This window comes from Paroedura picta, chromosome 4 (assembly GCF_049243985.1).
Source record: "Paroedura picta isolate Pp20150507F chromosome 4, Ppicta_v3.0, whole genome shotgun sequence".
Lineage (NCBI taxonomy): Eukaryota > Metazoa > Chordata > Lepidosauria > Squamata > Gekkonidae > Paroedura > Paroedura picta.
In genome coordinates, this window is record NC_135372.1 from 12,796,510 (window position 1) to 12,857,457 (window position 60,948).

At 47.5% G+C, this 60,948-nt stretch overlaps 1 long non-coding RNA gene across 1 annotated transcript; it reads right to left on the reverse strand.

Moving 5' to 3' along the window:
- Positions 1-42,056: 42,056 nt before the first annotated feature.
- LOC143836719 (uncharacterized) lies at positions 42,057-57,662 on the reverse strand. Its single transcript, XR_013230682.1, has 3 exons — positions 56,137-57,662; positions 55,940-55,975; positions 42,057-42,218 (listed from the first exon to the last, which is right to left on the reverse strand). It is a non-coding gene; the product is annotated as an uncharacterized LOC143836719 (long non-coding RNA).
- Between the last annotated feature and the right edge of the window lie 3,286 nt (positions 57,663-60,948).

Below are 60,948 nucleotides of genomic sequence, written 5' to 3' on the forward strand. Positions count from 1 at the left end.
AACCCTAAGTGTTACCTTACCCTAGGTGGAACAAAGTCCACTGGCAGAAAAACTGCTGGAAGAAGGTCCCAAAGGGTGGGAGGAAATAAGGGAATGGTTGGATGCAGACCACTTTCTCCAGGGCTGCTATGGTCCTCCATTGCAAGAAGTCCTTAAACTGGAGTGCATTCCAAAGAAATGAGTGGCAAAACTCTTGACATGGAAGTTAGTCTCAATACCTTTGGTTGAACCAACTCTATAATTTCCCTATCAAACAGCAGAAAGGAAAACTTCTCTGCAAGTCACTCCTGAGGACTTTTGTAAGATTGTGTGCGTGCGTGTGTGCGTGTGTGAGAGAGAGAGAGAGAGAGAGGGAGAGAGAGAGGGAGAGAGAGAAAGAGGGAGACATACAGACAGATAGACAAGCAGAGACAGACAGACTGCATTATCTTCCAGAACAAATGACAGCTAATTAAAGAACATGAGCTGGACTGGGGGAGGAGGAGAACGTGAATTCTTAAGGCCTCGGGAAACATGCCTTTAATTATTAGGAAAGCACAGCCAGGGCACTTCGGCAGTCACTCCTGCACGGATGATCCACCAAAGCGACAAGTTAGCTGAAGTCATAATAACAAACGCAGCACATCAGTCTCTCTCTCCCCCACCCTCCTTGTTTGAGGAGCACACCGTAACTGGAGTGACATGGTGGAAAATCAGTCTGAATGAATGAGGTCACCCGCTTGATAAATAATTCATCAAACATGCGTGTTAGTGCCGATTTCCCCCCTTACATGCCTGTCATGAAGGAGAAGGAAGGAAGGAAGGAAGGAAGGAAGGAAGGAAGGAAGGAAGGAAGGAAGGAAGGAAGGAAGGAAGGAAGGAAGGAAGGAAGGAAGGAAGGAAGGAACCACCTCCACAGGGCCGCGCCAGGCCACGCATGCGCGTTTGCGGTATGCACAGCCACAAACACACATTAGTGGCACTCCCATGCATGCACACATGTGCAGCCGGTCACACATGCAGATTTGCGCCATGCACAATGCAAACAAGCATGCGCGGGAGTGCCACGCAAACACACATGCACGGGAGTGCCGCACATGTACGGGAGTGCCGTGCATGCACATTTACGGCCGCACATTGTGCAAATGTGCACGCGCAACCCAGGCCATGCATGCACTGCATGTGCGGCCGGGCAATCACCCTTCCCTCCACCGCCGGTCCACAGCCTGGAAAAGGCTGATGTATGTCCTTTTGAAGGACCTGTTTAATTCTTCCATGCATTTTTGCATAAAAATCTTCCATTTCATTGTCATCAGCAGCCATGTTCGGTTCATACTCTTGTACAACAGTTGTGTTCATTGGCTTTCCCTGAATTCGGATGGACATAATTCAGTCATTTACTGCTGTGTAACTTTCCACTGCACGAGCTGTTACCTTATCCGCAATAAAGGCCACACCATTTCTTCTGATACTGTTGTGACCAGAATAGTAGACTGACTGAACGGATAACATCATCATCATCATCATCATCATCATCATTACCTTTCTATCCCCACCCTCCCGATATGGCTCAGTTCCTAAGCAGTGGGAAAACCACTTTGCAGAAACATCGGCTCTGCTTTCCCCTAGAGTCTCTACAACACAACCACCCCGCATCCCTCATGCGCCGCACACTACCTATGAGGCACGGACACACTACATATCTGGCACAAACATCAATGCAGCAGGCGGGTGGTGGGCAGAGAGACACTGCATGGAAAGGGCTGATGGAGGCCAGAGTTTCCACACCATGGCTGCCTGCAGATGCTTCTGTAGCGAACGACGGACTCGGTTCACAAGTGGAAGCATCTGGAACGGCCAGACCGAAGTCCCAGTGGGCGTTGTTAAGAACTTCATTACTACCTCCGATAGCAAGATGGAGATGGGAGGAGGCCAGTCGGAGTTCTGTTTTGCCGGAAGAACCGAGAGGCAAAAGCAGATGGTTCAGTTCCCGACGGCCTTTCCAGCCTAATTGGAGGCTCCAAGCAGAAAGTTCAACTTCTAGCCTTTCCGTTCAGCAAATGATAGACAGCGAGCTCTTCCTCTCCAGGTACAAGCTGGACCCTTGTCCCCAAATATCGCACCAGGACAGCAAACATACTAGGGCAGGTATGTGCTATTTGGAGGCAACATCTGCCCGTGGCACTGAGATTGATGCTGCTGGATCCTTCTGGGGCCCAGGGGCTGGCCGTGGGGGTCCCTTCCCCTTTGTCACCTGAGCCAGCCGAACTGGTGACAGCAATAGCATTTGTGATACTATATGAGCCTCCCTCAGTGGTGGGAAATGGCGAATAACACTGGGCCAGGACACAATGTTAGGCATGAACCAAATATGGAAGAGTAAAGATATCAGCCTTAATACAAAGTGCCAGCTAGTCAACGCCATTGTCTTCCCCATAACAACCTATGGATGCGAAAGCTGGACCCTGAAGAAGGGAGACAGGAGAAGAATAGATGGATTTGAATTATGGTATCAGAGACAAATGCTGCGAATACCATGGACAGCCAAAGTTACCCACAAGACAGTTTAAGAGAGGAGCAAACCAGCTATTTATTTATTTGTTTGTTTGTTTGTTTATTATATTTATATACCGCCCTCCCCGGGGGCTCATGGCGGTTTATGTCATTAGAAGGCCAAGATATTGCAGCTAAAGCTCACTTACTTTGGGCACATCATGCGCTCAAACTTGCTAGAAAAGGCATTATTGCTCAGCATGGTCAGCGGCAAAAGGAAACGTGGTCGCCAAAGGATCTGCTGGCTCGAAACGATCAAAGCCGACACAGGGATGACCATGAGCCAACTAAAAGAAGCCGTCAGAGACAGGGGCGCATGGCGAAGGCTTTCCTATAGAATCACTGAGGGTCGGACATGCCTGAACGGATAACATCATCATCAATGGTGGTGCTGAAGAGAAAGGAGATGGAAAACACCCTTGTGAGAATCCCCAGAGTGAGTAGCCTGGTCCCATCAGGCAAAGTCTTGGGTCCTACACCCCCACCTAGCTGGTCTTGAACTGGTGATCTGGGGGATCCGGCACCTTCTGTGTCACCCTTTGTCTAGGGATAGCGTGGAGAGAATACGAGAGCCAGTGTGGTGAAAAGGATAGAAATTAGGATTCTGGGCAACCTGGATTTGAATCCCGACCTCAGCCAGGGAAGCTTGCTGGACGACTTTAGGCCTGTCACGATCTCTCAGCCTGCCGTGCAAGGTTGTCTGGTGAGAGGAGAACAATGTTAGAAGCTGCTTTGAGTCCCAGCTGGGGAGAAAAGCCGAATATAAATGAAGAAATGCATTTAAATGCATGTGTCCCATCCCCCCAGCCTACAAACCCTGCCTGAGATCCCAAAATTCAACAGATAATGATGCGGGCTTCGACAGCAACAAATAAAAGGTCTGTTACTTATTCCCTGTAATGCTAGGCCAATTCTCACCCAACCAGATCCAGATCCCCCAAGTGATTAGCCTCCAAGCCTTGACTCAGATCCCATGGTTGTCATGGTGGCTATAAAGTTTTGAGATCCATCTGATGTCAGAGCCTGGGTATTAATGCTGAAGAGCCTTCGGGGAGGGCGGTATATAAATCTAAATAAATAAAATAAATAAAAGATCCATAACAGTGTTGAGTCTTCAGTCACAGATGTGCAGTTCTCTTCATCAACTCAGCTCTGTCAGTTCAGCAAGGAACGGTTTTCTTTCTTTCTTTCTTTCTTTCTTTCTTTCTTTCTTTCTTTCTTTCTTTCTTTCTTTCTTTCTTTCTCAATCAATCAATCAATCAATCAATCAATCAATCAATCTGCAAAGCCCACCTCCTAGAATTGAATGGAAGGGAGGGAGGGCACCTGAGTCTCCTCTGAGCATGTGCAGGTGCCAGATCTGCAACCATCATAACCAAAGCATACACAGAGGCCTCCTGGGGACTGTTCAGATGTGCAGTCAGGCATCATGCAAACACTAACCAGCCTCCTTGGCCTGTCACTAATTACATTTGGCTGCATGGAAATCTTCGGCGGTGACTTGAGGGAAGCAGCCGGATTAGCAAAATCTCCTGCTCTTTCCTCAGCTTTGCATTTTTACATTCCACTGGGGGGGGGCTCATTCATCGGCAACCCTCCGGTCTCTCCCCCCCATCCCGCCATTCATCACTGACATTTGCCAAGCCCCCTTAAGGCATTCCTAAACCTCAGCAGCTCAGGGGCATTTAATAACTTTGACAGGCAGCCCGTTTTGGCATTCCTGGGTGGGGTCTGTCCTCCGAACTCCCTCGCCATACCCCTGTCCTACTTCTCCCCACCCTCCCTCCTCCGTTTAGCTCCCTCCCGAATTTCTCCGCCCTTGTAGGAAGCTCTGCTCTAACAGATTAACGGGACGAGGGAAAGAGAGAGAAGCAGAAAACCCTTTCGAAAGAACAACTTGGAGGCAGGACGCCATCTGTTTCTCGGGTGTTGGAGAAACAAGCTGGGCCCCACTGACGAAGCCAGCCCCCCCCCCCCCCCCGCTTTCCCTGGCATTGCTTCCCTCACCCACCGGAGCCCGGCTTCTTCAAGCCACCCTCCAGGGGTCTGTGGCAAGAGGGCGGAGGATGCTAAAATCCACAGTCCAGGCCACATTCTCTGCTGCTTCGCCCTCCCCTCCACGCGTTGCCTGCAAAACTCTCTTCCCCCCCCCTGCACTCCCCTTCCCCTGGAGCCAGTGTTCATAAGGATGGTAATCAGACAACTCATTAGCAGGAGTGGGAATCGAACTGCGCACAACCCGGGGTTGATTGCTCAGCAAAAGCCACAACCTGTACCCACACACACACACACACACACACACATGCTACTGCCCAGGGGGAGAACTTGAAAATTCATCTCCCCTTCCAAACCTTACAGTTCCAGCGTGTGCCGACAGGCTCAAATTAACTCCAGGCTCGCCTCAGCCTCTCGCCTGGGCCAGCTCAGGGGCCTGTCAATCAACAGCCACCGGCAGCAGGCAAATCAATCAAATGCTGGCTACATGGAGGGGGGGGGCTTGCTTAGGGGGGAAAGGGTTGCCAGGGTGACTGCTGAGGGTCACCATTGAAGGGGCAGGGTCCTGCCATTGGCCCCCCAGGAGTGAAGATGCAGACTGCTCAGGACCCATAGCCTGCTATCATAGAATTCCTAATTTCCAGGTAGCCTGTTGGTTTCAGGTTAGGAAACAGCAGGAGATTTGGGGGGTACCTGGGGGGGGGAGACTTCAATGGGGTATAATTTCATATGTTGCACCTTCCAAAGTGGGCTTTTTCTCCGTTTTCTGCTGCCTGGAGATTAGCTCAGAGAGCCAGGTTTCCCCGCTGCTCCACATGGCACCAGCTGAGTGACCTTGGGCTTGTCACAGCCCTGATAGAGCTGTTCTCACAGAGCTGTTCTCTCAGCCCCACCTCCCTCACAGGGTGTGTGCTGTGGGGAGAGGAAAGGGAAGGTGAATATAAGCCTCTTTGAGACTCCTTCTGGTAGAAAAAAGCAGCAGATAAGAACCAACTCTTCTTCTTCTTCATTAATGCCAGGTCTCTCTCAGCCTCACCCACCTCGCAGGGTGTCTGTTGTGGGGAGAGGAAAGGGAAGGCGACTGTAAGCCACTTTGAGGCTCCTTCGGGTAGAGAAAAGCAGGGCATAAAAAACAACTCTTCTTCTTCAGCTGTAATTCCAGGAGATCTCTATCCATGAGCTGGAGCTTGGCAACCCAAACCTGGAAATCTCTCCCTCTTAAAAGTGGCCTCTGGATGGGATTAGTTCCTTGAAGAACCTGGCTGCTTTGGAAGATGGACCCCTGAGCATTATCACCTGGTGAGTTTCCTCCCCACTCCCACTCTTCCCTCCCCAGACCTCCCCCTCAAAGACTCCAGAGCTGGCAACCCGAAGCTATCAGGGTAAAGGGTTTCCGGAAGCAGCCTGGAGATCTCCCAGAATTGCAATTTGATCTTCAGATTACTCCCCCTGGAAAAAAAAATGGCTGCATTGGGAGGTGGACCCTGCTGAGGGGCCACTCCTCCTGACCCCCGGCCCTCTCCAAATTTCACCTTCCCCCCTCTGAATCTCCACGAATGTCCCCAACCCAGAGTTGGCAACCCTAGCTAGCAATCTTTCACACCAAGCGTGCTTAACTTGTGGGACTCACTGCCATGAGATGTAGAAGTAGAGCTGGGTTTTATACCCTGCTTTTCACTTCCCGGAGACGTCTCAAAGCAGCTGACACTGCCTTCCCTTTCCTCTCCCCGCAACAGGCACCCTGTGAGGCAAGTGGGGCTGAGAGAGCTCAGAGAGAACTGCTCTGTGAGAATTACACTATCAGGCCTGTGACAAGCCCAAGGTCACCCAACGGGCTGCATGTGGAGGAGAGAGGATTCAAACCTCGTTCGTCAGATTAGAAGCTGCCGCTCTTAGCCACGACACCTCGCTGACTGCACCATGTTGTAGCGACAGCCACTGGTTTAAATTGGCTTTAAAAGGAGATTGCAGCAATCCACAGACAGTGGCTGAGGAAACAGAGCCTCTCGGGGAGCACAATAACAGAAGGTAAAGTATTTTGCCTTCATCCCCTTAGATCTGCCTGCCATGAAAGGTTGCCAGCCTCTGAGGGAGTTGCAAAACAGCTTACGGCCATTGCCTTCCCTTCCTCTCCCCACAACAGACATCCTGTGAAGCAGGAGGTGCTGGGAAAGCTCTGAGAGAACTTTGACCCTCCCCACAACTTTTGAATTATTTTAATTCGATTGATTGGCTTTCAGCTTTTCTGTTGCATCTACTTGTTGAACACATCCCTATGTCAGCCTTCTTGGAAAGGCAATATATCAATCAATCAATCAATCAATAGTAATAAGAATCTCCTGGAATTACAGCTGATCTCCTGGACACACAGTTCCCTTCCGCTGAGAAAAAGTAGCCCGCTCTGAAATTCTTCCCCTTCCCAAACCTCAGCCTCTTTAAACTTCACCCCTTAAATCTCCTGGTATTTTCCAATTGAGCAGAGCTTGTTAGCCAATGTGTGAAATAGGAGACAGCTCATTGGTCCAATCCAGCACAGATGTCCTGGCAGATCGTCTCTAATTATCTGTATAGCTGATGGCTCAGGATGCTTCTTCCTGGCCTTTGGGGAATGCTTATGAGAAGGAGCACCGATGACTGGGGGGCTTGAAGCAAGAACAGCAGTCTGCAAAACACAGAGAAGTGTGCAGTTTCCAGTTGTCAGGGGGGTTCCGAGCACAATTTGCTTTTACGGACTTATTTAGGGGTTTTGTATGTCGCCTCCCTGGATTTCAGATGGAGGCAGCTTATAAGTTGAAAAAACCCACACCATAAAATTATGAAACATCGTAAATTGTTGATATAAAAAAGACAAGTGAGCCATGAAAAGGAGGGGGGAAAAAGCCAGGGTCATATAAACAGTATAAAACAACCTCTGCACTCCCTAAAATGGGTCCATAAAACAAACCTCAGAGCAGACGTAGACCCTGAATGGGCTAAAATGGTTTTATTCAGGCCCTTGGTTAAAAACATGAGAGAAAAGGAATGGTTTGGCCTGGGACTTAATGAAGCATATGGTAGGGGCCAGGTGAGCCCCAAGGGCAGGGTGCTGCCACTGAAAAAGGATGGATGGATGGATGGATGGATGGATGGATGGATGGATGGATGGATGGATGGATGGATGGATGGATGGATGGATGGATGGATGGATGGATGGATGGATGGATAGATGGATAGATAGATAGATAGATAGATAGATAGATAGATAGATAGATAGATAGATAGATAGATAGATAGATAGATAGATAGATAGATAGATAGATAGATAGATAGATAGATAGATAGATAGATAGATAGATAGATAGATAGATAGATAGTTTGTGGCTTAAGAATTAGATAAGGGATTCCTGGGGGTTACACAGCCTTTCACTGGAGCCCACTTCCCCAGTTGCTTAATGGGACTGGTCTCTTTCTCCAAACTGGAAATGGTAAATGATTGATGGATTGATTGATTGGCTGGCTGCTGCATCTAAATTCCATGTCCACTTCTCTGAAGGGGCAAGGGACCACTTACGGGGTACCTTGAAGCCTGAGAAATATTTCAGGGGTCCCTTCATGGTCTAAAGGTTGACAAATTTCTCCTTTTTCTTTCTTGCTCTGCATTCAGGTCTTCAAGTCTTCCATATTTACATCTGAACAAAGCACATTTCTAAAATGAATCCCAGAATCAAGCCATGCTCAATTTCTGGAGCATTTTCCACCTATGCTGCCATCATGTATTCAGAAGGCTCTACAAACCGTCTTGACACGGCTGTGCCCAAGTCTCTTTTTGTCCAGTGCGTGGAGGAAAACCGTACACCCAACAGAACCCTGGTTGATATATTTGTATCTGTGTTTTAAAAAATCTTGCAGCGAGATAGTCTATCGCTTTGGGGCAGGGTGTTATCGCTATGCTGATGACTCCTTGCTCTGTATTTTATTACCTAGGCAACTAGAGGCTGCCGTCTCTGCCACGGGCCGTTGTGGGTTAAGTAGCAAAAGCGGAACAGCATCCACACAAGACCAAGGTCATGCTGGCTGGGAAAGCTTATAGCCTGAAAGGAATCATTCTGTGATTATTGATTATTATTCTAACGATGGCAGTAATAATATCGAGCATTCAACAAATACTTCAGGGTATTGAACAAACGATGTGAACTCAGCTCTGGAAGAGAGTGTTGCTTGGCACAGCAGCAATCCTGCAATTCCCCCTAAATTGGCTAGATCCCAAATTGCAGAGCATCATCTGCCAGTCAAATTTCTGACTGTAACAATTCTTAACAAAAACAACAAAACAATAGCTCCTAGGAGTCTTAGGAAACACCTGGACATTTTGGGCATTGAGAAAATAACAGCAGCCCAGCTCCAGATGAGAGTCTTGCTTGGGACAGCAAGAATCCTACAAAACTACATCAGCAGTTCCCAACAACTAGGCTAGATCCTGAATTGTGGAATACCATCTGCCAGTCAAATATCTATCAGGATCCTGTATTTGCATGTTCTTGCCATCATGCTTTATTCTGTTGTGCGACCCTCTGTATTAATCTGTATGAGTATTTGGGGTTCCCTGTCACGTTGTGCCTGGTTAGCTAGTTTGCAGGGCTTGTAGTGCTTCAGGAAATTGTTTTGCTCTACCATTCTTTCACACCTCCTAGCCTTCTATGTTGGCACAATTGGGGGCAGCTAGCAAACTTCTGTCAACTCTTTTGCTGTTCTAACTCCAGGCAGATGCTGTAAAACTCAGCATGTCTTCTTTGAAGCTCCGGGTTTATTTTACTGGCCTTGGAGACGGGGAGAGCAAAGCCCTGCTGTGTCTGTAGGCATACGATATAACTTTCATTTTGAATCTCGTGGCGTGGAAAGAGGGCAATCTGGCCCCTGACCGTTTGGCCACAAGAAGATGTTCCTGGGGGAGAAGGGATCCAAGTGGTACTCAGATAGGGGTGTACCACTAGGAGCCTATTTGCTTCAGTTGTTCCTTAATAAAAAGACTTCTCAACCCAAGAGTCAGTTTATTTGAGGGGGCTTGACCAGGGACTGGATAATATCCGGCTGTGACAAATCAGCTTTGTTACTGGAACAACTGGTCACTGCTGGACTCTGATCTCATGGAAATTCCACGCAAAGGTCCTTTACTACACAGCATCTTAAAATCCTATAGCAATGGAATGTGCACATAGCTAAATGCTTTGAAAAACTTCTATGTCCTTTGATGTGTGTTGTAACGTTTCTGTTGATCTGTAACACTGAATAAAAGAAGAAGAAGAAGAAGAAGAAGAAGAAGAAGAAGAAGAAGAAGAAGAAGAAGAAGAAGAAGAAGAAGAAGAAGAAGAAGAAGAAGAAGAAGAAGAGTTGGTTCTTATATGCCACTTTTCCCTACCCGAAGGAGGCTCAAAGCGGCTTACAGTCACCTTCCCTTTCCTCTCCCCACAACAGACACCCTGTGGGGTGGGTGAGGCTGAGAGAGCTCTGATATCACTGCCTGGTCAGAACAGCTTGATCAGTGTCGTGGCGATCCCAAGGTCACCCAGCCGGCTGCACGTGGGGGAGTGCAGAATCAAACCTGGCATGCCAGATTGGAAGTCCACACTCCTAACCACTATACCAAACTGGCTCTCGTGCTCAAGCTAGCATGCCCAAGCTAGCGTGCTCAAGGGAGAGCAGAGAAAGATCTAGCACTAAGAAGGAAAGCCTAGTAGTGGTGAAAAGTCAAGTCATAGCCGATCTATGGCAACCTCATCGGTGGGGATAAGCTCTGTAATTGTAGTCCATGGAATTGGGAGGGCCACAGTTTGGCCACCCCTGTAGTAGGATTTTCAAGGCAAGCAATAAATAGAGCAGGGTTGCTGTTGATTGGGTAGCAGCCCTGGCCTTGGTGGTCTCCCATTTGAGTACTAACCAGGGATGGCCCTACTGAGATTGGATGGGAATGGACTACTCTGGACTATCTAAGTCAGGGCAAAATGGGCTAAGTCATGGGCTCATGGGAATTGTAGTCCATGGATCTCTGGAGCATCACATTTTGTCCACCCCTGTCTCTGCAGATAAACTGTGGACTTCTGTGGTCTTCCAACTGAGTACTAATCAAGATCAAAACTGCTTACCTTGCAACATCTGATGAGATGGCTGATTGACAAATGAACTTCCGGTGACCATCCCCAATTTTTTTTGAGACTTATTTGTTTAAATGCCTATCCAAATATTCATAGAGGCACAGACAATCACAGCCGAGGCACGTGTTCACCTATTCGTCGCTCCAGGCAGTTCTCAATTTTTAAAAAGAACTTCCCATCCGGGGAAGACAGGAGAAGGAAGCGGGTGTGAGCGTAGGACATTGGAGGCAGAGGTAGCGCTTCTTCACCTCCATACATTTCTTTTGCTGCTGGCCTGCTGGCTGTCTGTTGACAGATAGCCCTTTTTAGTTTGGTGAATCCACTTTTTGGGATTCCCCAACTAGCCCTTTAAAATGGTGGATATTGCAAGTAGCTTGCTGGCCAGACGCGGGAGGTTGGCAACGTCGTGCAGAGCGGCCGGAATATAGCGTCTTCAGATGGTAAGCATGATGCTAAATTTATCGTGTGCAGAAATGCCCTGAATGTTTGGTTCAGTTTTGCTGCACTGTGGGTTTGTTCCTCTTTTGTGAGTGCAGCTTGATGGTGGGAGAGGCCTTTGGGCTCTGGTTGGTGGTAGAGTAATTAGCCTCAGCCAAAAGCCAGGTAGAAGAGCTCCCTCTTGCAGAACCTGTGGAACTATTTTAGGTCCGGCAGGGCCCTGATGTCATCTGGGAGCTCATTCCACCAGCACAGAGCTAGGACCTAGAAAGCCCTGACTATGGTCAAGGTCAAGCGAGCCTCTCTGGGGTCAAGGATCACCAGCTGATATCTTGTTCTTATTACACCTTGGGATGAATGAACTCCCGAAGGTCCATCTCATATTTTGTTCGCTGGGCGGGAGCCAGTTTTTCATCTAACAATTGGGCTGTCCATGAACAGCTTGGGCCCATTTTCTAGGCTACTTTTCTGGTCTTCATACAGTACAATTGGAAATGTTTCACACCTGCGCATTTTTACCAAGCATTGTCACTGTATGCCACTTGGTAGACAAGTGCATAAATGGTGCGCGAGGTTCTGCCAGTGATTACAAACACTGTATTTTCTTTAAGTTTTATTGTTTGGTGTTATCCACCTTGTTACATGTGTGTGTATATTCACACAGCCGTACAGGAGGGGGAGTTCCCCCTCTTGTGTAATTTAATTATCTGACTCAACCATCCATGACTGGGGAGGTCATTGATTTCCCCTATTGTACATATGCAGAAATCTCCACAAAGCAAAGAAATAGAATTTTACCACCTCCACTGTCACCTCACCCGCCAAAAGACGGAGGCAGTGCCCAACTGGTCAAGCTGGGCAGGGTGATGGTGGGCTGGCACTAGGGGTCATCACTCTCCAGGTGGGGCTTGAAGATCTCCAGAAATCACAACTGGACTCCACTCTGTCAAGATCCTGCATTCTGATCTTGCTATGCAATGCTTTGTGCTTTCCTATGAAGAAGAAGAAAAAGAGTTGGTTCTTTTGTGCCATTTGTCTCTATCCGAAGGAGTCTCAAAGCGAATGACAATCCCCTTCCCTTTCCTCTCCCCACAACAGACACCCTGTGAGGTGGGTGAGGCTGAGAGAGCCCTGATATCACTGAAGAAGAAGAAGAGTTGGTTCTTATATGCCACTTTTCTCTATTTGAAGGAGTCTCAAAGCGGCTTTCAGTCGCCTTCCCTTTCCTCTCCCCACAACAGACACCCTGTGAGGTGGGTGAGGCTGAGAGAGCCCTGATATCACTGCTCGGTCAGAACAGTTTTATCAGTGCTGTGGCGAGCCCAAGGTCACCCAGCTGGCTGCATAAGGAGAAGGAGAAGAAGAATCAAATCCGGCTCGCCAGATTAGAAGTCTGCCCTCCTAACCACTACACCATGTTCTGCTTGACCAGTTTTCTGCTTGACCCAAAAGATGTTACTTTTCACCTGTCTTTATCCTGTGTCTAATTAAGCAAATACTTCCTCACAGCTCTCTTGCAGGGGTTGATCGTCTTGACCTTGTGGGGTTGACCTGTGCTCTTAAGAATTCCCTGTAGTATCTGTGAGTTAACGTGTGCTTTAAGCTTGGGGAAACCAGTATTTCTTCGGCCACAGGCCTGGTGGAACGGCTCTGCCTTGCAGGCCCTGAGGAACTGCCCTGCAGGGCCCCGATCTCTCTTGGCAGAGTGTTCTACCAGGCCGGGCCCAACGCTAAAAAGGCTCTTTCCATGAGACACACGAGAATACACTCGGGCTCAGAGAGGACATCTATAAGGGTGGCACTTTGAAGAATATTCCAATGGGGGGGGGACTCCAAGAGAAGTATTTGGATATTTTTCATTAGTGTGGGGGCCTCTCCATTCACGTTGCTTACCACCTTATAGTCCCCACTATGACGTCACATAAATGCATTTAAATATTAGACCACTGAAGAAGACCCCAGTCAGGGTTGAAACATGTTTTGGATGTGTACAATAGTGCTTGAGATATGATGATGTTTTTAAGTTTTATATGTGCATATGTATTGAAATAAATCTTTGCATTTTAATATTTAATACTCCCCCCCCCCAAGAAAAATTACAGGGTTCCGTAACCTGGAGCTGCCATCCCTAGTAGGCAAATGAGAACAGGAATCAGTGGTTGCAGGATAACATGCAGTCCCTCAGAGTTGCCTCAGTCCCTCAGAGTTGTCACTTCAGGGTTGGGAAAGCCTTGGAGATTTGAAGGGTGAAGTCTAAGGAGGGCAGGGTTTGGGGGAGGCGAAGCACTTATTTGGGGTATAATGGCAGACATTCCACTGCCCAAAGCAGCTCTCTTCTTCAGGTGAACTGGAACAGTTTCCTGAAGTTCAGTTATAATCCCTGGAAGAAGAACAGTTGGTTTTTAGACACGCTTTTCACTATTTGAAGGAGTCTCAAAGCAGTTTACTGTCGCCTTCCCTTTCCTCTCCCCACAATAGACACCCTGTGAGGGAGGGGAGGCTGAGAGAGCCCTGATATTACTGAAGAAGAAGAGTTGAGTTTTATATGATACTTTTCTCTACCAGAGGAGTCCCAAAGCAGCTTACAATCTCCTTAAATTTCCTCTCCCCACAACAGACACCCTGTGAGGGAGGTAAGGCTAAGAGAGCTCTGATATTACTGAAGAAGAAGAGTTGAGTTTTATATGCCGCTTTTCTCTACCAGAGGAGTCCCAAAGCAGCTTACAATCTCCTTCGATTTCCTCTCCCCACAACAGACACCCTGTGAGGGAGGTGGGTCTGACAGAGCCGTAACAGAACTGTTCTGTGAGACCAGCTCTAACAGGATTGTGACTAGCCCAAGGTCACCCAGCTGGCTGCATGGGGAGGAAGAGCAGGGAATCAAACCGGGCTCACCAGATTAGAGGCTGCCGCTCTGAACCACAACACCATTCTAGATCTCCAGCCACCACCTGCAGGTTGGCAACCCTATCAAGCATCCATGCAAATCCACAAGCAGGGAGAGGGGGAATAAGGAGGACAGAGGTAGGGTCCCCGGCCGTAGCCCAGCTTGAGGGTGTGGTGGATCCAAACTGACTCTGGAGTCCAAAGCAGCTGCCAGGATAAAAGTCACGTCACCGGCTGCCTTTGGTTGCTGCTGTTGTTAACTTCAAGAGTAACACTGTTTTATTCCCTTGATCTTGACAGGGGAAGTTGGAAGGCAGGGGGAGTCTCTGGGGAATCGCGGCCCGCTTTGGAGGCAGCTTTAATTAGGCATGTGAAATTCCCTCTGACAGCATGACTCCAAATAAGCTCAGCCCTGGGAAAGACAGGAGCGGGGATATGGGGAGGGGGCAGGGGGGGCAGACAGGTTTGAAGTTGCTCTGGTATGAAATCCAGGATTGGGACAGACAGGTAGCTGCAAGTATCTGGAACGGCAGGGTCAGAACGGGCACCTAGTCCAATCTGTTCAGCACTAATGCGAGAGATGTTCAGGCTTACTTGTAGCTAAGAAACACGTTCTCTAATCCGGAAGGCTTCCCCTGCAGTTTGCTGCAGGCCAGTATTGAAGAGGACCAACCGTGTCAATAAAACATGTCCTAGAATGCTTTGCCATCAACATGGGCAGGCACTTCCATGTAGGACATTGAATGTAGACATTTAGGCCCCGTGAATCTTTGGAGATTCAGGTTCAAATCCCCACTCTGCCATTGTCAGCCTTGGGCCATGAGTGAATTATCAAAATCCATGCCAGAGTGGAAAACCCTGTTCATCAAAAACCTGTGAAAGGAGTAGAGGGTTTCACAGAAGTTTATATATCTACCTCACAGGGTTGGCTTAGAGGCCTGGACCAATGCAATAATGCCACCCCTTCAGTGTCATCTCCAGGACCAGCCCCAAAGTGCCCAGGCCAGCCCTGGAACTTCTGACATGGCATGGGATCACTGGATCAGCACAGACCACTTCAAGCTTATAATAAACAAAGCATATTCTCGAAACAACTCTGGTACCCGCTTGTATCAGACCTTGACCATTTCTGCATTAGGAGACATTTAGCCTTGCTTGGGATTTCCTTTGGATGCTGCGAGTTGTCTCTAGCCTTTCCACATTTGGGCTTTCCTCCCCTTGTTTCCTCCTCTTAGGCTGAAATTCACAGCATGCATTCTGCACTGATGGAGGCAGCCTCCCATGATGCTTTGCTCTCTTCTCCTTTTCAAAAAATATGGTTTTTGCAAAATGATGCCTGCTTGCACCTTTGTTTTCATCGTGCCCCTTAATCCCACCATTCTGTGCCCTTGATGGCTTCCCCTCTAACTCCAAAGTGTCTCAAATGATTTTTTTTAAACCCTGAGTTATAATGTTATAACATCATAACACCGCAAGACTGCTTTTTAAAAAATTTTAAACGTTTAAAGAGGTGATCATGGGGCGAAACCCAATTGCATGCATTTCCACATTTGGCAGCCCTGAATTAGACCCCGTTAGTCCCCACTTTAAAAAATAAAAACCGGTTCCTTTGCTGCAGGGCAAGTGAAGGGGCAATTCAGGTCTGTGCCTGAAGAAGTGAATTTCAATGCGGAAACGGACAAAAAACACAACCCTTTAAAAATGCAAATCTGAACAATATCCCTAGAGCAGGAAAAAGCTCTTGTTCTATCAGGGATGTGAAATCACAGCAACCTAGAATCTGAATCAAAATATAACTTCTTTGCATATCTGGAAGGCAATTCTGAAAACCGTTTCCTCTGTGTTCCATTGTAGGTAAAAGGTTACATATAGCAAAAAGCATTTCTTAATGCAGAAAGAGAGCTCAGATCAAAGCCAATTCCCGATCACTGCATGATCAATTAGACGGCTGCAATTGTTTCCTTAAATATCACTTCATCACCATGGAGGCTTTTTCGCAATTATTGGTGGATAAATCAATCAATATGCATCTATTAAATGCCTGTCACTGACAGCACAGGTATCAGTGGCATATACAGTCATAGTTACATATGGCAGGATCCTGCCCTGCAGACTGGCTTCCACAACCAGTGGCATTCTTCCATAGTCTAGGCTTGTGCCAAAGCCAGACACCATGAAAGTCTGCCAAAACCCTAGTGGGCCAGACTCCATCTTGGCAAACCCCCTTCTCTAGCCTGTCTTCGCTACAGATTCAGAATAACAGATTCAGCCAAGCTCCTCTGTTTCCCCTCCCCCACCCCATTGTAGTGCTGATCAAGTGGCTGGTAATGTCCTGTTTGTCTAGGAGCTCTTAGGCAATCTCCTTTGTCTATTCACTCTTGGCCCATCTGCCAAGGGAAATGGTTCTGACACACCCCAACAGCTAGCCCCATTAAGACATGATGGTTATCTTTATTTAGACCCATTATGTCCGTTGTCTAAGCTTATCAACACCCATCTCCTGACCCGGCCAGGCCATATCCCAACATCCTGCCCATGGAAAATTCCATCATGTGCTTACCTAGTTCCTAGCACTTAGCCCCCCCCCCTTCCCAAAAACATATATAGATAGTGGCTTTGCCAAGCCAACATGTGCTTCTGATTCAGGACCCATTCAGATTACCCTACACGCTGGTTGTGTTGACTCTCTGACATCTCTGCTCTACCGGACCGGTAAATATACTGATTGCAATCTCTTTTCTCCCTTTATTTCTCCCTTTATTGATTGGTAGTGTACTGAAAATATTTTTGCCTGTTTCTTTTATTATTTCCATTCCAATAAAGATTGTTATTATTTTACTATAACTATCTGATGTCTGCCTTGAGTTCTAAAAGGAGTCATCACCTTGTAAACCATGGCAAATGATCCATTTCTCTATGTTACCAAACTGCTCGCAAGCAATTCCCCACTGCTAGATCTACATGTGTCTTGGGACATTGAGTATCTGGTAACATCATGCATTGTACATAAACAAAACACACCTACACAACCCGCATCAAGACTCCAAAGAAACAAAACCACTATCAAAAGCAGAAGACAAACGTACGATGGCTCCAAGCAGTGAGCATTTGATTGTCTGTAAGGTCAACCTCTTCTTAGTAGAATTCTTTCAAAGTCATTCTTTCTTCTCCCTCCCCTGAGCCTCCGACTTCTGATTAAGTGGGTGATTTTACCAGAAGTGAGTGATTGGAATAGGACACGGAAGTCTTTTTTCCTGACCAGACTTCCAATCGCGATTATCCTGTCTTCCCCCCTCATCCTTCTCACTCGGACACTGCAAATGTAGCACAAATTACCGAGATCTGTCTTAAAAACTGCTGCTTTGGAATTATGTGAGATATTAATAATCCGTGTCCAAGGGAAGAATCTTTTGTCAGCAAAATTAACAGCGCCAAGGAAGAAAAATATTGGCGGGTCAGCAGAGAGAGCCATGCTCTTTGCTTGAGTTGAAGGGCTGAGGGGTACCTGTCAGGCAGGGGAAACCATCAGTAGAGAGAAAGAAACGGGGGTGCTGGTAGCCTTGTTTGGGGCTAATTGCTGAACTGAAACAGACCTATTAAGAATCCTCCATTGTTGAAGTATTCATTTGGAATCCTGTGTTCAGTTTGGGGCATCACAACCGAAGAAGCATGTAGAGAAACTGGAGCATGTTCAGAGGAGGGCAACAAAGATGGTGAAGGGTTTGGAGACTAAGACGTATGAAGAAAGATTGGGGGAGCTTGGTCTGTTCATCCTGGAGGGAAGATGACTGAGAGGTGATATGATAGCCATATTCAAGTCCTTGAAGGGCTGCCACATAGAGGATGGAACAGGGTTGTTTTCTGCTTCCCCAGGGGGTCCGATAAGAAACAGTGGTTTGAAATTAATTCAAAAGAATGTTCAGCTACCTGTCAGGAAGAAGTTCCTGACAGGGCAGTTCCTCAGTGGAACAGGCTTCCTCAAGAGATGGTGAGTTCTCCTTCTTTAGAAGTTTTTAAGCAGAGGCTAGATAGTCATCTGACAGAAATGCTGATTTTATGAACTCAGGCAGATTGTGAGAGGGTGAACCGGAAGGGATGTGACAGTGTCTCTTGTGGCCAGGGAATCATCTGGGCAAGGTATCTTTAGAGGGGTCAAATTATGTTGTGTACATGTGCTGTGTGTTGCACCTTTGTTTTCAGTCCTTTGTTTTTAGTCCTCTCCACCACCACGTGTGCATTAATAAGAGATGCTCTTGATGCACTTGTATATACCATTGCATTCTTTGGTGGCCCTGGGGTCATGTGCAGGAGGACATGCATGCATGGGAGAAAAGCCGCACAGAAAGAATCAAAGATGGAATCCTGTGCCATAATCAAATAAAGATAGCTTTTGTTTGCGGTGTTTTCTTAAGGTGCTCTCTCTCTCTCTCTCTCTCTCTCTCTCTCTCTCTCTCTCTCTCTCTCTCTCTCTCTCTCTCTGTGTGTGTGTGTGTGTGTGTGTGTGTGGAGGGGGTGGTGGAGACAACTGAACAGAAGGGAGCAAAGGCCTAGACAAACATAATTTGAGCCAATTCCAGAAATAATTTTAGAAATTCTCCTCAAGACATTGGAATCCAGGGCAGAGAAAAATTCTAGGATCATAAACAAGCAGAATAGGGGGAATGTTCACATCCCTGGAAAGGAGTTGGTTCTTATATGCCACTTTTCTCTACCCGAAGAAGTCTCAAAGCGGCTTACAATCTCCTTCCCTTCCTCTCCCCACAACAGACACCTTGTGAGGGAGGTGAGGCTGAGAGAGCCCTGATATTACTGAAGAAAAAGAAGAGTTGGTTCTTATAGGTCGCTTTTCTCTACCTGAAGGAGTCTCAAAGCGGCTTACAAATTCACCCAGCTGGCTGCATGTGGAGAAGGAGCGAGGAATCAAGCCTGGCTCACCAGATGAGAAGTGTGTGAGATGGGGGTGGGGGGAATGTCATCATGTACATTCATGCCTAGGATTGCCAACCTCCAGGTGAGGTCTGGAGTTCTCCTGGGATTACATCTTGTCTCCTGGTGACAGAGATCACTTCACCAGGAGAAAATGGCTGATTTAGAAGGTGGACCCTATGGTTTTATACCCCATTGAAATCCCTCCCTTCCACAAACATTGCCCTTTTCCGGCTCTACCCTCTACATCCCCAGGTACTTCCAAATCTGTCGGTAGCAACCTTCCTCATGCATTCCTCTGTTTGTCCTAGGTTTCATAACTACTATAACCTCACGGAAAAGCTGCACTGCTTTCTGTATTAGTTGGCACATTCAGCAACAGAAGGTAGAATGTTTATGAACAATCCACTGCCTCCTAATGTCTTGCCCTGTGGCAACAAGAGGGGGAAAGTGTAGCTCAATAAATCCTGCAAGTTTCAAGTGCAGGAATATGGTGTTTTCAACTGGAGGTTAACATTAAGCTAAGAAGGAAGAAAAGTATCTAGTCTTCAATATCTTGAGTAGTGACCATCAAACTATGACTAGTATCTTAGGAGTAAATGCGTTTCATTGATGGACTTCCTCAGTTGTATAATTGCAAATGACTAAAATAAATACAGGCAGAGCTCTAAGTTTCTTGAGTAACAGAAAACAGGTCATTGAATAACTGAGGCCGATTCTGCACTGGCACTGCTCCGGGTTGCCACCGATGTGTTTCAGTGGAGCTGTGTGTTCCGCCACTTGTGTTTCCCCTGTTTGGGATTTGGAGCGTGGGAAAGAGGGGCTCGTGTTTCACCCCCATGTTGTTTTATTGATCCAAAACAGTGTTGGCCAATAGCGCCAATAACCCTTGTTGCTGTCTCGTGTCAGGAAAATGGCAGAGGGGGGTGAGAGGACCCATATTCTCCTCCTCAGAAGAAGAAGAGTTGGTTCTTATATGCCGCTTTTCCCTACCCGAAGGAGGCTCAAAGCGGCTTACAGTCGCCTTTCCTTTCCTCTCCCCACAACAGACACCCTGTGAGGTGGGTGAGGCTGAGAGAGCCCTGATATCACTGCTCAGTCAGAACAGTTTTATCAGTGCCGTGGCGAGCCCAAGGTCACCCAGATGGTTGCATGTGGGGGTGTGCAGAATCGAACCTGGCATGCCAGATTAGAAGTCCGCACTCCTAACCACTACACCAAACTGGCTCACACAGTGGTGTCAACCAGAATTGGGGCCCTGCAACCCTTTTTGAAGGAGCAACAGATGGTGCACAGCTGCTGGTCCCCGTGGAGAACATGTGACAAATGTCCTCTCTTCTTTGGTCCTAAAAACCTCAGTGTTTTGGGTTGCGGGGTAGGGGGTGTTGAAGGACCAGCAGTGAAAGAGTCAGGAGGCACGAAGCAAAAATTTATCTCCACTGCTTGCGATCTCCCTGGGTCTGTCTTCAGAGGAAGGAAACCTGCACACAGACCCGGACTTGTCTGAACCCATTCCTCCTTGGCACAGCCCAAGAAACCCAGGAGACGACAATCGTATTTTGCACAGAGACGTACCGGCCAGCTTAGGCAAAAGATTGCGATCTGATTAAATTTGCAATTACATATCTCATTGCTGCGTTTTTCGCTTGTCATCCCCAGCCGGGGATAGTGACAGACATGTGATAAAAGGCCTAAAACACCTTCTCCTGGTGAGGCTGGGGATAAGGAGGAATTAAAGAACTGGCTGTTCCCTCTTTGCTAATTAAAAAAGCTGCTTAATTAAGAGTTCCCTGTCCATTCAGAGCCGGAGCAACTGTCAGCCAGAAACATGTCTCTTTTCCTGTGGTGGAGGATTCCGCGGGTGCATCCAAGAAATATGTCTTGTAGAGCAGCCACCAGCAGCTAGACACAAATCAGAGCGGTCCGTGATTCGAATCTTGTCCCTGATTTTTGCTTATCAGCATGAGGATGAGCATCCAAGGGGAAGTGTGGCGTATGTTCAGCGGGCTGGACGCACGTATTGTGGAGACACGTATTCGAATCCTGCCTGCCATGAAATGTAGTGGGTGACCTTCTCTCTCAGCCTGACAGGGGTGTCTTGAAGACAAGATGGCAGACGGGAGAACTGTATGGAGGGAGCACAGGATAAAAACACACTAAAACACATAACCCTAGCCCACCCTGCCTGGTTGTTGTCAGAGTGGATTTTCCTACTAAGCAAATATGATTAGAACAGGGCTGTGAGATTGGCTCACGCCAGGAGAGGTGGAGTCTACCCAAGGCCTCCATAGTCTTTCTGGGAAGGTGGGAGAAGCCACAGTGACAGTTGGCTTGGGGTGGTTCAAAGAACTCTATGGTTTGAAATAACTCTATGGCCTGAGAGATGAGTCAAACCTGAAGGAGATGAAGGTTTTAGAAGGAGTCTCAAAGCAGCTTCCAATTGCCTTCTCTTCCTCTCCCTGCAACAGACACCCTGCAAAGTAGGTGGGGCTGAGAGCTCTGAGTTGAGAGAACTGGGACTAACCCAGGGTCATCCAGCTGGCTGCATGTGGAGGAGGAGTGGGCGATTGAACCCAGTTCTCCAGGTTAGGGTCTGTCACACTTAACCCCACACAAAGAAAGAAAGAAAGAAAGAAAGAAAGAAAGAAAGAAAGAAAGAAAGAAAGAAAGAAAGAAAGAAAGAAAGAAAGAAAGAAAGAAAGAAAGAAAGAAAGAAAGAAAGAAAGAAAGAAAGAAAGAAAGAAAGAAAGAAAGAAAGAAAGAAAGAAAGAGCTGCTGAATCTGATTTGGGCCTGAGCAAATGTTACATATTTTATTTTTAAAATGCTTGCTCACCATTCTCTTATGGTTGTTTTTGGAGATGTCGCTTGTATTGATTGCAAAACGCCGTATGGATTTTCTACAGAATTCACAGACATGTGACATTTTTTGCACACGTGGGGTGCCAACCACACACAAACGATGGTGAAAATGACGTAACGTTTCCAGCTATGAGACAAGAAGACAAAAGCGAGAGACTAGCCGGTTTGTGAACCACAAGGGAGAAGTGCTAGCTCCTGTCAAAATCAGCAGCGATGAGAATTTCAACAAGAATTCCTAGTTGGATCCCACATGGCATCTTTCGGCCCCCTGACTGCCACTTTTACCCCATACGTTTTTTGAAACCAACAAAATCTTTGGGTAGGCCAACAGATGGAGCCAAGTAAGAGCCAAACAGGATTCATAATACTCTTATCACAGATCTCCTGGGAACAGAGTTGCCAGAGCCCTGGGGTGGGAAATACCTGGAGATGTCAGGGGTGAGGCCTGAGAAGAAGGGGAGGGACTTCAATGGGGTAGAAGGCCATCAATTTCACCTTCCAATGCAACCATTTTCTCCTGAGGAATTGATCTCTGTTGCCAGGAGATCTGTTGTAATCCCTGGAGATCTCCTGAAACCACCTGAATTTTTTTAAAAAAAGAAAATACAAAGTTCTGTGTGATAGTAACAATCCAGGTCATTCATACAAACGCCCTATTTTATTACGTTCCATAAGAATTCCAATATAATAAAATCTGACTGCGATTCAGCTTTAGAGCTGCTGTACAGACAGGCCTCTGGTAGACGGCCAGCTTCGGAAAACCTTCAGCAGCAGCATGAACCAACAGTTATAGGATGCTAGAAAGAGCTCTTTACAGAGATCACCTGGAGAAAATGGCCCCTTAGGAAAGTGAACTCTGTGACATTAGACCCTATTGAAGTCCTTTCCTTCCCCAAACCCTGCCCTTCTTTTCGCAAACCCCTGCCCAGGTATTTGCCAACCTGGAGCTGGCAACTCTCCCCATAAAGGCACCTGCCCATTCTTAGGTCTTAAAGTTCAGCTTGAAGCTCTGGGCTTGACTGTGAGCTGCTGTCTTCTGCAGATCAAGGTAGAGGAGCAGAGATCGAGGGAAGACACAGGACAACTGTGATGCTCGCCAGCTAGGTATGCGCAGGCAATCTTCTCCTTTTGGAGTGCGAACCATCCCTGATTCCTGGGAAATTTTAAAAGGAATTATTTTTGGCAGGCTCACAGCCTCCACATTCCTGGCTCCCAGCCTTAGATGTCTGAGCCCTGTTTTTAGGGCTTGTTGTTGTTATGTGCGAAGTCGTGTCCGACCCATCGCGACCCCATGGACAATGATCCTCCAGGCCTTCCTGTCCTCTACCATTCCCCGGAGTCCATTTAAGTTTGCACCGACTGCTTCAGTGACTCCATCCAGCCACCTCATTCTCTGTCGTCCCCTTCTTCTTTTGCCCTCGATCGCTCCCAGCATTAGGCTCTTCTCCAGGGAGTCCTTCCTTCTCAGGAGGTGGCCAAAGTATTTGAGTTTCATCTTCAGGATCTGGCCTTCTAAAGAGCAGTCAGGGCTGATCTCCTCTAGGACTGGCCGGTTTGTTCGCCTTGCAGTCCAAGGGACTCGCAAGAGTCTTCTCCAGCACCAGAGTTCAAAAGCCTCAAATCTTTGACGCTCGGTTTTTAGAGCTATCATGCTCCAAATCTGGTATTACGGTAGACCTCCAAAACCAAAGAGATTCGTTCCCTCAGAGAAAATGGCTGCCTTTGTATAGGAATGCCAGTCTCCAGATGGGACCTGGGGATCCCCTGGGATTATAGCTTATCTCCAGACCAAAGAGATCAGTTCCCCTGGAGAAAATGGCTGCTTTGGGGGGTAGACTCCATAGCATTGTCCCTCTCTGCCCCAAATCCCACCCACTCTTGGATTCACCCTCAAGGTTTCCAGATATTTCCCAATCCAAAACTGGCAAGCCTATGAATTTCCCACATTCCAGCCATGTGTTTCCTCTGCCCTAGACCAGTTGCTGCCCAGATTGCTGCTTCCTAGCCTTGGGCCTTGAACTCTCATGCGTGGTTTTTCTTTATACCCCTCCACCACTCCAGTTCAACTGTACGTTACACAATTGTAATCTGCCCAAGCCAGAGCGCTTCCTTGCAATGGGCTCAAAAGGGTCTTTCTCCATGACACTGACTCAATACAAGGACTCAGGCAAAAGGGAGAGGGGGATGCTTTTTTGTTGTGCAGCCTTTCATCAGACGTCGGCCGGCTGTCCAGCCATCTCTGCGAGCTGTCAGCGCTTCTGTTCCCCACCTCCAGGTTTGAGCCGTGGGCTGCAAAATGCGGGACTGCTGCCAGGCCTTTGTACGCCGTGGCAGGACACAATGGGCATGTTTCTGCCTGCCTCGATGCCTGGAATGAGACGGAGGCTTTGAGAGCCAGGAGTGTTTGGACCAAGACCCAGTTTGCACTTCTGGGTGGGAAGCATATTGTCCCCGTACTCTGGAAGACACCCAAAGTCTGGCTTTTGTTGATCTGCATCATCAAAACAGCATCCTAACTTGCCGTTAGCAGTCTTTTTTTTTAAAATAATTTTTTATTTTCACTTTATCCAAGATAGAAAAAAATGCTTCAATTAAAAAGTAGATACATAGATACATAGAAGACCTTATTACTAAATCCACTTAAAAAAACTAGCTGTACTTGCAATATTATGTATGTAATATAATGTAACTATGAACTATGAACCCCCTCCAAAATATCCCAATTCGCTTATCTTCTTAAGTAGTTCAAATACGGTCCCCATTGTTCTTGAAATGTCTCTTCTGTTTTCCCTTTGAGCATCGATGTCAATTTGTCCATTTTAGCCAGATCCGCCAGCTTGCTCAACCAGTCCTCTATTGCAGTGGTCCCCAACCCCCGATTTGGGGACCGGTACCAGTCCGTAGATCAGTCGGTACCGGGCCGCAGCTTCTCTTTGTCCTCCTCCCCAGCTGCTGCCTCGGGGGCTTCCCTGCCACTCTGCCACCGGCTCACCTTTGGTGCTCTCCAGCGGCCGCCATAGCTGGGGCTCCCCCTCGGTGTGGCACTGTGCAGCTGCTGCTGGCCGCGCTCCCCAGCGGGCAACAGGAAGTCAGGGGTGTCGGCGGGAAAGCAAGCGGAGCGCGGGCTCAGGGAGCAGCGGCGACGTCCCTTGACAAAAGACTACCCCCCCCCCAGCGGGCCTCAGTAAAATTGTCAAGCGTTGACGGGTCTCCAGTGATAAAAAGGTTGAGGACCACTGCTCTATTGTACAATAGAGCAGGCAGTCTCTAATGAGCAACAGTATTGTGGGAAAGCTCACCCTGGTTTCAAACGTGGCCAGTATCACCACTGGCCTTTGCTCATCCTAGCCCTGCCCTTTTCAACCTTTTGACTATGGAGGAACCCCCGAAATATTTTTTCAAGCTTCAAAGACGTTCTGAAGTAGGGGCGTGCTCTTCAGCTCTGTTTGGCTGCCTCGGTGATTACCACAGCCTGAGGCGGCCAGCGCGTGGCATGGAGAGGAGGGGCGGTGGCAGCGCACCAGCTGGTGGCTGCACACAGGCGCAGAGCTCTGCGCCTGCGTGCGGCCGGCAGCTGGTGCACTGCCGCCACTGCCCCTCCTCTCCACGCTGTGGCACTGGCTTCCCATGTGCCGCTTCGGGCTTCAGTGATCACCAAGTGGCTGAACTGAGCCGAACTGTACAGCCCTATTCAGAAGTAGTGCTATGCCCCTTCAGAAAAGCAGGCAAGTAAGATGCAAGGGCCGGACAATCAAACACCTCACCATTTACCGTTTTTTCATTGTGGAGAAAGGGACTTGGTGTCCTATCTGCATTGACTGTTTATTTCTTTTATTTTTTATTAAATTGAAGCAGTATTTCTTTAATCCACATCCTGTTCGCATTTGTTCCTGCACTCTGCACCTATCTTATTTCTCACATTTTCTCCTTTTACAGCCCCCTGAAGCAGGGATAGTCAAACTGTGGCCCTCCAGATGTCTATGGACTGCAATTCCCAGGAGCCCCTGCCAGCATTTGCTGGCAGGGGCTCCTGGGAATTGTAGTCCATAGACATCTGGAGGGCCGCAGTTTGACTACCCCTGCCTAAAGTGATGGGATAAGCATTAATATCATAAGAAGTAAAGACAAGCCGTCCTTACCTGGATCTGCTTCTTCCTCCCATCTTCCACTTGGCATATGCCTTACAGAACATGGGGGGGAGAGGGGGAGGGGAGGGGGAGGGGAGGGAAGGGAAGGGAAGGGAAGGGAAGGGAAGAGAAGAGAAGAGAAGGGAAGGGAAGGGAAGGGAAGGGAAGGGAAGGGAAGGGAAGGGAAGGGAAGGGAAGGGAAGGGAAGGGAAGGGAAGGGAAGGGAAGGGAAGGGAAGGGGGGAAATGCTTCACAGGGCTACCCCATTTCTGGTCTTTTTTTTTTAAGTGAAGAGGACATTTTACACTGGGATTTCTTTGTATAAAAATGATTGTATAGAGGCACTTCATTTCATTCTTTAAAAAAAAAAAATTAAAAACCAGCAGTGGATATTGTGAATATGGCAATGGACTTCAAGAGAGCCATAGTGGCTCAATTAGTAAGGGTCTTGCCTTATAACCCCAACTTTATGAGTTTGCAGGCGTTTTAATTAATTTGGAGTTTTTTTTACTTTTGAAAAGCACATTTTAAAAAAGCACAATTTTGAAAAAGTAAAAATATAATAATTAAAACTCCTGTGTGGGGGGTGGGGATGGAATCGCAAGATCCACAGCCAGACTCAAACTCATAAAGTTGTGTTTTTAAGGCAAGCAACCTTGCTAATTGACCCACCACAATTCTGTTGAAGTTGGCCTGTGGGCCATATGCACAAAACTGCTTAGTTTTTAAATAAGATTTTTAATGAAATGAAGGGCCTCTGTACAACAAAATCCCAGTGTAAAACGTCCTCTTTACTTTTTTTTTTAAAGACCATAAATAGGACAGCCTTGGGAAACTCTCCCCTCCCCTCCCCTCCCCTCCCCTCCCCTCCCCTCCCCTCCCCTCCCCTCCCCCCCCCCCCCTGCCCTGTGTTGTTTGAGGCACATGCAGACCGGAAGAAGGGAGGATGAAGCAGCTCGAGGTAAGGACAGCTGGTCTTTACTTCTAGTGATATTAATGCTTATCACATCACTTTAAGGGGGCTGATAAAGCAGCATAACATGGAGGAAGCACTAAAGTTGAGCCACAGGAAGGTAAAGGGGCTGCTCCTGTTGGAAGCCAACCTATCAGGTATGGCTGGGGGGGGGGGGAGGGGAGAAAGCCCAAAAGAGGCAGGACATCTGCTCCCAGAAAAGAGTGCCATAAACCACTCTTGGATATGGCAGTGAATAAGTACCTGTGCCAATTGGAGTCAGGTGCAGAAGACTTTTGTTTAACTGAACCCAACCAGCTTTAAGATTCCAGTGCAGATAAACCCCAGGCCTGTAGAGCAACAGGAGAAGTGAGCTCCAATGACATCTAGTGAAGTTAGTGGTCATTCAAACTTCTGGGAAAGGCTGCATAACCCCCGGGAGCTCTTGCAGAATCCTGGGGTTCCCCAGAATCCTGGTTGGGAATCTCTGTCCGAGTCTGTCTTTCAAAAATGTGCCAAAGATATCAAGCCTCCCTGCCATGTGAAGCTCAAGCAACTATGGGCACTTGGGTGTTTGTTGACGCCAAGTGTTTTTTATAAAATGTACAGGGCCAGGTGGTGCTTCTGATTGGCCACTGGAAACCTGATTGTCTGTGCGGATTTTTAAAATGTTGCTTTGGCAGCACCTGCAACCCCAGCCAAAGAATGACAACTAATTTCCAGAGAGTGGAGTACCTAGACTATTTGGTGCCCAGGGTAAATAACTTTTTATCATCCCCCTCCTCTATTTTTTTAAATAATATTGTTTTTATTTTTATAAGAAAATAAAATAAAGAAGAACACAGGGATAGAATGCCAGGAACAGAAGGGAAAATGTAGGGGGGGGGGTACATGATATTTCTCTTTACAGTCTTGTCCTTAAGTTAAAACATATTGTTCTTTATGTATCTTGATAACTTAAATAGACTTTCCCAGCGTTCCTGAAACTCTTCTGATGATTCTTCATTTAGAATGCTCATCAATTTAGCTATTGATACATGTTCATTCAGTTAATTTATCCATTTGTTTATCCAGTCCTGGTAGGGATGGCTGCTTCCATCTGGTCACTACGATTAGCCTTGCAGCAGCAGTTAAATAAAATAATATTTCTCATAGCTGCTTCGATAGGTTGGGGGAGGGGAACATAACAACATATATTAAGCATTCATTGGAAACATATATTTCACAATTATTTGTGTTATCCAGTGTACCTCCACCCAACATTTTTGAACAATTTCACACCTCCACCACATATGATAATACGACCCTACCCTCCAACATCTACTATCGACATTCAGCTACATTTTACCCACTTAGGGTTGATATACTATCTATAAAATATTTTGAATTATCCCTCCCTTAATGATTGAGTCTTTGGTATCTTGATGTTTCTTTTCCAGAGTTGTTCCCATTCCTATTTTGGTCAAAATTCTGCATCCCCTTAATCATGCAGACTTTTACTTTTTCATTTTCTGTTTCCATTTTTAACAAATATTTATACATCCAGCCTAACAAGGGTTTTTTTTTCCATTTTAATTAGTGTTTCAAACTAAGTAAGTTTGCTGGGTAGATTTTTTTAAGTCCCCCATTTCTGATTTTAGTCTTGAAATTAATTATTCATGTATGAGCCAATCTAAGTTCTTGTTTTCTTGCCCCTCCTCTATTTCTTTTTGTTTTGTTTTTCTGTCATGTCACAGCTGACATGATGATCACAAGTCTTGGAGATATGGATGTCTATCTAGCCTACCCTAAATCAAAATAAGCAGTTGATTCTAGAGGGCTTTTTGCTATGTTGAAGTTCCCTGTGCTTCTAAGTGGCTGCAGCCAAACCTGTAGTTTAAAAATAAGATTTGGGCTGGACTCATCGAATCCTAGAGAAGGGGCCCAAGAGGGCATCTAGTCCAGCTCCCTGCTCAATACAGGATCAGCCTCAAGCATCTGTCCCTCCACTGCTTGAAGACTGCCAGCAAGAGGGAGATCACTACCTCCTTGCACAGCTGATCCCTCTGCTGAACTACTCTGACTGTGAACATTTTTTCCCTGATATCTAGCTGGTACAGTTCTGCATATAGTTTAAACGCATTATGGCAGGTCAAACAGGAACTGTTCCCTGCCCTCCTCCAAGTGACAACGATTCAGATACTTCAAGGGAGCCATCCTGTCCCTTCTCAACCTCCTCTTCTCTAGGCTGAACATTCCCAAGTCCCTCAGCCTTTCCTCTCAGGGCTTGGTCTCCAGGCCCTGGATTATCTGTAGTGAAGTTTCCTGTGTTCAAGAGGCTGGGAGAGCAGAGGCAGAGTCTAGGGGTAGTGGAGCAGGGCCAATGGGATGGAGCTAAAGCAAAGGCTCTTCAAGCAGTTTGGAGACACTCTGGATTCTGGTGGCTGCCTTCCCTGCAGACACCAGGTAAAAGGCTGAACCCCTGAAATTTCAAGTCAGACCTTGAGACCTGCACAGTGACTATTTTTTTCCCTGTGGTAACATTGCAGAATCATGTTGCAACCCAACTTTCCCTCAATCTTTCCAGCAGAGGCGTGGGTGGGTCTCCTGCAGACCAATTTGTTAAAAAAAAAAATCAAAAGAAGACAAGAAAAGAGACCATCGCAGTCACCATGACAACGGAAGGCTGCAAAGAGCAGCATGTTTGCAAAACACGGGCATTTAATTGTTTTCTTCTAGGAGACCTCTTCATGCCAGGGAATGTACCACCAGGTCCCAATCTACACTCCCTAGACTTCCAGAGGCCAAGAGCTAGGAGAGGAACATCTCAAAGCCAAGATGATAGTGCCCAGAAGTCAAATACCTTCTGAGGCTTCAATAACTGTGGGCGGGTGAACTATAGTTACCCAACATGAAGGCATACACAGAATCATAGAATCATAGAATTGGAAGGGGCCATACAGGCCATCTAGTCCAACCCCCTGCTCTACGCAGGATCAGCCCTAAGCATCCTAAAGCATCCAAGAAAAATGTGTATCCAACCTTTGCTTGAAGACTGCCAGTGAGGGGGAGCTCACCACCTCCTTAGGGAGCCTATTCCACTGCTGAACTACTCTGACGGTGAAACATTTTTTCCTGATATCAAGCCTATATCTTTGTACTTGTAATTTAAACCCATTACTGCTCGTCCTTTCCTTTACAGCCAACGGAAACAGCATCCTGCCCTCCTCCAAGTGACAACCTTTCAAATACTTAAAGAGGGCTATCATGTCCCCTCCCAGCCTCCTTTTCTCCAGGCTGAACATTCCCAAGTCCCTCAACCTATCTTCATAGGGCTTGGTCCCTTGGCCCCAGCTCATCCTCGTCGCTCTCCTCTGTACCCTTTCAATTTTGTCCACGTCCTTCTTGAAGTGAGGCCTCCAGAACTGCACACAGTACTCCAGGTGTGGTCTGACCAGTGCCGTATACAATGGGACTATGACATCTTGTGATTTTGATGTGATGCCCCTGTTGATACAGCCCAAAATGGCATTTGCCTTTTTTACAGCTGCATCACACGGCCTGCTCCCCCATCCAGTAGGCATGCTTTTCATTTTTCTGACCCAGATGCAGAACTTTACACTTATCTTTATTAAATTGCATCTTGTTCTCATTTGCCCATTTTTCCATTGTGTTCAGATCTTGTTGAACTCTGCCTCTATCTTCTGGAGTATTTGCCAGTCCTCCCAATTTGGTGTCATCTGCAAACTTGATGAGTAGTCCCCCCCCCCTCATCCAGATCATTAATAAATATGTTAAAAAATACCGGACGGGGGCACACACTTCATGTGTTCAGGAAGCATGTGGTATGTGTGATCATAGTGGATGACCCTGAACTGGAACGTTGCAGCTCTGGAACTGTCACCTTGGTGGGAGTTTGGATACAGCACCAGTGCTCATCTGAGCAAGTTATGAATGCCTCTCCCTGTCATGCCAATAAAGGCAATAGAAACAAACTTTGAAAGCAAAAGGACCAAAGCTGAAGAGTCTTTTAAAAATTAGCAGAATCATTCAGAGACTGGCCAAGTGGGGTTCCCAGTGGAGTGAGGGCATTATCAAAAGCCCAGTATGGCTTACTTCTTATGCCGGTCCTGTAGAGATAAGATTTGAATCAAGTCCCTCCCACCTCATCCTCTGAGCTGTGCTAGAATCACAGAATCCTAGAGTGGGAGGTAACCATACAGGCCATCTACTCAATGCAGGATCAGGCTAAAGTAGGAGTTTCCAAAGTGGGCGTCTTCTTCCCCTCCCCCATCCCCCATAAAATTCTGTCTTTCCCAGGCTGCACCCCAGATCTCCAGGAATTTCTTAACCCAGGGTTGGCAACCCTTCCCCAAAGTCTCCATCTTTGGGAGGCTGGAAAAGTCTTCTCCTGTTTGCTCCTGGACACGGGATTTTCCACTGCTTACCTCTCTCTCTCTCTCTCTCTCTCTCTCTCTCTCTCTCTCTCCCCCCCCATCCGTCTTTCTTCCCAACGAGGACCAAAAATGGCTTTTACAAAGAGCTTATATATACATATAAGAATACACACACACGTATGTTTTCTAGACTAAAATATGGCTGCTACAAAACAACCCAAAAAAAGTGTAGGCAATAGAGTGCATTCTGAATTTGCAGTAGACCTAACACTAGGAAAGAAGTGTGTGTTCTTATGTGTGGGGGAGGGGCACTAGAGAGGTGGGCGGGGATCCAAGGGGTTGGCAGCCTGAAAAAGTTTGGGAACCACTGGCTTAAAGTACCTATGACCATTTCCGCACTGGAAATTTGCCCCAACTCCCCGCTCGTCCAGTGGCAGGGCAAATTCCTGGTTCTGCATGACATTGGTGGAATTCCACATTCCCTTTTTTGCCCTGGGTGGCAACGGGGCCTATGTTGGGCCAGGGCCATCCTGAATGGCCATCTAGAATGCTGGCCTGGTCTTGCATCTCCCCACCTCCACCCAGGTACGGCATACCAGAAGGGACTAAAGAAATGCCCCAGGCAGCTCTGATTTGTTGGTTGGTTTAAGAATGCAGCAGTTGGTTGGTTTAAGAATGCAGCATTGCATTGGTATGCATTAAAGGTAAAGGTAAAGGTATCCCCTGTGCAAGCACCGAGTCATGTCTGACCCTTGGGGTGATGCCCTCTAGCGTTTCCTTGGCAGACTCAATACGGGGTGGTTTGCCAGTGCCTTCCCCAGTCATTACCGTTTACCCCCCAGCAGCAAGCTGGGTACTCATTTTACCGACCTCGGAAGGATGGAAGGCTGAGTCAACCTTGAGCCGGCTGCTGGTATCGAACTCCCAGCCTCATGGACAGAGCTTCAGACAGCATGTCGGCTGCGTTACCACTCTGAGCCACAAGAGGCTCATTGGTATGCATTACCATATTCTAAAACCAATTTTCTTTTAAAGGCCCCCACCCCCCTGCAGCACAGCGGAACCTTGCCATCTTGGCTCCCATGTGGGAGCACAGATCGTGGGCTGGCAAGGTGCAATAGGCCAAATGCTCTCCTGTGCGGGAAGAGACGGGGCAGCCTGCCGTGGCTCAAACACATGGAAGCAAGCCTGGCACAAAGCCTCCCATGCAGGAAAGGTACGTGAGAAGTACCTGTCCAGCTGCTGCTTGAAGACTGTCAGTGAGGGGGAGCACCCCACCTCCTTAGGCAGGAGATTCCACTGCTGAACTTTTCTGACTGAAAAAATGTATTCCTGAAATCTCGCCAGTACCGTTCTACACATAGTTTAAAGCCATGACTATCCTCTTATGTCAACAGAAACCTCTCCCTCTCATCCTCCAAGTGACAACCTTTCAGATACTTCAAGAGAGCCATCGTGTCCCCTCTCAACCTGCTCTTCTCCAGGCTGGACATTCCCAAGTCCCTCAGCTTTTCCTCACAGGGCTTGGTCCCCAGGCCCTGGAGCATTCTCATTGCTCTCCTCTGCGCCCTCTCTATTTTGTCCACATCCTTTTTGAGAGCCAGCTTGGTTTAGTGCTTAGGAGTGTGGACTTCTAATCTGGCAAGCTGGGTTGGATTCTGCACTCCCCCACATGCAGCCACCTGGGTGACCTTGACCTTGCTACAGCACTGATAAAGCTGTTCTGACCGAACAGAAATATCGGGGCTCTCTCAGCATCCCCTACCAAAATTTGCCCAGATGACAAAACTACCTTTCTCGTTTCGATCGAAATGGATCTTCAGAGGTCAATTACAGATTTCCACATATGTAAATATCCATGAACAAACAAACAAACAAACCACTCCCCCTTTTTTCAGCCAGGAAGGCATACCTCTGTTTGTTTGTTCATGGATATTTACATACGTGGGATTCTGTAATTGACCTCTGAAGATCTATTTGGCTCGAAACGGCTCAGGTGGTTTTGTCATTTGGCCATATTTTGTGTGACTCATAGCATTAATCTATATTTTCTGCTAAGATTTTAATGCGCCGCTGTTGTTTTTAATTGACCTTTAGCGCTGAGCAGTAAAATGTGCCTTTAATATATTTTTATGATGATCATTTTTAGACTTCTCCACCTCTTTGGTTCCTGACGGTGGGACCTACCAGGAGGTTGGCTAGCAGTAGCACAGCCCACGTGAGAGAAAAAGTCCCCTACAGCCAACAATAAATTCCCCCCTCCACCTCATTTTCCTGCAATCTATTTCTGCCATTAGGGAGCTGAAGTCCCTTGGTGTGCACATACCAGGAAGACAAACAGGGCCGCAGCACAGCCCTGGCAGGGCGCATAAACTCCAGAAGTGCATGCCAGCGGGGCTGCCTCGCTCAGCCAAGGTGCTTCTATTTTACTGAGATCCTTGCCAGAAGACTTTGCCACCCTCTTGGCCTTTCTCCTTCAGATGTGATAAATGAACTGCAGCAGCGGAGTTGTTCATCACGCCAGGTCTAAGGAGACTCCATCACACAGTGCCACCAAAAACACAATTTATCACAACACTGCTCTGCTTGTGCAGAGTTGTGTGTTTTGCCCGGTGTGGAGAGGAGGCTCAAAGACCAGGACCTCAAATACAGTGTGAGTCAAAATCGTTGTCATTGTAATAGAAGAAGAAGAAGGGAAAAGGTTGGTTTTTATACCCTGCTTCCCTGCTCTCACATTTGTTGGTGGCTCACGAGAGCCGCTGGGAACAGACGCTTTCGGCTCTCGGGCTTCATCTCCCGCAGCCTCTCCGATCCAGCCAATTCAGCTGCGTTTTTGGAAGGCTGACGGAGTGTCAGGGCTTGCTGTTCTGATTGCAGGAGATTCAGCCTGGAGGGGTGGAGAAGGGGGGGATCGTGCACAAAGCCCCATTCATCCTTTTGGAACTTGATCCACATTAGGACCTTAGAGCTGCAGCTGTTCTCGGAATTAAAACAGGACTCCTGCCGGCTCTGCCTTGTCCCCACCGACCCTTAACTCCAGGGAAGGCAAGCAGAGCTTACCAACCCCCAACCCCATCCCCTGACATACCACCAAAGTGGAACCAGTGGGAGCTGGCTAATGGATGGTCACTGAGCATATAAGATTATGGTGTAACAAGTCATACTAAGGGCTGCATCTCAGTGTTGCCAACTCTGGGTTAGGAAATTCCTGGAGATCTGGGGTGGAGGCTATGAAGGATGGTCTAGATGATCATGTAAAGGTGGAGGGACTAATCATTACGTTTGCAAGGGATATCAAATTGGAAGAAATCGTGAACATATCAGAAGATTGCCATAGAGTTCAAGAAGATTTGAACTCGCTGGAAAAGTGGGCAAATGAGAACAAGATTTATTTCAATAAGGAGAAGTGCAGAGTTCTACATCTGGGTCACACAAATGAGACACATGCATACTGCATGGGAGATACACTTCTGGGTAGCTGCGTGTGTGAACAAGATCTGGGGGTACCTGTGGACTGTAAGCTAAATATGAGCAGACTGATCCTGCATTGAACAGGGGTTGGGGCTGGATGGCCCCTTCCCACTCTAGGATTCTATGAGTCTAGTTCAGCAGTGGGATGGGCTGCCTCAGGAGGGGATGAGCTCCCCCTCACTGGCGGTCTTCAAGCAGTGGCTGGACAGATCCTTCTCCTGGATGCTTGAGGCTGATCCTGCACTGAGCAGGGGGTGGGACTGGATGACCTGTGTGGCCCCTTCCCACTCTAGGATTCTATGAGTCTAGTTCAGCAGTGGAATGGGCTGCCTAAGGAGGTGGGGAGCTCCCCCTCTCTGGTGGTCTTCAAGCACCAGCTGGACAGATCCTTATCCTGGATGCTTGAGGCTGATCCTGCATTGAGCAGGGGGTTGGACTAGATGGCTTGGGTGGCCCCTTCCCACTCTAGGATTCTCTGAGTCTAGTTCAGCAGTGGAATAGGCTGCCTAAGGAGGTGGTGAGCTCCCCCTCTCTGGTGGTCTTCAAGCACCAGCTGGACAGATCCTTATCCTGGATGCTTGAGGCTGATCCTGCATTGAGCAGGGGGTGGGACTGGATGGCCTGTGTGGTCCCTTCCCCCTCTAGGATTCTATGAGTCTAATTCAGCAGTGGAAGGGGCCCCACTGGCCCCTTCCAACTCTATGATTCTAAGAGAGAGACCTCAATGGGCTATACTACCATAGAGTTCTTCCTCCAAAGCCACCATTTTTTTCCAGTGCAGGTGATCTCTGTTGCCTGGAGAACAATTATCATTCCAGGAGATCTCAGTGGATAATTGGTCTGACTCAGCAGAATTTCTCATATGGTTCAAGCTGCTTTGAACCATGAAGAATGGGGGGGGGGGTTCTAAATAATGGATGGATGGTGTCACGAGCCAAGGAGTGTGATCCAGGGTTCCCCTCGGAACCAACAAACAGGACTCCCAGGCATTTATTGAGGAAAATCTTTATTGAGAACACTTACATAATTTATGGTTGGGGGTCACCACAATATGAGGAACTGTAGGGTCACGGCATTAGGAAGGGTGAGAACCACTGGTCTAGATCTCAACCAGGTGCAAGGAACAGTAACACAGCATATTTACCTCTTCCCCGGAACAGGAAATAAGTAACATAACAAACAAATGCTCTATGCTATAAACGCTGGCAGGGGCTCATGGGAATTGTAGTCCATGAACATCTGGAGGACCACAGGTTGACTGCCCCTGCTCTATACTACAGAGGGCTAGAGAAAAGCCAGATGCCCAGAGTAAGGAGGGGCACTAACCAAGAGTACAACTCAAGCCAGGAGATGAACCTGGACTGACATGGCCAAAATGTGGCACAAGATATGTGCATACAGAAGCTCTTGGGGTTAAAGATACCCAGAAAACTTTTAATGATCAGTAGATCAAAACAATTCTCACTTGTTTGTGAAATGGCAAGGCCTTAATGCTGATTGGTGCATGCTAACATGCATGTACAGTAAAGATTTATCCATCTTTCCCTATTCCAAGTGACGGGTGAGAGAAAATGAACCTTCAACTCGTCCTTCTCAAACGCATGATGTTCTCCAAAGCTGGAAGATGGGTCGAGGAAACATACATCCTTAAAGTGGCTGGTGAACCCAATTGTTGGGCTGTCGCTGTTGTTTCTGCTAGCAAACCTCTGCCTGTTTCCCAAGAAGGCCATGGGGAATGGGCCTGTGAATCGTTTGGCATTTGTTTAGATGGAAGCCTGCAAAATGCCACCAGCCTCCACAGAGAAAGTGTTTCATCCGTCAGCTGCTGCGCCGGAAATTAAAAAGCACCCTTGGAGCCAAGATTGCCTCTCTGTTCAGTACCATCCCGAGACCTCGTCTGCAGCAGAGCTGAGGGAGGCAGCCATGGATCAAGGGGGTGGGAGGGAATCCAGGGCAGAGTCTGCACTTACTTTTTTTATTCCATTGTCAATCCTGTTGAATTCAGATCGCTTTGAACTCGGGTCTTCCTCTCCCCCCCCCTCCCCATTGAAACAGGAAAGTCTTCTGCATGTGGTTAGGGAGGCTCAGAAGGTGGGGGGAGCCAAGCCTCATTCTTTCTTTTCTTGAAGGGGGGGGGAGAGGAGCCAGGCAGGGAGCCTCTTTCTTTTCTTGGAGGGGAGGGGGAGAGGATTGAAAAAGGCAGAGGAGGGAGGAAAAATCCAGGACCGACAAAAGTTGAGAGAAATTAGGGGCTTCTCCTTTAAGGCAAGCATGTCACATGACCAGGTGTAGCCTATCAGAGGTTCTCTACCACGGAGCTTTCTTTCCCAATCTGAATATTGAGGATTAGAAGCACTCTAAGATATCCCACAATAAACGTAGGGTCACTCCGGATCAATCCTTCTTGCTGCGGAAGGAAAATTAAAATCGCCCAAAATCCAAATGGAAATCGCATTCTGTGTAGAGGGCAGGGGCTGAATCGATCTGGGGTTGGAATAAAAGCTCCGTGCAGTTTACACCCAGGCTGCATGATGGATAGAACTGGGAGGGGGGGTCCTGGATTTCATTACCTGGCATGGTTAGTGCAGAATCTGGCGCCTGAAGAACCTCAGCATTTCCTTTCGATAAAAACAGGACTGTGCTGCCCTACCCGGGTGCACCCAGGGGGAGTCCGAATACCAACCCCTCAGCTGTTAACCGTGACGGAATAATTTTCCAAAAGCCAAAAGCCAAATAACTAGATGTCACTGGAGCCCACTTCTCCTGTTGTTGTAACAGGCCTAATCTTTTTCTCCACAATGGAAACGGTAAATGTTTGATTGAATGATTGATTGATTGATTGATCAATCGATCGATCGATCGATTATCCTTGGATCCATGGGGCTCTGGTAGTTGGTGTTCTCACCCGAGTGTAACAAATGTACCTGGGGAACTGGGGAGATTACGTTCCAAAATGGGGCAGTATGACATGACATGAAGGTGGAGCCAATGGGGAATCTAACAATCTGTATAGGCTACATGGCCTCCTTCACACATTTGTGTCTAACAGAGAGGCACACTATGTTGCCAAATTGTGGAAAGAACTCTTAAAACTGTTGGGGGTGGAGCAAGCTCTGAATTTGAGCTACTACCCCGAGACTAATGGCCAAACGGAGGGGGTGAATCAAGTTCTTGAACAATGCCTCCGGTTTCTCATTAACTACCAAGAGGATGACTGGACAGACTTGCTCCTGTTTGCAAAATTTGCATATAATATTTCAGACCATACCCGCATAGGTATAATCATGCCCCAATTTGAGGTGGTCTGTGGCATGAATGTCCAGGCTGCCGCCAGCTGGGATCCTGGTCCCAACAACCCCCTAATCCGAAAGATTTATGTATGTACTAGATTCAAAGCCCATCATCCAACTGGCTAGAGCTCTTCTCTGTCCTGATGAAGGGCCAATCGGAAGGTGCAAAGCGCCTTCCAATTGGCACCTCACCCGGACTGGCTCCGCCCACTTACCCCTTAACCAAATATGACACCGCTCGGCGGTTCCAGATGTATGTATGCATGAATGCATGTATGTATTTATGATTTTATTTATATCCCACCACTCCCACATCATGCACCCCTCATTTCTGCATGAGAAATTTGCCATGGCTCAGTACCTGTTGGGGATTGGGATGAATCCCACAGGTGGAAGCAGTGCTGGTCCAGCCCCTCAACTGGCCCATTGCAAGGGAATCTGTGTTCCCTTTTTTGACCCGGGCGACTTGTTTTTGATCTTACAGAGCAAGGCTGTACATGAGGGCATATGCACACAAGCAGAAAAAAAGTGGGGAGGGGAGTACTCCCCTCCCTGCTAGCCCCCGCATGATGTCAAGGCTTACTGTGGTGCCCCTTAGTGTATGTTATATTGATAGTTCACTTTTCAGGCTGCTGCCTCTTCTTCTTGTCAGTGCACCCATGCGCTCATGTGCAAAGGCAACACATAAAGAAAGGCATGATGTAAGCTTCAGAAACCTGTAAATACCCCAATCCTAAAACTGATTTCTTTTCAAAATCTCAAAGTTAGTTTAAGAGGCAGGTGGAGGGGAATTTGAAGCCGAGTGGCCACGTGGCAGGTGAAGCCTGTGACCAGATTTTGCAGCACCACTGTTTCAAGTGAAAGCACAAGGTAAACGGAGATGTAAATGTAATTTTTTAAAATTAAAACTCTGAGATTCCCGTTTCAGTTTTGTTTCTTCCCTCTGCAGATCTGAGCCATGAGACGTAATTTCTGCTCCACGGGGATTTCTCATTCTCCCATTTTCCCTGTTCAAACAAACTTTCAGTATTCTTATTGACCGTTTACACACTGGGAACTTCACTGCCACAGTTCCCGTGCAGGAGCACAAACCAGGGGCGGGTGAGGTGCACCAGGCCAAATGCTCCCCCACGTGGGTGCAGGAAGAGGTGAGGAAACCTGCCATGACTAAAGCTCCAGCCTGCAGTCATTGTGTGGTTTTGTTGCAACAGTGGTTAAACCAAATGAAATGGTACTCCAACATTTGAGTGGCACCTTATGATTCTATGATTCTATGATTTAAGGGATGGTCAAACAATGTCTTTCCAGCAGATGTCCATGGACTACAATTACCATGGACATCTGATAGGGGCTCATGGGAATTATAGTACATGGACATCTGGAGACACACAGTTCAGCCACCCCAATCTATTTTCTCCAGGGAAACTGATCTCTGTAATCAGAGTTGAGATTCTATTGATCTCTAGGTCCTTCCTGGAAGCTGGCATCCTTATGCTTCAAACCAACACCTCTGCCCTCCTGAATCTATAATACAAAAGGGTGTTCAAAATGTCAGGAGACTGTCATTGAGACATAATGGAAACGAGCAACTGAGAAACAAGGAGGGACAAAAAGGACAACACCTGGAATAACATAAAACAACATTTTTCTGTTTTAAAAAGAGGCGTTTTCGGTTTTAAAAAGAGGTATTTTTGGTAAAGGTTATGAGAAGAGGATGTTGAGAAGAAATTTTTCGCTTGTCTGTTTTATGTAACCTGAAATGTGTAGTGATTTTTGAAAAATATGATTTACTATAAACGGCCCTTTTTTCTCTTTTGTATCCCTTTTATATTTCTTTCTTTTAAAACCAGAAATATTTAACAATTTTTAAGAAGGCCTGTTCAGACAGCCTGGGGCTAAGCGACGGAAGAATGAAAACATGATTTAGGGAGGGGAATCTGGAATTACAAGGCACGGATTAATCAAGATAATAGCTGATTAGTAAATTAATTTAATATATGAACACAGGCAAAAGAAAGAAAAAAAGAATGTTTGCATTTCCTGTTCTGCAAGGAAAACAAAATAAATGGGAACAGCAGGCTTGGTCTGTTTGTTTAAAGATATTTACTCTACACTTTGACGTGCCGGAGTTGACAGTTTATGTTTCAAGCGTTCAATGATGAAGTCTTGCCTCCCTCTGTCATTAAATAATTGTCGTCTCGCTCTCTGGGAAAATGTAAATCCTTTTTAAAAAAAAAAATATGCTGATTAAAACCCATAATTTCCCCTAACGTTCAAATGAGGAAGACAGAAATAAAGATAGGAAGGTGGGGGGGGGGGAGAGAGAACCAGATCTAAGCATGACAAAGAGGGCTTAGAAATCCAACCTTTCCCTACTGCAGATTTTAGAAAATCTGCATATCAGCGTGAGCTCTGCACATTCCAAGACTTGGACATTATGTGAGGCCATGTTCAGTTGCTGGGAGGGGCCTTAGCGATGCCATGCTGACAATTGCAGAGGGTCAACGTGCCATCCTAAACAGAATTACCACCCTTCTGAGACCATGGTCTTCGATGGGCTTAGAAGGTTGTAACTCTGCTTAGGAGGGTTAGATTTGAACCAGTGTTTCCCAATTAGGATTACACGTAACCCCAAAGTAACTCCGGAACTCCAGGGGGGTTATGCGGGTGGGGGGAGGGATTTAATTTATATATATATATATATATATATATATATATATATATATATATATTTATATATATATATATATATATATATTTATATATTTATATATATATATATATATATATATATATATATATATATATATATATATATATATATATATATATATATATATTTTAAGACTATAAAATATATATATTTAAAAGGACTCTGCTTAGGAGGGTTAGATTTAGACCACCTATTTCCCAAATAGGGTTACATGTAACCACAAGATTGTTCTAGATCCCTGGAGGGATTACGCAGGTTGGGGTGGGATTTAATTTTTTAAAATTTATTTATTTAATGTATTTTAAAAAGATTCGGGGGGGGGGGTTCACCTTATTTGAACAGGCCAACTGGCTTCCTCCCCAAATGGCCCATGATTGCCCTAGAGGGGGTGGAAGGGGGAGGGCCCTCACCAAACAAACCTTTGTGTTTAACCTGTTAGTGGTGGCTGGAATCCAGCACAATGAGTCCTCTTGGGGTTGAGAAGGCTTGTTTGGATTTTTAAAAATCTGAGTGGGTTGTAAGGGGGAGGGGGTCTACCCCAGCCTCAGGCTCAGCCTGGCATAGCAGACTACTGGGCCACTTCAGGTCTTGGGGGCAGGTGGCTACTGGGCCTACCTCCTGTCTACCGCAGCAGCCTGGCATTTTGGCTGAGTGGCAGGTGGAGCAGGCTGCTGGTCTCCTCTTGGGGTTGATTGGAGTGGTTGTTTCAGCCCTTTTTTCTTTTTACTCCAGGTGGGTGAGAGGTTGGTGACATGTCACCTCAGGAGGCATGGCGGGGAGGCCTGGCCAGCTGACATCACTTCAGTGTTGCCTTGAAGCCTGCAAATTTGTTCTGAGGTTACTCCACCGTTAAAAGGTTGAAAAAGGCTGGCCTAGACAGACATAGGCTCACCTCCTTGCTTGGCTAGGCTAGGAGAGGCAGAGTGGTGCAGTGGTTAAAGTGCTGGACTAGGATCTGGGAAATCTGGGTTCAAATCCCCACGGGCCAGTCAAAGACTCTCAGTTTAGTCTACTTCACGGCACAACCAGGAAGGGTCAGATCAAGTGCAATGTCCAAACACCTCATTTCCCCCATCCTCCCCAGCCCTGTCTCACTACACTGTGCTTGATAGCCAACTGTATAAATGAATCGTCAGCAAATCAATTAGTCACGCCCTGATTGCAAATACTCTGTTCCTCACCCCACGGCACAAGGCTTTCTCCTGGCATTCATTCTCCTGGCTTTCTCCTGGCATTCAAGGTTATTTCCTGCATGTGCATTTTTGCCCAGCCTTACTGGGGTGAGATTCTCTATCCCTTGCCACCCCCCCACCCCCCCAGTCAATTAATGGCAGAGAATTGATTTCACCTGCTGAGCCTGTAAGTCTAAGGAAGTGTCGCTGAAGATCAAGCTAATTCATGCGGTGCTATTCCCCCATTACGATGTATCGATGTGAAAGCCGGACAGCTGGTGAAAGCTGGTGAAAGGGAAATTGATCCACTTGAAATGTGGTGCTGGAGAAGAGTTTTACGGAGACCGTGGACTGCCCAAAAGACAAATACATGGGTTTTACATCAAACCAAACTGGAACTCTCCCTAGACACTAAAATATTTAAATAGAGGCTATTGTATTGATCTGGATGGCCCAGGCTAGTCCAATCTTGTCAGATCTCAAAAGCTAAGCAGGTTTGGGCCAGGTTAGCGTACGAGCGGGAGTCTTCCATGTAATACCAGAATTGTGACTAGAGATGGGTGATTCAGATTGGGTAAGCTGAAAAGTATCTGAATCAATGGTGATCTGGATACTTTTTGGCTATATCCAAGCTGAATTACCCACCCCTCCGAACTAAACAGTCCAAATCGGTCTTTTCTGAATTGCGATTTGAAGAATCGGATGTGATTCAGTGATACGGGCATTAAAGACCAAATCTTGTAATTTTTTTTCCACTGTAGGAAACGCTGGAGGTTGGATGGGGTACCCTTTGGGTACCCATAGAATTGGACCCCGTGGTCCAAACTGTTTGAAACTTGGGGGTTCTCATTGCAGCTCAAATTCCCACAGCCCCAAGTCTGTGGAATAGGAAAAAAAGGCAAACATTCCCATTGACTTTAATGGCACCATGGGTTTCAATGGTGCCAAATCAATTTGTCCGAATGTGCATGATCTGAATACAAATTTCTAGAATCCAAATTGCTGTATTGAACCATTGATTTTGGTGATTCAGATTTGGTGAAATCAATTTGGGGCAAATCTGAAAAGGACTGCATTTTTATTCAATGGACTTCCCTAGTTGTGATGCAGAGGAAGGCAATGGCAAATGAACTTGGAGTTTGTTTGAGAAACTGATATCAGCTAAGAATCATACAGTTGGAAGGGATCCCCAGGGTCATCTAGTCCAACCCTGAACCCTAGGGTCGTCTAGTGCTTTAGGACAGTGGTTCCCAACCTTTTTATCACCGGGGACCACTCACCGCCGGGGACCACTCACCGGGGACCACTCAACGCCTTTTACTGAGGCCCAGTGTGGGGGGGGTAGTTTACTCCTCTACTCTCAACCACTGCCCTGACGCTCTCTGATCACTATGGTAATGTTTAAACATCCCTTCAAAATAAGATACAGACATGCCACAACAATGAAGTGTGTTGTAAAGTAGCGGTCTCCAACCTTTCTCAGGTCAGGGACCGCCTCCAGAGTGAGGGAAGAGCCAACGGCCCGGGTGCTGCGAAAATGTGCACGCACAATTGCCGCGCATGCAACAGCGCGCATGCGCGTTTGCGTCACTGCCATGCTGGCAGCTGTGCCTGCCTCTTCCCTTCCTTCTTGCTGCTGGCGGGGGAAGGCAGGCGTGGCTGGCCTTTGCGGCCCGCCACCGGGCTGTGGACCGGGGGTTGATGACCCCTGTTGTAAAGGGCTGGGGGGGATGAAGTAAAGGGCCGGGGGGGGGGGGAGAAGGCGTCCTTCGGGGCCCACCTCCAATTAGTCGGACCAGATGCGGTCTGCGGCCCACAGGTTGGGGATCGCTAATCTAGTCCAACCCCTTGCAGAATTGATAGCAAAAAAAAAAGAGAGAGAGAGAGGCCATACTTTAGTGACATCCTGAGAAGACAAGACTCACTGGGAAAGACAATCATGCTAGGAAAAGTGGGTGGCAGCAGAAAAAGAGGAAGAGCCAACAGGAGGTGGACAGACTCAGTCAAGGAAGCCATGGTCCTGCATTGGCAATGCCTGAGCAAGCCTGTCAATGTTAGGATGTTCATTCATAGAGTCACCATTAACTGGAAAGGACTTGTTGGACCATAACTCTCTCTCTCTCTCTCTCTCTCTGACCCATTATGCACGGCTGCCGCTACAGTGGGTAGGTGTCGGACAGAAGATGCGGAGGATGAAGCTGCACGGCAAGCCGTGTATGAATGGCACGGCGGCAACGTCTGGAGCAGCCCGGAGCACCAGAAGCACCCGACAGCCAGGCTGCCGAGGGCACGTGCATGCGCAGACAACACATATGGTGGGTTTGCTCGGTCTGTCCAGGCCCCTGGAAACCAAAGGGGGTGAGCCAGCAGAAGCAGAGGACAAGGGAGGGCACAGTGGCCCGCAGCAATCAAGGGGCCAGAGACCTCAGGATGGAGTGCAGGGCCGCCGCGGTGTCAGCGGCCCTCTCCGATTATGCACGTTCTCTCTCCAGCGCTGCATCCGGCTGTATTCTGGCCGGCTGGCAGGCTTCACTTTCTTCCACGTTTCCCTGACGTGACTCTTTCAGCGGCCTGCATCAAACCTGCTCTCAGCCGCTGCTGGCAGCGTGCATTTTCAGGGATCTCCGCCGGTGTCGTTCCAGCTCGAAGGCGGACCTTCCCCTCCGTGCATAATGGGTCTCTGTCTCTCTCTGTCTCTCTCTGTCTCTCTCTCTCTCACACACACACACAAAAGGAAGCTTCATGGAGCTGCGTTGGCAAACAGGAAAAACAAAAGCCACAGGATGCCTTTAGCAGAACGAGTCAAAATCACACCAAACAACTGCGCAAGCTTTTAAATCCTCCAGAACTCTTCATCACGTTAAATATCAGAAAACAAAAGGAAATGGGGAAAGCAGATATTTTAGACCCTGGCCTTAGAGGACCTTGTCCACATTCTGTGTCAAATGCCTGTTAAGTACAGAAAGTGGTGCTGGATGGAGCTGGAATCAAATTCTTCCTCTGTCTTTCATGGAAGAAGGGAGAATAACAGCCAACTGAAAATGTGTAACACCCCCAAACGAGTTTCCCTCTGAAAGCCGTCAGAAACGTCAATCAGACTGATTTCTTAATATCTTGTTTCCAACGTTAATTAATCTGACTCATGCTTTCCAAGGCAACAATGTCTCGTGCCCCCATCCATGGAGCATGAACCACTGGACTGCCCTGAAGGGCTCTTCTCTTAGGTCACCCCTCCTCTAGCTCCCGTCAGGACTATGCCAATTAGTCTGCCTTATTTGGATCTTGGAAGGCTGACCCCTCCAGGCATACAACAGCAGAGAATCTCCACACAACTGAGTTGCCAAAAAACAAGCCTCGACATGTTTATTAAATTCTTATCATTACACAAACTCTTTAACATTTCAGACATCCTTTGAAACTCCACCAAGTATAGATAACAAGGAGTGTACTATTTTTATTTTATTTTTTGGAGTTAGAAAGTCACGGCTTCACGATGTCACGTTTTGAGGTAAGGGGTGAGAAATTAATGTTGGAGGACTTCAGCCCACTGGAAAGGAGAACCCTTCAGGTAAGTCCAGTAGATGGTTCATTCTCCTTCAGTGGGAGAAGTCCTCCAACATCTTTAACCGCTCCGCAGGAGTGGTATAAATAAAACAGTAAGGGTTGTGGGGGTGGGCGCTGTCCGGGATGCGGGGGGCAATGATTGGGCTCTTGGCCTGGACCGACAAGCAGGGAGCCCAATTAAGAAGCGCAAAGCGCCTCCCGATTGGCCCAGGACAGACTAATTGGGACACGCTTTGCACCTTCCAACCCGCCCACCACCCAACGTGCGCCAATTTCACCCCACAACCGCCATTCCTGTGCAACCCGTTGACATGCGAGGGAGGCCCCGGGGCCCTGGCATCGAGGCGGGGCGGCCACGGGGGGTGGAGGTCTCGGCCTGGCCAAAGGGACAGCCCCACCACATCGCAGATACCGTGGGACTGCTCCTTTGCCCGGGCCGAGGCCTTGACATCACGCAGGGGCCAGCAGGGAGGGAAGTACTCGGCCCAGCCAAACGGACAGCCCCGCCGTGTCGCAGATATGGCAAGGCTGCCCCTTTGACTTGGCCGAAGCCCTGGCATCCAGCTGGAAGCAGCCGGGGGGGGACTGAGCCTACCGCTGCTTCCCCCCAAACACCCATCCACCCATCTCTACCCTGCTCTCTTCCCCCGCACCCCCCTCAAAACTCCCCTTCATCACCACTCCACTATCCTTCCCACCTGCCCCCTCCTCTTTCCTTCCGCCTTCCTACCTTTCTCATTCTCTCACTTCAGTCTCTCTCTCTCTGCCCTATGCTCCACCACCACTTTCCCCCCCAAACACCCACCCATCTCTACCCTGCCCTCTTTCCCCCCATCACAACTCGCCCCCCCTCACCCGGCCCCCGGACCCTTCACTTCCCCCCCTTTCCTCCCACTGCCCCGTCCTCTTTCCTTTCGGCTTCCTACCTTTCTCTCTCTCGTTCTCTCTCCCTTTAGTCTCTCGCGGCCATGCTCTACCGCCACTTCCCTCCCCCAAACACCACCCAGCCGTACCCCAAACTCTTCCCCCACCTCCCCCCCACAACTCGCCCCTCCAACGGACCCTTCACCTCCCCGCCCCCCTCCTTCCCCCTTCCCTTTCATTGCACCTTCCTTCCTTCCTTCCTTCCTTCCTTCCTTCCTTCCTTCCTTCCTTCCTTCCTTTTATCTCTTTCGTGTCTCAGTCTCCTTCCTTCCTTCCTTCCTTCCTTCCATCTCTTTCGTGTCTCCGTCTCCTTCCTTCCTTCCTTCCTTCCTTCCTTCCTTCCTTCCTTCCTTCCTTCCTTCCTTCCTTCCTTCCTTCCTTCCTTCCTCCATTTCTCTCTCCTTTCTGTCTCTCTCTGCCTTTTTCTCTCTCTCTCACTTGCTCTCTTCCTGTCTTTCTTCCTTTCTTCCTCCCTTCCTTCTATCGATCCAGCCATCCCTTCATCTCCTTTCTCCCTCCCATCCATCCATTTCTCTTCTGCCTTTTTCCTTCCTTTCTTTCTCCCATCGCTTCCTCTCCCATGGCACCACGGCTTCTCATCACTCTGCCTTTCGCCCCTTGCCGGGCCGCCGGAGCACTTGACGGCCTTTGCATGGCCTCCGCGCACCAGGCCGAGGTGAGGGCGCCGAAGGGGCTGGAACAGCGCCCGGCTGGGAGGGTGGCCAGGAGCATGCCCACTGCAGGTTGCAGTGCCAGGAGCTCCCTCACCCCCCGGCCCTTGCTCTTTCCCACGGTCCTGCCTCGCCGCTGCCACCTTGCCCTCTTTGCTTCCTGTGCTGCCTTCAAGGGACTGGCCACAGCACTCTGCACCCCGCCTGGCCACCTGGGAGCCTCCTCCTGCTGCAGACACAGACTGGGGTGGCTCGGATACAGGTACACGCCCCACAGAGGGGATCCAGCCATGATTCCTGTGCACCGGGGGGGGGGGGGAGCCGTGCCTGCCCCAGCCCCTCCCAGCCCCGTCCTAGTGCCTATTGCATTTGTGAGTGCAATGGGCTATATTTCTAGTTGGGTATATAAACCAGCTATAGTCAGGGTGGGAATACAACAAATTTCGAATGTCCAATTCATAAGTATGAATTGGAAGCCAAAACCTGATTCAACATGCCTACCAAAGGCCGGCTTATTCTTCTCAAAGGCTTCCATCTTATAGTGACACAGAAACGTGAACAAGGGCCAGGTACAATAAAATCAGAGTCCAGGAGTACCTTTATGACCAACACAGATTTATTCAAGGCGTGAGCTTTCGAGTGCAAGCACTCTTCCTCAGACTGTGAACATCATAACAGTAGGAATATATAAGCAAAAGTTAATTCTGTTAACATTAGTAAACTGTGTCACAGCATCCAAACTCAGCCACATGATAAGTCCCTGCCAATTGAAGAGTGCTTGTACTCGAATGCTCACGCCTTGAATAAATCTTTGTTGGTCTTAAAGGTGCTACTGGCCTCTGATTTTATTGTGCTACTTCAGACCATTTGAATCTATCCTTATAAAAGGACCAGGTAGCAGTCCAATTTTTCCTGTATTGAAACCCTAGCCCTGAAGGCAATACAAGCAGCTGCTGCCCTGGAAGAATGGGCCGTGACTTTCCTAGGTTCTGACTATCCTTGTGACTGATATGCATGAGAAATACATAAAGGTATCCCCTGTGCAAGCACCGAGTCATGTCTGACCCTTGGGGTGACGCCCTCTAGCGTTTTCATGGCAGACTCAATACGGGGTGGTTTGCCAGTGCCTTCCCCAGTCATGACCGTTTACCCCCCAGCAAGCTGGGTACTCATTTTACCGACCTCGGAAGGATGGAAGGCTGAGTCAACCTTGAGCCGGCTGCTGGGATTGAACTCCCAGCCTTATGGGCAAAGCTTTCAGACGGCTGCCTTACCACTCTGCGCCACAAGAGGCTCATAAGAGAAATACATAATGTTATCCAATTAGCAATCATGGATATTGAAAATCTAGCTCTCAATTTGGCTGCTCCAAGAGCCACAAATAAAGCTTCTGGTAATCTAGAGCAGAGGTAGTCAACCTGTGGCCCTCCAGATGTTCATGGACTACAATCCCCATGATCCCCTGCCAGCGTTTTCTGGCAGGGGCTCATGGGAATTGTAGTCCATGAACATCTGGAGGACCACAGGTTGACTACCCCTGATGTAGAGGCTTGGGTCCATGTAAATTTTTACCACCCGTTTAACATCAAATTCTGGCCACTTCTTTTCTTCCTTCAGCATTGGATTGGGATAAAAGGAAGGAGCACTGTGGGTTGTGACACATGAAGGGAAGAATTTACTTTAGGCACAAAGGACGGGTCCGTTCTCAAGGTAACAGAGTTCTTTTTGAAAATACGGAGCTCTTTAATAATCGAAAGAGCTCCTAGCTCTGATTGCCTCGTAGCTGTTACAATTGCTATCAGAACAGCAACCTTCCATGATAGAAATTTTAGGGCTGCAGAGCCTAAAGGCTGAAAGGAGGTTGTGTTAGAGCCAGTAAAACCTTGTTGAGGCTTCGTGTAGGGCAGGCAACCTATGATTCACCGGAGGTGCTAACTGCGAGACTCCTCTAAGATACTTTTTAATGAGTCCGTCGCAGGCAAGGCCTTCCAGATCTTTTACCTCTAAAATGACTTCCACAGCCGGCAGCTGTCTGTTCAAGTGGTCTTAACCCTTTACTTTTGGTCTCATGTAAAAAAAACCTAGAACAGGAGTAGTAAACTGTGGCCCTCCAGATGTCCATAGACTACAATTCCCATAAGCCCCTTGCCAGTGAATGCATGGACATCTGAAGGGCCACAGTTTGACTACCCCTGACCTAGAATAGCTCTACAAGATGGCTTGAGTGGGTTAGTATTGTGCACTTTTGCCCATTTTCCAAAGGCTTGCCAAGTAGAATTATAAATCCATCTAGTAACTGGATGCCTAGCATGAAACATGACCTCCACAATCTGCCATGAAATGCCATGTTGAGTGATGGGTTCCCACTCAATGTCCATGCTGTCAACTGAAGCTACAGAGGATCCAGGTGCCAAATCGGACCTTGATTTAACAGGTCCGGAATTACAGGAAGCACCCAAGGCTCCTCCAACCTCAGCTTAACCACGTCTGAAAACCATGGCCTCCTCGGCCAATATGGTGTCGGTAATAGGAAAACCTAAGAGCCTCTTGTGGCGCAGAGTGGTAAGGCAGCGATATGCTGTCTGAAGCTGTCTGCCCATGAGGTTGGGAGTTCAATCCCAGCAGTTGACTCAGCCTTCCATCCTTCCGAGGTCGGTAAAATGAGTACCCAGCTTGCTGGGGGGTAAACGGTAATGACTGGGGAAGGCACTGGCAAACCACCCCGTATTGAGTCTGCCATGAAAACGCTGGAGGGCGTCACCCCAAGGGTCAGACATGACTCGGTGCTTGCACAGGGGATACCTTTACCTTTACCTTTAATAGGAAAACCACTTGAGTCTTTCATACTTTGGCCAGGACCTTGTCCAGTAGCTGTGTTGGTAGAAATGCATACAAAAGGCACTCTGGCCAGTCCTAGACTAAGGCATCTATTCCTACAGCACTTCTGTCCTCGAATCTGGATAGGAATTTGGTCGCCTTCTGATTTCTCCTAGTGGTAAGCAAATCTATTACCAGTAGTCTAAACCTTGCCACTGTGGCATCGACATCTTTGTGACTTAACCAATTTGCTCTGATGTTGTGTATACTATGGAGATGTTGTGCTTTCAGTCCCAGAACATGACGTTCTGCCCACTGACAAAGTCTCACCACTTCCTTGTCAGTGCTCTGGAGCATATTTATTTATTTATTTATTTATTTAGATTTATATACCGGCCTCCCGAAAGGCTCAGGCCTGGTGCAACTTGTTGGCCCTGGTTTTGTGCTCCTGCTCTGGAGCTAGAGCAGCAAAGTGCAGCCAGCTGGATGACCTTGGGCTCGCCACAGCACTGATAAAGCTGTTCTGACCGGGCAGTGATATCAGGGCTCTCTTAGCCTCACCCACCCCACAGGGTGTCTGTTGGGGGGAGAGGAAAGGGAAGGCGACTGTAAGCCGTTTTGAGCCTCCTTTGGGGAGGGAAAAGCGGCATATAAGAACCAACTCTTCTTCTTCAGTGATATCAGGGCTTTCTCAGCTTCACCCACCTCACAGGGTGTCTGTTGGGGGGAGAGGAAAGGGAAGGCGACTGTAAGCCGTTTTGAGCCTCCTTCGGGTAGAGAAGTGGCATATAAGAACCAACTCTTCTTCTTCTTCTTCTTCTTCTTCTTCTTCTTCTTCATCTAGCTTCTCCTATGTCTGAACTACCTCTACCAACTCTCTTACCTTGGCCATTCTGTCAGGTGAGAAAAACCTTCGATTGTATTGTGTTTAATACTGTTCCCAGGCGAATTAACACCCTGGAGGGGAATAGCTGACTTTTCTGGAGATTTATTAAGAAACCATGTTCTTGTAACACCCTCACAGTTTCTGTCACATTCTGTTGTGCTGACCACAGATTTTTTTTCCTCTCACCAGAATGTCATCAAGCTAGGGGTATGCATGCACCCTCTCTGTCACAACACTGCCATTAGAGTAACCATAATTTTGGTAAACACTCTTGGTGAGAAGGCCAAATGGTAAAGGCTTGAAGCGAAAATGTTTGTCTCGAAAAGCAAATCAAAGGAAGCATATTGAAAAGGTATATATTGGTACATGGAAGTATGCTTCCTGTAAATCTAGGGAAGTCAAGTAGTTGCCACTCTGTAAAGTCTGCAAGGTGTATCAAAGGGACTCCATCCTGAACCTCTGTTTTTTTACCCAGAGGTTCAGGTCCTTCAAATTTAGAATGGCTCTCCAACCCCCAGACTTCTTGGGTACTATGAGGAGACATGAATAAGTACCCCTTGAATTTGAGAGTTGGGGGCCTCCTTGATGGCCCTGATGTCCAGAAGATGGTGTACAGCTTCCTAAACCAATAGAGCCTTGGTTAAGTAATTGGGCACCAGGGAGGAAACAAATTTGCTGGAGGGCAAAGTTGAGAATTCTATCCTGCACCCCTCTTGAATAATTGAAAGCACCCTCTGATCTGTGGCTGACTGCCTCCAAGCTTGAAAAAAAGTGTTGAAGTCTGTCCCCAATCTTGGTGTCATGCCGAATATTTTTTGGGAACAACTCCTCTGTCTCTAGATTTATTTGTTTGGCACTGGTACTTGTACTTTGGCTGGTACTGGAATGAGCACCCACCTCTAAAGGAATCCAGATGACTGTTTTTGCACTGGAGGCTTTGTGCTGGGCTGCAGGCTAGAATATTAGTTGGAGCAGGTTGCCCTGCCTCTTCCTGTTTCTGCACGAGGGAGCATATTTATTTATTTATTTATTTATTTATTTATTTATTTATTTATTTATTTATTTATTTATTTATTTATTTAGATTTATATACCAGCCTCCCCAAAGGCTCAAGCCTGGTGCAACTTGTTGGCCCTGGTTTTGTGCTCCTGCACTGGAGCTAGAGCAGCAAAGTGCAGCCAGCTGGATGACCTTGGGCTTGCCACAGCACTGATAAAGCTGTTCTGACCAAGCAGTAATATTAGGGCTCTCTCAGCCTCTCCCACCCCACAGGGTGTCTGTTGGGGGGAGAGGAAAGGGAAGGCGACTGTAAGCCGTTTTGAGCCTCCTTCGGGTAGAGAAGTGGCATATAAGAACCAACTCTTCTTCTTCTTCTTCTTCTTCTTCTTCTTCTTCTTCTTCTTCTTCTTCTTCTTCTTCTTCTTCTTCTTCTTCTTCTTCTTCTTCTATGTGACCCTTGGGATCTGTATTGACAAAAGGATTGAAATGGTCTAGATTTAACTTCCTTGTCCATAACCAATTAAGTGGAGGGCATAGCCTTCTTCTTTTCACGAGTTTCCACTAAGACCTTTTCAAAATCCCCCTCCTCAAAGAGCAGTCTACCCAATTACCCTTGGATAGGGTGTCAACCTTCCAGTGTCTGAGCCAGAGGTTTCATCTAGCAACAATGTTAGCTGCCTGAGCCTTTGCTGAGAACTGCAAGGCATCCTGTGATGTGTCCACCACAAACTGACAAGCCCTCTTAATTTTTAATAATGAATGCCTTAAAATTACCGGATCTGGTTCAGGATTCTGTAAAAGGTCATCCGCCCAAATAACTGCTGCTCTAGCGAAATTTGAGAGCACCACATCTGCTCTTATAGTCAGGGACTTTGCCTCATGTGCCTTTTTAAATACATTTTTATTTTTCCTGTCCTTCAGAGGGTTATTACTGTCCTTTGACAGAACCCCCCTGATAGCATAGCTACCACTGGCTCATCGACCAGTGGTGTTCTCAAATCCTCCATAATGCCCCCAGGGTGCATGTAGAATTTCTTTGCTATGGAGTGCAAGGAGATCTCTCCCCCCCCCACACACACACCCTCCTGCAGCCCACTCATTCTTCATAACATCCTGAAATGCTTCAGGAAAGGTGCAAACAAAAAGTTCATTAACAGTCTTCTTTTTTAAACCTCACATTTAAACAGATAAATGTGAAGATTTTTTAGGTCTGTCAGGTGTCGAGCCTGTGCCAGGTTCCAAATCATAATTACTACATTTTTAAAGCATCTCTGGAAGTGGTCTGCTTGGGTCAACCTGGTAGGAGTCTCTAACTTGTTTATCCTCTGACCAGCTTGCTTCCCCTATCAGAATGCCCTCGCAATGAGGTGGCTAGAATCATAGAATCATAGAGTTGGAAGGGGCCATACAGGCCATCAAGTCCAACCCCCTGCTCAACGCAGGATCAGCCCTAAGCATCCTAAAGCATCCAAGAAACGTGTGTATCCAACCTTTGCTTGAAGACTGCCAGTGGCTACTGAATGGATTTTCTCAAATTCCCCTTCTGAGCAACGTGGGACATCTGGAACCTGGTTTTGCTTCTTGTGTAAAGGGTGTTTGGACAGAGACCTCTGTCTTTTTTCTTCCCCTCAGGAGGGATCTCCTCCTCTTTCTCTGCCTTCTACTTTCCCTGGTAGAAGATGAATCCAGAGACCTTGCATGTCTCTGAAGAAGAGCTAGACTCCCTTCTTCTTGCAGGCTGGGGAATTGACTGTTTATTCAAGTTGGGGGGGGGGGCCTGGTCTGCTTGAAAGACTAAGGCACTTGTCGCCTGCTGAGGGAACCAAAACTGGGGCCATTGCTGTTTCCCCCACTCGGCCAAAGTTGGCGCCCAAACAGCAGGCAAAATGGCGGGCTTGCTGTATTTGCCGCTGACACAGACCCTCCTGAGGTAAAGGGGGCTTGAATGAAAAAGGGGCCCATAAGACAGCCTCCTGGATCGCCAAAAACCCCAGTCTCGATCAGGATACCAGACTGTTCCTCCATCATTGCTGTTCCCACCCAAACTCCGCCAGCATTTCCGAGAGCACAGTGACTATTCTGTCCTGGAGCATCACACCTCTCAGTGAGAGGAGATGCAGTTGCCTCCTGATGGGCCATTTCTTCCCCTCCTCGCTCTGATGGGCCGGGGGTAAGGGAAACCGGTGATTATGATGCCACCGATATAGAAGATGCCACAATTGGCCGGGGCTGCTTGTCCAGTCTAGGCGCCTCAGACTGTGATTTTGGTCTTGCAGACTCTCCTTTCTCCAATCCTTCTGATCCTTCTTTAGACTTTTCTTTCTTCTTCTTAGAGGGGGACGTCTCCGTTTCCATTTGTTTAATTTCCTCAAGCTCTACCACGGCAGATGTACAGAACTATGTCAAGAAGCCCCCCCTGGAGCTGCAGGGCTATCCGGACTGGAGGGGTCAACTTTCCAAAATCCAAATAAGGCACACTTATTTGCATAGTCCTGACCAGAGCTAGAGGAGGTAAGACCTAAGCAGTGTCGGAGGACTTCTCCCACTGTGATTCGCAGATACACTGACAGTGAGAAAGATGCAGAGACAGGCACAAAGAGAGAAAGAGGTATTAAAATAAGCAATGAGTCCCAGGTGGGGCTCTGCCATTCAGGGACCGTGCTCATCATCACCTTCCTTCTGAGTTTTCCAAAATATAAATATATCCGAGCGTGACATGAAAAAATGAAAAGCTGAGAACGGTCCTCAAGAGTACTCAGATGCTGGGCCGACTGTTGCCGAGTAACAAAGGAGAGTTTCTTCCTCTGCTCTAGGCTGATCTTAAAGGCCTCCAAGCAACCTGATTGCCTGGGTACCAAACCAATCTTTACAAAAGCACAAAGGAAGCCTTTCCTGAACCACACACATAAACATACACACACACACAACCAATCTCTGTCTGTCTGTCTCTCTCTCTCTCTCTTTCTGTCTGTTTTTCTCTCTGTCTCACTCTCTCTCTCTCTCTCTCTCTCTTTTGCAGAGTTGATTTTGTGGGTCATCACCACAGCCAAAGTCTTGGAGAGTCAGGAAGGAGACTTTTTTCAAGATTAGAAGGAAAGATGTTCAAACAAACTGTGAAAGGGAGAAGGGAGAGATCAGAAGACTGACCTAGTTACACCATGCTGAGCTGGGCGTAAGGGGAAGATGGCAACGTACAGTAGAAATTGCTTTCCAAATGGGGATTTTTTATTTTTATCCAGAGAGAGAACAGTGGGGGCAGGGAAGGAAGGAAGGAAGGAAGGAAGGAAGGAAGGAAGGAAGGAAGGAAGGAAGGAAGGAAGGAAGGAAGGAAGGAAGGAAGGAAGGAAGGAAGGGAGGGAGGGAGGGAGGGAGGGAGGGAGGGACAAATAAATGAAGGAGCACAAAATGAAAGAAAAAAGAAGTAAAAGGAGAAGATTTGCAGATGGAAAGCAAAGGATAATTTATTAGCCTCTCTCCTTTCTGTTCTGATTTCATTTCATGTTGCTTGACATAGCCTCTGAGGCTTGCTCATCAGAGGATCAGAATGCAAGATTTCCTCCCAATTCTGTTCTCTTGAATATAGAGAGTGCAATCTATTCTTCGCCTCCAAGGGACTGAACACACATCAAGGTTTCTTTCCCAGCACCTTCAATGTTTAGGTCTGGAATGTGTCACAGAATCGGAGGATTCCTCCCTGGAACATATAAAAAGGGTGGCCTGATTCAAGCGCCGTCTCACAGCCAGCTTCCAACATCCATTGCCAACTCCAACGCTTAACCATTAGCTTGCGTTCACATCCAACTTGCTCCCATTCTGCACATGTCAGATAATGCACTTTCAATGCACTTTAGAAGTAGATTTTCCCATTTTGCACAGGAAAACCCTGTTGCAAAAGGGTCATTGTCCAACAAGTATGGAATGTTTTCTGTCCTGTCCAGGGTTATTTTGGAGACATGGGACACAGTAAACCATTTTTTTTCCCAAAGTGAAAAGAAGAGAGTATATTATTTTTTCCCCAATTATAATCAGGCTAGGTTCTGTTCACAATAAAGTCCAATCAGGATTAATTTAGGGCTAAAGGAGATGATCCTCTGAAACCATTCCCTCCACCCCAACAATAATGTGATTCAGTACTCTTGGGAATGCAGAATGAGAATGCCATTCAGCATGGACAGAGTGTTTCCCCTTCCCCGCTGAAGGCAGGATCTCACCAGGATTTGCAGTCAGGGCTGTGAATCAGCTGCCACCTGGGGAAAAAAAGCAGAACGCCATGAAACAGTAAGAAAGAATGATCAGCAACAATTCATCTGCAGGGCTCATTTAGAAGAGATAATGCCACTTCTTGTCCATACACGCCGGGTAGCCGATACCAGCGCCAATAGCATCCATCAAAGTCTCTTTAACTTACCTCTTTGAGTTGCCGTGGTTCGCGCCACTGCGTTGCCTCCGATCAGTGGCCAAAAGGAGCAGATGAACTTCTGTGCCTGATGGACGCTGCACAGGTTGGCCCAACAGCTGTTCGGCACCGATGCAGCAGCTGTCTCCTTTCTCCAAGCAATGTCTCTCTCCCTCCTGCCTGAAGACACCTGGCGATCAAATCTGGGAGATGCTGGGGCCACCTGGGCACTGTCAGGGTTGGATCAGCCCTCAGGGGCAGAACTGTTGCCAAATTCCTACATGCAAAAGAGGGCTGGTCGAATGGAAGTATCCAAAATAGAAAGATTTGATTGGTTGGCTATCAAAAAGTAATCTGGTTTTGTTTATAATTGTTCGAAATGATTGAAAAAAAATAACTTCAGTAATTAATATTTAATAGATATTCATTTCTGTAATGTCATAGTTATAGGCATGAAAATGTAAATCAAGCCAAAACGGATTCCGGATAAACAATTTTTCCTCAATAGCCTGCTTTCACTGTTTCCTTCTTTATCAGTGGCTTTGTTTTTAAATGAGTCATGTCTCAATATCATCTAGTTTTTCATATAAGCTGTCCCTCAGGTTCAGCGTTTCAGTGTTTTAACTGCTCTTAACTATAGGGGTTTCACAGCCATAAAGCAGTTAAGAGACTTCCATGAACAGGAGCAGTTAAGGGACTCCATGAACAAGAGCAGTTAAGAGACCTCCATGAACAGAGCAGTTAAGAGACACCTTTATGTACAGGAGCAGTTAAGAAACCTCCATGAACAAGAGAGACCTCCATGAACAGGAGCAGTTAAGAGGCCTCCATGAACATGAGCAGTTAAGGGACTCCATGAACAGGAGCAGTTTAGAGACCTCCATGAACAGGAGAGACCTCCATGAACAAGAGCAGTTAAGAGACCTCCATGAACAGGAGCAGTTAAGGGACTCCATGAACAGGAGCAGTTAAGAGACCTCCATGAACAGAGCAGTTAAGAGACACCTTTATGTACAGGAGCAGTTAAGAGACCTCCATGAACAAGAGAGACCTCCATGAACAGGAGCAGTTAAGAGGCCTCCATGAACATGAGCAGTTAAGGGACTCCATGAACAGGAGCAGTTAAGAGACCTCCATGAACAGGAGCAGTTAAGAGACCTCCATGAACATGAGCAGTTAAGGGACTCCATGAACATAAGAGACCTCCATGAACAGGAGAGACCTCCATGAACAGGAGCAGTTAAGAGGCCTCCATGAACATGAGCAGTTAAGGGACTCCATGAACAGGAGCAGTTAAGAGACCTCCATGAACAGGAGAGACCTCCATGAACAGGAGCAGTTAAGAGACCTCCATGAACAGGAGCAGTTAAGGGACTCCATGAACAGGAGCAGTTAAGAGACCACCATGAACAGCAGCATTTAAAAGACCTCCATAATCTGTGTTTATCCGTAACCTGTTTTGGTTTGATTTATGTTTTCATGCCTATAACTATGACATCACAGATATGAAGATAATATCTATTGATTATTAATTACTGAAGTTATTTTTTTCAATAAATGAGAACAATTATACTTTTTTGATAGCCAACGGGGCAAATCTTTCTATTCAGGGGCAGAGCTAGCAGACTCAGGGAGGCAGTTGTGCCTTGAGCCAGGTTAGCAAAAAATGACATTTTCAAGCAGAAAGGTAGAGTGGGACTAAACATCTCCTTCAAATGGTTTATCTTTAGGGTTGCCAGCTCTGGATTGGGAAATACCTGGAGATTTGGGGGTGGAGCCTGGGGAGGGTGGGGCTGGGAAGGAGAGGGACCTCAGAAACTTAGAATGCCACAGAGTTTGCCCTCCAAAGCAGCTATGCTGCCCTAGCTGGCCACACCCGGTAGCAGCTGCCTCGGTGAGGCCTGGGCGGCCAGCCCAGATGGAGATAACGTTCAGTCCAAATCACTGGGAGCTAATAAGAACAACGTAGAACCAGGCAAAGAGTAGTCAAACAGTCCGAAGCTCTGAGTCCAGAAAGTCCAAGAGTTCACCAAGGCAAATCACTTTACCGAAATCCGTCGTCAGGTCCGAAGCCAGGGGGTCAAGGATTAAGCAGCAGGTCACGATAGCAGAGCCGGTCCAGGGGGTAGTCGCATAGATTGCTTCCACGCTGGCTAGCTGTTTCTGTCTCCCTAAATGCAGCCCATCTAATGAGCTGCACCTGCAGGATGACTCAGCCCTCCTCTCCCGGCGTGAGTCCAGCTGAACCCCATCGCTTCTGACAGCTCGCCTGCGATCTCTGACTCCTTCTGCGTTCTGTCAGCCCCACCCTTTGGCTTCGTCTCAAACGTACAGCCACGTCTTGTGGGTCCGATGTATCCTCCTGTTGAGGTCTGTTATCTGCCAGCTGCCAGGAACATCCCTCCCCCGGGTCCATCTCATTCCTCAGATCTGGCTGGGCTGTTGACCCTGGTTGCTCCGGCAACCCTGGGGAGCCGGGAGGCAGCAGCAGGGGTGTGACAGCAGCTATTTTCTCCCCAGGCTCTGATCTTGGTCATCTAGGTATCAACTGTAACAGCAGGAGATCTTCGGGTGCCATCTGGAGCATAGCAACCCAATTCATCTTGAATTTTATCTAATCTTCCCTCCAAGGTGCTAGGTGAGGTCTACCTGGACTTCACCTCTCTCACAATGATCCTGCAAGATAGGTTAGGATGACAGGGAGGCACTCAGCAAGGAGGAGGAGGAGGAGTTGGTGCTTATATGCCGCTTTTCTCTACCAGGAGTCTCAAAGCGGCTTCCAATTATCTTCCCTTTCCTCTCCCCACAACAGATACCCTGTGAGGGAGGTGAGGCTGAGAGAGCCCTGATATTGCTGAAGAAGAAGAAGAAGAATTGGTTCTTATATACTGCTTTTCTCTACCCAAGGAGTCTCAAAGTGGCTTCCAATCACCTTCCCTTTCCTTTCCTCACAACAGTGAGGAAGTGGAGACACCCTGTGAGGGAGGTGAGGCTGAGAGAGCCCTGATATTGCTGAAGAAGAAGGAGAAAAGTTGGTTCTTATATGCTGCTTTTCTCTACCCAAGGAGTCTCAAAGTGGCTTCCAATCACCTTCCCTTTCCTCTCCCCACAACAGACACCCTGTGAGGTAGGTGAAGCTTCGAGAGCCCTGATATTCTTGCTCGGTCAGAACAGCCTTATCAGTGCTGTGACTAGCCCATGGTCACCCAGCTGTCAGCATGTGGTGAAGGAGCAGGGAATCAAACCCGGTTTGCCAGTTTAGAAGTCAGCACTCCTAACCACTACATCAAACTACACCAAAGAACAACCCAGAGAGGTCCCAAAGCAAGCGGAAGTGATGTCGGAAGGCAGAGATCAAGGCCTTGCCCCTATGTCAAAGGGAGCATAAAGGAGAGAGCCAACAAAGTCACTCAGTGGGGAGGCAGTAGGCAGCAGGGTGAGTCACAAAAGACAGAAGGAACAGCAAAAATTAGGGTTCCCAACTCTGGGCTCGGAATAAGTGGAGATTTAGGGGGTGGTGCTTGAGGGGAAGTTCAGGGAGAGGACGGAGTTCAACAGGGATGGGATGCCAGAAAGCTGATCTCCCGAAGCTGCCAATTTCCTCCTTGGAATAAATCAATGTTTTTTGGAGACCAGTTGAAATTCCAAGGAACTCCAGGCCCCACCTGGACCTTTGATCATATCGGAACACGTTCTTTTTGGATACTGAGGATCTGCCATTGCCGTGAAAATTATTCCACGCAAAGGTTTTTGGCCGTGGGGAAGAAAGGTTGCACTGAGGAAGACCGGTTGATTGGAACAGTGGCTTTTTGATGAAAACCAAAGATTCTCCAAGCAAACAGTCTTGGTTGTTGAGATGAATAAAGCTCGTTAAGCAGATCGTAAACACTGAAGGACTTCATGACGTTGACTTGGGTCCATTCCAGGGATTTTCGTTTTGTGCAGCCCACCTAGAAGTCGGCCACCATAGCCGAAACAGACTCCCGCAGACTCACAAGCACTTCCTTTTCTTCTCAGTGACAAGAGCCAAACAGTTTTGTGGATTCAAAGGGAGAACAATATCAGATCAAACCATTTCAGGGACCAGGCCATAAAGCTGTCACGAGATGCTTCTGAAATCCTCCTAATTGAAAACAGTCCTTGAATTTTCACCGTTCCAGATTACCAGGTCTCACATCTGAGGCAGGCCTGATGTATTAAGATTGTCTATACTGTTTTTTTTATTTCTCATTTTTTGATAAAGAGATGTGCGTGCATGGATTGCCACAGTGTCAAATTCCCTGCTGGCCATGTGCATCTTTCTCCCTTAGTAAAACACTCCCCCCCCCCCCCCAAAGCAAGTACAGTTCAATTGCATTGAGTCTTTGTGGGGACTCTCATGTGTTAGCTACACACAAGAAGTGCTTTTCAGGCATGTCACAGGAGGAGAGATGAGCACATTGGCATGTGTCAGCCCAAAAATCGCCATGCAGTCATGCACACAGGAGAAGCAAAGTCACTTTTTGCAGTGTTTTATCCGTGTATGCATGTACATCAAGAATGCAGAGTTGGGGGAGGGGGAGGAAAATAAACTGAAGAGATCCCAAATTATTCAGATGATCCAGTTCTGGGACGACTTAATCACAGCTCTTCTAAACAAGCCATTAATTAAATGCAAGGCAGACAGAAATTCCAGACAAATAATAGAGTGAAAATGGAGAAATCTCTGTTTCTGTCTCACAGCTTTGAATGCTTGCTGTGTCCCACTCCTAAGCTGCATTTGTTCCAAGAAGCAGTGTTTTGCAGTGATTCATGTTTCAGACTCAGAGACACAGGTTCAAATCC